The 70863-nt window shown below is 35.5% G+C and overlaps 8 protein-coding genes across 14 annotated transcripts; 4 read left to right on the forward strand and 4 right to left on the reverse strand.

Annotated features, from left to right (window-relative positions):
* The first annotated feature begins 9177 nt into the window (after positions 1 to 9177).
* Positions 9178 to 11171, forward strand: LOC112289601 (uncharacterized protein At2g39795, mitochondrial). The gene is made up of 3 exons (XM_024534936.3): positions 9178 to 9473; positions 9901 to 10232; positions 10631 to 11171. Exons 1-3 carry the CDS (start codon positions 9222 to 9224, stop codon positions 10788 to 10790), a joined length of 744 nt encoding a protein of 247 aa, XP_024390704.1. The 5' UTR covers positions 9178 to 9221; the 3' UTR covers positions 10791 to 11171.
* Positions 11172 to 11986: 815 nt separating this feature from the next.
* LOC112289600 (transcription initiation factor TFIID subunit 5) lies at positions 11987 to 15011 on the reverse strand. Of its 2 annotated transcripts, none has more exons than XM_024534934.3 (2): positions 14917 to 15011; positions 11987 to 14780 (listed from the first exon to the last, which is right to left on the reverse strand). In XM_024534934.3, the coding sequence occupies exon 2, from the start codon at positions 14503 to 14505 to the stop codon at positions 12484 to 12486; it is 2022 nt and encodes a 673-aa protein (XP_024390702.1). In that variant the 5' UTR covers positions 14506 to 14780; positions 14917 to 15011; the 3' UTR covers positions 11987 to 12483. The 2 variants fall into 2 exon arrangements, with proteins under 2 accessions (XP_024390702.1, XP_024390703.1); XM_024534935.3 differs by having other exon boundaries at positions 11987 to 14685; positions 14917 to 15004.
* A 2533-nt stretch (positions 15012 to 17544) lies between these two features.
* LOC112289685 (uncharacterized) lies at positions 17545 to 22684 on the reverse strand. Of its 4 annotated transcripts, none has more exons than XR_016505882.1 (10): positions 22238 to 22621; positions 20282 to 21639; positions 19898 to 19979; positions 19685 to 19742; positions 19444 to 19538; positions 18993 to 19088; positions 18808 to 18878; positions 18631 to 18701; positions 18086 to 18238; positions 17545 to 17866 (listed from the first exon to the last, which is right to left on the reverse strand). XR_016505882.1 is itself a non-coding variant. In XM_024535111.3 (9 exons), exons 2-9 carry the CDS (start codon positions 21442 to 21444, stop codon positions 18236 to 18238), a joined length of 1710 nt encoding a protein of 569 aa, XP_024390879.1. In that variant the 5' UTR covers positions 21445 to 21639; positions 22238 to 22621; the 3' UTR covers positions 17990 to 18235. The 4 variants fall into 4 exon arrangements, 2 of the variants coding, with proteins under 2 accessions (XP_024390879.1, XP_090111134.1); XR_016505881.1 differs by having other exon boundaries at positions 18086 to 18309; XM_024535111.3 differs by lacking the exon at positions 17545 to 17866 and having other exon boundaries at positions 17990 to 18309.
* Positions 22685 to 32280: 9596 nt separating this feature from the next.
* On the forward strand, positions 32281 to 36716 carry LOC112289499 (uncharacterized). Of its 2 annotated transcripts, none has more exons than XM_024534746.3 (3): positions 32281 to 33184; positions 33489 to 34799; positions 34973 to 36716. In XM_024534746.3, the coding sequence occupies exons 1-3, from the start codon at positions 32955 to 32957 to the stop codon at positions 36402 to 36404; spliced, it is 2973 nt and encodes a 990-aa protein (XP_024390514.1). In that variant the 5' UTR covers positions 32281 to 32954; the 3' UTR covers positions 36405 to 36716. The 2 variants fall into 2 exon arrangements, with proteins under 2 accessions (XP_024390514.1, XP_024390515.1); XM_024534747.3 differs by having other exon boundaries at positions 33489 to 34676.
* LOC112289502 (uncharacterized) lies at positions 33228 to 40072 on the reverse strand. 2 transcript variants are annotated; one of them, XM_073537666.2, is made up of 4 exons: positions 38349 to 40072; positions 37438 to 38056; positions 37087 to 37197; positions 33228 to 36875 (listed from the first exon to the last, which is right to left on the reverse strand). In XM_073537666.2, the coding sequence occupies exon 2, from the start codon at positions 38052 to 38054 to the stop codon at positions 37680 to 37682; it is 375 nt and encodes a 124-aa protein (XP_073393767.1). In that variant the 5' UTR covers positions 38055 to 38056; positions 38349 to 40072; the 3' UTR covers positions 33228 to 36875; positions 37087 to 37197; positions 37438 to 37679. The 2 variants fall into 2 exon arrangements, with proteins under 2 accessions (XP_073393767.1, XP_090111135.1); XM_090255009.1 differs by having other exon boundaries at positions 38235 to 38354.
* A 1146-nt stretch (positions 40073 to 41218) lies between these two features.
* On the reverse strand, positions 41219 to 43484 carry LOC112289501 (glycine-rich RNA-binding protein 4, mitochondrial). The gene is made up of 4 exons (XM_024534749.3): positions 43200 to 43484; positions 42853 to 42921; positions 42500 to 42606; positions 41219 to 42200 (listed from the first exon to the last, which is right to left on the reverse strand). The coding sequence occupies exons 1-4, from the start codon at positions 43348 to 43350 to the stop codon at positions 42024 to 42026; spliced, it is 504 nt and encodes a 167-aa protein (XP_024390517.1). The 5' UTR covers positions 43351 to 43484; the 3' UTR covers positions 41219 to 42023.
* A 536-nt stretch (positions 43485 to 44020) lies between these two features.
* LOC112289500 (glycine-rich RNA-binding protein 4, mitochondrial) lies at positions 44021 to 45639 on the forward strand. Its single transcript, XM_024534748.3, has 4 exons — positions 44021 to 44257; positions 44539 to 44607; positions 44797 to 44903; positions 45021 to 45639. Exons 1-4 carry the CDS (start codon positions 44107 to 44109, stop codon positions 45198 to 45200), a joined length of 507 nt encoding a protein of 168 aa, XP_024390516.1. The 5' UTR covers positions 44021 to 44106; the 3' UTR covers positions 45201 to 45639.
* A 16059-nt stretch (positions 45640 to 61698) lies between these two features.
* Positions 61699 to 64401, forward strand: LOC112289435 (putative xyloglucan 6-xylosyltransferase 3). Its single transcript, XM_024534631.3, has one exon. It carries the CDS (start codon positions 62362 to 62364, stop codon positions 63640 to 63642), a length of 1281 nt encoding a protein of 426 aa, XP_024390399.1. The 5' UTR covers positions 61699 to 62361; the 3' UTR covers positions 63643 to 64401.
* The last annotated feature ends 6462 nt before the right edge of the window (positions 64402 to 70863 follow it).

The following is a 70863-nucleotide window of genomic DNA, read 5'->3' on the forward strand; positions in this document are numbered from 1 at the left end:
TCATCTATAGACATATATAAAGACATATTAGCGTCTTTGGAGCTTCTAGGAAGCTTTCCATAAGATATTATCAAATTTATCTACTTTGACTTACTTCTGTATATTTTTATTATCTAGATAATTATCAAGATAAATATGTATGTCCGTGACATTGCCATAGATACGCGGTTCTATGCCTTAAGATGTGATTTTGACCTAGGTTGATAATTGATCTTCTTTGGATATCATATTTTACCTTTTTAAATTAATTTTTGTCTAAATTAAGTTCTAACTTCCTCTTATATATGCTCACATTCTATATTTTTCTAATCTACCTTGTTTTGCCTTATTTATGACCTTACAAAATAAGTAGAAGTGTACTTTGTAAAAAAGTAGCATTTACACCTTTAATTTTATTTTCTTTTGAATTATTGTCTATTTTCTAAGATAATTTATTATAATATTTGAAGTAAGATCTTTTATAATATAATAATTTCTTCACCTCTTTCACTTACTTTTTATATTATATCACAACACCAACAATTGGGTATTTTAGATACAACAAGACTTTGAGGCTAATATCTAGAGATTTTTGATGGCCTCAAATATGAAAGATAGTTAAAGACTTTGTACAATCATGTAGTATTTGTTCAAAATTCAAAACTCCTTGTCATTGACTTTATGGACTTCTTCAACTATTCACTATTTTGGAACAACTTTAGTCTTTCATTTCTATAGTTTTCATAATGAATCTTTCAATCTCAGGTTCATATGATTCTATATTTGTGATAGTAATTTTCTTTACCAAAATAGCACATTTTGTACTATATACAAAATCTATTATATATGAAGAAATGGCTAAGTTTTTTCTTAACAACATCCATCACTATCATGAATTACTTAAGGATATTTTATTGGATAGGTCGACTCAATTTATATTTAGATTTTAAAAAATCTTTTTTAAGATTCTAAAGGTGGATGTAAAGTTCTCTTTGGCTTTTCATCTACAAATTGATGGAAAAACAAAACACATGAATTAAGTTCTAGAGTAGTATTTGAAGCATACTATCAACTATCATTAAGATGATTAGACAACTCTTTTGCCATTGGCAAAGTTTGAATATAATAATTTTATATATTTTTTTAATCAAAAGATACTTTTTTTATCAATTATGATTATTATCTACAACTTAATACTTTTGATTTTTTAAAAGTTAATAATTTTGTAGTAAATGATTTTATAAATCATTTATCAAATCTATATACAACAATGAAGTTACAATTAAAAGAAGCTCAGAAAAGAGAAAAGATCAATTTAGATGCCTAACAAAAGGAACAACAACAATACAATATAAGTAATAAAGTATGTTTACTTCATTGTAATATTAAGATTACTCATCCTTGTAACAAGTTGGAGTATCATAGCCTTGAACCTTTTTTTATTTATAAAAAAATCAATCATATTGCTTATCAATTAAATCTATTAGAGTTTGTGAAGATTCATCTTATATTCCAAGTGTCTCTTCTTGAAACATATAAGATAGCAAATATCTTGAAAAGAAGATAAATGCCACATCTTCTTGTAAAAGAAGATAATAATTATAAGTTTGAAGTTGAAGAAGTCTTAGATTCTAGGCAGCACCAAAATAGATTAGAATATCTTATTTATTAGAATAAATATGATATTAGTAAATATGCAAAGGAGCCAACAAAAAATCTTGCAAATAAAAAAAATAAGATTGAAGTTTTTTATCAATGACATCCATTAAAACTAAGATAAAGAATAATAAGATCCATGAAAAGTGATGACCACTCCTCATAAAATTTATCCCTAAAAGAAAAGGTAATGTCACAAACATTTTTTTTTCTAATAATTACCTATATGATTAGGTAGAAATAAATAAATATAGATTAAATTCATAATATCTCCTATAAAAGATTTTTAGAAGCTTTATAGATGTGATTTTGACTTTACACATTTTTATAGTTGATTAGTAGGTTGTAAATTTATTCAATAAATTAATCACATGCCACACATATTAGTAGCTTGCAAAAAAATCTAATTATGTGACATACATATAAAAAACTTACTTTGCAAGTTAAAACATCTTCCTAACAAAGTCAGCATGTGTTGGATGTCTTATAAAATATTGATATGTAGCTCCTAGTTAAATAGTACATATAGAGGTAAGAATAAAGCTTTTTTTATTTGTGTCAATGCCTTTCTAATCTTTAGTCTTATTTCAAGACTTTATAGTCTTTTTGACTTTAGCAATAGCTATTTTGGTTCAATATATTATCATCTTTGAGTGATTTTTTAGTCTTTTAAAGTGACATAAGAATGTAATGAGAATTTCTTTCTTTAAGATTCATGTCCTTGATATCTATTTTGGTGCCGCCTTGAATTTAAGACTTCTTCTACCTCAAACTCTCAATTATTATCTACTTCTAAAGGAAGAGGTGGCATTTGTCTTTTTTTTAAGATATTTACATTCTTATATGGCTCAAGCAAAGACGCGTAGAATATATGATATATCTTTATAAATTCCAGTAGATGTAATTGATAAGCAATAGAATTGATTGTTTATAAATAAAAAAAGTTTAAGCTTATAATAGTCCAACTTATCATAAGGACAAGTAATCTTTATATTGCAACAAAATAATATCTTATCGTCTATGTTGAATTATGGTTGTTTCATTTAATAGGTATTTGTATTGATTTTTTGTTATTCTTAAGTTTTTTTAATTGTACCTTCATTGTTGCATGTAGTTTTGAAAAATGATTTATCAAATCTTTTACTACAAGATTATCAACTTTTGAAAAGTCAAAAGTAATAAATTGTAGATAATAACTATAATTGTCAAAGAAAGATGTTTGTTGAATAAAAAATATATTAAATTAGTATACACAAACTCAGTCAATGGCAAAAGAATTTTCTAATCATCTTAATAATAGTTGATGTTATATCTCAAATATTACTTAAAAACTTGATTCATCTATTCTTTTTATCCATCACTTTGACGATGAAAAGCCCAAGAGAGCTTTATATCTACCTTTAAAATCTTAAAAAAAATTATTCAAAATCTTAATATAAATTAAATCTCTATATTCAATATAATATCTTTAGAAAATCTGTGATAGTGATGGATGTTATCAAAAAAAAACTTAGTCATTTTTTCATATATGATAGATTTCGTATAAAATATAAAATATTACATCTTAGTAAGATGATCTTCTATAAAAAAATATAGAATCATACAAACTTGAGATTGGAAGATCTTTAATAAAATCTAAAAATAATAATAATAATAATAATAATAACAATAATAATAATTTTTCTAAAATAATTAATGGCTAAAGAATTTCATAAGGTCAATAATAAGGAATTTTAGATCTTAAACAAATATTATATGATTATAAAAAGCCTTTAACTACCTTCCATATTTGAAGCCACCAAAAATCTCTAAACATTAGCTCCAAAATCTTATTATATCTAAAATATCCAATTGCTAGAAAATCATGACAAACTTGAAGAATACATAATCATACTTCATTTTTTGAAATATATAATTATCCTTCAAAATAGAATAGATTATTTTTGAATTTGAACTTAGAAGTATCATGAAATTTGAAAGAATTATTTTTAATATCATACACAAGAGTATCAGAGAACATACTCAATTGAAGTTGCTTGAAAAAAGTTGAATCAATAGTCATTGTTGATTTCATTGCTTTAGGGTGAAAATACTCTAGCTTCAAGATAATTATTTTTTATTAATTAAAAGATATATCTCTTTTTTTTGTGCAAGATGAGAATATCTAGAAAAGATGTTTGAAAATCTTTATTATTTTATAACTCAATAAATAATCCTAAAATTAATTCTTCATAAAGCCATGCTCCAATGGACTTAGCAACAATTCAAAGTATGTGTTGACATGTACTTAAGATTCTTATCATAAGTACATATATAGAATTTATTTGAGGTGCCTTCTAGATAATAATATCATTTTTTAAATGAATCCAGAATTCCAAAAAGCTCTTTGTTATAGATGTCATAATTAATCTTGGATGCTTTAATTTTTTTAGAATAGAAAGCTATTAGTTGGAGTTTATAATTTTTTCCCTTTTGTGAAAAAATGATATCCATAGCAAATTTTGATGTATCTATTTTTATGAAGAATGCCTTAAAAATATTGATCAATGCAATACAAAATTGATGCAAATATAAATGATGTCTTTAAGGCTTCAAATGATATTTCATCTTTATTCTTCTACTCAAATTTTCCTTTACATATCAAATGTGTAAGAGGAACCAAAACTTAAGAAAAAAAATTGATGAAGATCTTATAATAATTGGTAAATTTTAAAAATCATTGCACACTTCTTATTATTCTTAAAATCTTCTAATTAATGATAGCTTAGACCTTCTTTGGATCTATCATTAATTCTTCAATAGAAATGATATATCCTAAAAAATCAACTTAAATAGTGTGGAATAAATATTTTTCTATCTTTGCATATAATCTTACATCTCTAAGTTTTTGTAACATACAACAAATATGAAATTGATTTTTTTTCTTAAAATAGATTAGAAAAATATTTATTTCTTACATATAATAGTAAGGATTTGAATGTATTAGACTTATATATTTCTACTTGACAAACTAAATTTTTAAATTAAGCTACAAGAAAAATTAAGATAATAAGAAATATAATCTATTAGAAAATTATATTTTTTTAACCACAATAATCCTAAAATAATTAGATTAGAAAGAAATCCTATCACATTAAATATTATAACACTATAATGATTTTTAATTGCTACATCTAAAGAAAAATTTCATAGATAACTTCTCCAAAAGATAACAAACAATCATCTATGACTTCAACATGTATAAATTTAGTTTTTGTGACTAATAATATTTCTTATTTTTTTACAAAGTCTTTGTTTATAAAATACGTTGAAGCTCTTGAATCTAGCAAGGCTAAGACTTTGTAATTTTTTGGTCCTAAGTAAACTTCCATTGTGAAATAAGATAAAGTATGTAAAAAAAAAAAAATAGAACTTTTATTAGGTGTTACACAAGATTCCAATTGCATGGTTCTTATTGTAGTTGGAAAAACTTGTTTTTTGAGACATTGTTTTCTTTGGCCACCATGCTCTTTATTTTGTAATTGCATTGCTTCTTTAAAGAATGTTGAGCACTGTACTTAGATTCTTTATAATATAGGTAAAAATATTCTTGATGACAATAAAAAAAAAAATTACGTAGTAAGAAATTTAAAATATATTGTGTTAATTTGTATAGGCTTTAACCTGAATTAGTAAGCTTCTAAAAACTTAAAAGGTTCTACTATGGCTTAACTTGTACTTCTCTAACCAAATTATTGTTCCTAGTATCTTTCAAAGAGTCTTATCTTCTTTAGATAACTCAAGCGAATTCTAAAAGTTAAATTAGAGGAAGGTAATCCAAAACCTCTAATATTAAATGAAAATTTATACAACAAGGAATAATCCACTTTCTTTAAAGAAAAAAACTAGTATTAGAAAATTAAACTATTTGTTTAAAAGTAGATAGTCTGTAACCTTCAAAACACAACAATAGAAGTATGATAATTTACTCACTTCTAAAACAAGATAAGAACAATAAGTTAGCACTTTTGTCAAATTATCAAGGACATAAATCTCAAAGAAAGAAATCTTCAATACAATCTTATGTCATTCAAAAAAACTAAAGAATTATTATAAAATGGTAATATATTAAACTAAAATGATTATTGCCAAAGACAAAAAGACTAAAAAGTCTTGAAAGATAAGATTAAGGATTAAAAAGGTGTTGATAAGAGTGAAGAAAGCTTTACTCTTGCTTCTATATATAATATCAAGCTAGGAGTTATATGGCAATGTTCTATAGAATCTTGAATACATGTTGACTTTGCTAGATATATGTCTTAACTTGTAAGACAAGTTTTTTATATGTGTGCCACATAGTTAGCTTATTTTGAAAGCTACCAACATGTGTAGCACATGGTTAAGTTATTGACGAAGTTTTTAACCTATCAATCAACTATGAATATGTGTAAAGTCAAAATTGCATCCATAGAGCTTCTAAAAAACTTCTTTAAAAGATATTATGAAATTAATCTATATTTATCTACTTCTATTTAATCATATTATTAATTATTAGAATAAATATGTATATTTGTAATACGCTCATAATATGAAAAAATAAAGCCAATAATATAAATAGAAAAAATTATATATATATAAAATGTTACTTTGAAAGAATGATTAGGATATAAAAAGAATTTTTAGCATTGTAGACTCAATCATTAAAAAAGAAGACTTGACAATATTAAAGCAACAATTGTGATGTTAAAAGAAGTAAATAAAAAAAAAAAAAAAAAAAAAAAAAAAAATTATATAAAAACATTGATTATAATCTAGAGAGATTGAAAATAGTAATTTGATATTGATGTTTGATAACAACTTAGTCAAAAAACATTGTAAGACTAGAAGTTTATAAGAAGATTATTTAGATCATGTATTGTGAGTATGAATAGATGATCACTCAAAAAATGAATAATTTGACTAAAATAACAAACATCTTTTATTTATATATTAAAGAATTATTGACACATGTTGGAAGAAGCATTGATTTAGAAAGACTCAATGTTGTATTATAACATAACTATAATACTATGGATTTTGAACATAAAGACCATTTTGTATAAAATCCTTTTTTAAAAAGATTAATTGAAATTTCTTTAGAAATTATTGGTGATAGATAGGAGATAATAGAAATCTTAGTATTTTATGTTGGGATATTACTATAAAAAAAACTTCTATTTATTGTACAAAGCTATAAATGAGACAAAAGATAGTAAAATAGATATAAAACCATTAAAAAAAAATTAAATAAAATATAAAAGTAGTTATTAGAAAAAATTAACAAAAAAATATCAAATTAATACTTGAAGACCATTTGTAAAACATAATAGAAATCAGACCTTGAGGCTCAAAAACATGCATCTACAACAAAAGTAAGATTTTATTATTGATAAAAAAGTAGAATTAATAAGGAGGCTTCAAAAAAATTCTACAAATGTGAGATTTGTGTAAATCAAATTTATATTGATTTTGTGAGAGTTTATAAAATTTAAGATTCAGTTTTGTCAACATTTTATTTTAACAATAAATTAGAGTTTGTGTTCTCATCAATTTTATAATAGATCCAAAATTTAATTTTTGTAGAATTACACATGTATTTGTTTTAAGTATGTTTCTTGAATTTTGACTTATTTGATCGGTTAGATTTCATGATTTCAAAATACAAGTGTATTAGGATATTGGTAGTTGGCAATTTGATGGTAAGTAAGAATATTAGTGTTATGTAAAGATCGACTAACTAGATTAAGCCAAAAATTAATAGACTATTAGCTGGCTTAAAGTCCAAGTTTGATACAAACTTTGAAATAAAAAGAAGAAAGAAAACATGAGATCTTAATGTTAGGAATAAGACATCAAAATTAGAGAAGAAAGACATTGATACTTTTCTCTCAATTTACAAGTTCAATTCTTTCAAAAAAATTGAGCTTATTATTAAGTAGAAAATTAAAAATCATACATATTTTTAAAGAAAAATCAAAGATAAACAAAGAAGTTATAGGGTTTAAAAGTTGTTGATTGATACTTAGAATTTTATTAGAATTTGATAAGATTGAATTAAGATTTACTTAAGATTCACCTAAGATTTTTTTAGAATTTAATTAGAAATTATTTAATATTTTATTAAGATTTATATAGGATTATCCTAGGTTTTATTGAAGATTTACTTAGGATTTATTTAGGATATAATAGGATATGCTTAAGGCTTTTTCAAGGGTTTGATAGGATGTACCTAAGATTTTTTTGAGATTTGTTAGACTATACTTAGTGTTTTATAAGATCTATTTAGAATTTATTTAGAATTTATTTGAATTTCCTTAGGATTTTATTTAGATTGTTTATAATTGATTAAGTTTAGTATTTCTAAAAGGATTAAGATTGAAAAGATGATTTTTTTTAAATATATATATATATATATATATATATATATATATATATATATATATATTGGATAATGAGAAGAATTTTAAAATTTGGATAAATCTCTTCTACATTCAATTCCTAAGCTAGAATTTATATAACAATAGATTGTTTTTGTAATATTTTAAATCTATTTGATACATTAGTATTTAAAAGAAAATATTTAATTATTATATAAATAAATGAATAAATAAAAATATTTAAAAATAATTATACAAATTATTAAAATATTAATATTAAGTGATTAAACCTTTTTTAATTTTAATAATTTTAATAATAATATCAAATTTGTACTATAAATACTTGTGTTTTAGTCTTGAATCTCCATAACAAATAAAATCTAAGCATACATACAAAAAAATGGTATGTCTACATACAACAATACTTATTTTGCAAAATATTTTATCTTATTTTGAATTAAAACTTCAATCAATTATTGTAAAAACATTTTAAGAATATATAGCACAAGAGTTTATGCATACAAATTAGAATTAAAAAAATTATATTTAATTTTTTTGAAACTTAAATGTAAACATCATAGATACTAATGATAGATAATAATACATGCCAATCTTTCCAAAAAAATTGTTCTTACTTCTTTTTTAAAACGTTTAACAAATAACCAAAAAGAAATGTCCATTGTATTCTTACAGTAAAGTATTTTGTTTGTCAATATCAACAACACAACCAAAACAATCATCAAAACAAGACAATTCCGTTTCAAACTCTAGGAATCATAACTTATTCGAAGTTTTCTACGTAATTTATTTGCCAGCCCTAATTCTTTGACCGGGAGGTGTCGAAGCTACATCGCGTGGATCTTCCCCAAGAAAAGATGCAGCGGCGGAGGTGATGGCTGTTGCATGATCGGCCCCCTTTGGCGTCCGGAGGTGTGAACTACCTCTTGCAGTTACAAATTCAGCTAATAAACAAATATAAACAAATATAAACATAAACATAAATAAACTACAAATACAACAGCAGCAACAGTGACAGAACAGGTTCGGTAGTAAAGCTAGGGTTTAGGGCCTGCGCCGGAAGCCTCAGTGTCGTGTCGTCGCACTTGTTTCCACAGTTGCGCAGAATTTGATTTTACCTTCGATCGGGGATTGCTGTGCTCGATCATCGCGGATTCTGCACAGTTGAGAGCGATGGCGGCTGCGATGATGTTGCGGAGGGCAGCGGGTCCGCTACGCAGGACGGCGTCGAAGCTCTTGGCGGAGCCGCGCGTGGCATTGCTGCCAAGAGCTGCGCCGCAATGCTTGAGCAGAGTGTCGGACAATCTGTTCTTCCCTGCGCGATTCGCCTCCACGCAAAGGGAGGCCTCTACTCAGGATAGCGGCCTTCTGCGCATTCTCGGGGATGAGATTAGTCATGAGGAAGAGGAGTACGAGGCTCCACGAGTAAGTTTCGATTGTACCTCCTGGTCATAGAAGTTTTTTTGGTTTGTTTCTTCATGCAAGGGGTTTCGGAGGTTGGTCTTTCACTTTCATCTGCTTTGCAATGTAAGTTTTCTCGGTCGTCATCCGCTAGAAGTGGAATTGAGGTAATTTGGAAGTCAAGAAACTGTTGCTGGTTTGTGTCCGATTATTGCTGCAATCTTCGGAGTCGGACTTGTAGTAATAACCGACCAAGGGTTGCAATTTTATTCTTTGCCTCTGATGCTGATTTCTGCTCTTTTTTTCGAACCTTGCTCTTCCATATTGAATCGGTTGCATCTCATGTCTCTTTAGATATTTGTTGGATTTAATCAAGACTACATGATATTGCCCTTTCAAATTGGAGCGCACTCTTTTAGTTGTACCGTCCTTGATTTCTTTGTATGCCCAGGGTTTAGCCAGGGGCCCTCCTCAACCTTTCAAGCTGGAAGACAAACCAGGGAAGTTGGAGGTGACACTGCGCAGATCGTATGGTCAAGAGGACATTGCATTGACAGCAATGTTTCAGCCTGGAATGGGAGTCGAAGGAGAGGATTACGAGGAGGACGAGGAGGTGCCTGAACAGAACGCGGTGCATTTGACAGTATCAATAACCAAGGGACCAGACTCTCCTGTCCTGGAATTTGGATGTGTTATTCAAAAGAACGACTTCCAAATTGGCCATGTTCACTTCGTGGAGGAGAAGAATGCTAAGGAACCCAACTTCGATGGACCAGACTTCTCGTAAGGACGTCCTCATCTGTTAATTTCTTCTGTGATTCATGTTTTCGCCATCGGAGGAATGAGCCATTCTTTATTGTGCACATATTAGCAGAATAATGTGTAGGGTGATGCCTTCTATTCATAGAGGTCGAACCTCAGTTTAGAGCTTTAAACCAGTGGATCAATAGTAGGTCTGCCTTTCGGTCTTGGTACTGTTAATTATTTACCCTTAAAAGTATTCTGATTTTAAGGCTAGCTACTATGACAAACTGCACCTGAGGCTAGTAGAACTGAAACAAGTACGTGACTCCAGTGTTGACTTTAATATTTGCAAGTGATACTCTCGAGTGAAGTCATGGATATTATAGGTTTTAGAGGTGTTTCAGTTTACTGAACGTGGTAAGGTATTGGTTCTGCAGTCAATTGGACGAGCAACTTCAGAGGCAGTTCAAGAGGTACTTGGATGCGCGAGGCATAAACGAAGACCTTTCTAACTATCTTCTTGATCTCCTCGAAGACAAGGAGCAACGGGAGTACCAGAGGTGGTTGCGCAATGTGGAGTCGTTTATCAGGAAGTAAAGACGAACATCTGAGCCAATTTTGAACTCAAGTGAAGATTTTCGTTTACATTTGGGACTGCATTAGTGAGAACCGCGTTTACAGGACTCATACCGTAGTTCATCCAGTTTTTAAATTTTCCTTAGTGAAGAACGAAATGTGAAGTCGGTGATTGGATTTACTAAAGGGTCTGTCCTGTGGTTGTTGCCACAACTCCAAGCTGGCCCCAAGTGGCTACTGCGAATTTCTGTTAGGCGACAAGTAGAGTGCAATACACTTCCGGTATGACCGTTGGCCATGTTGGAAATAGGAAGAACCCTCCCACTTCACAGTGCTAGTGCCCCTTACACTTCGGGACGTTCAAGTTTTTGATAATAATAGATACGCTGGGGCTTTTGGTAATATCTTGTGTTGCTTTTATCTCCGTGTTTTAGCTGATGACTTGAATTTCATCTAAGTACAAGTGTCACTGTACGATAGAAGTTTGCACAGTTGTTTTTTGTCAAATAAGTTAATTTGTTGAATAAATGAATCAAGTACTTGAAAGAAGTCTTTAAAAGACTGAACGGTAGAATTAGGAATAGAATTGTAAATTAGGAAAAGTCAAGAATAATGGAAAACAGTATAAAAAAACTTCGCAACCATTTAAAAATATACTAATTGATGTTCTCTTTGAACTTATTTACATATTTAACAACTTTCATAGAGTACTTTTCCACAGTATCTTTCACTTGTGCAAGAACTTACATAAAATTTCAACGTGATAGTAGAACAATCTAGAAGTACTGGTGGCATTAGCTATATTCTAAAAGTTACGGCTATTTTTGGTATGAGTTTTTCAGACCAGTAAGGTATTTTATGTCACTTCATTAGTTACTACAATTTAAGAACAAATTGATCCCATTCTCGTCTACACTCTTCTCGAGACGTATCAGCTTTCTAATTGATTAGTTCTGTTGGTGTGGGAGTATATATGTAAAATTTAAAATATTTTTTTATTTTATGGGAACAAATTATTCAGTTCTCTACTTCAGTACCTACATGTTTTATTGTACATAGAACACTAAAAACATCGGCTTTTTCCTTGTCTAAAAACAATAACTTACGATTCTTCATTGCTGCTGCATAACACGAAACCTTGCAAGTATACAGTTTGGTTGGAAGATAAGCATGCAAGCAGTGACAACCAAAATCAAGTAGACAAACACCTACAAGAATGGTTCCAACATTGAAGATGCTATTGAATTGTTGTGTCTGAAACAAGAGTGAAGACCTCTATCGTACAATCTTAGATCATTTCTTCAAAAAATTCTTCTAGTATTCAATTCAGTACCAAGTTTGAGAATCTACCTTTCATTCCAGTAAGCATTCAAAACAAAGTTGCAGCCAGGACTGGTTAAAATGTGAAGCATCAGGCAAGGAATGCTACGTCAGTGACACATCTGTATGTGAATTACCTAGGCATCACGTACTTTTTACTACCAGCATCAACATCGTTTCTTCTCGACTCAATAACCAAAACCACAGTGAACTCGCAAGAAGGAACATCTGTGGTGCATCAGATAATTCATTAATTCGACCAACAAATTGAATGACTTAGTGAATGGCTTCACCGAACACAGGTAAGCATCTCCACCTATACATGGGATTAGTGTCTCACGCATTGCATCCACTGCGTGTATTGCTTTCAGCTGAAGTTGAACTGCTGAGTATTTCAGGTCGTTGCTTTCGCTGATTGCGAAGGGCTGAAAGCTCCGGCAGCTAGCAATAAATTTGTCCTGGAAAACTTGAGTGCATAGACTGGGGTCGATTTGGTTGGAAGAGTTTTCAGGAGGCGAAGATGCCTCGTTGCACTAAGCTTTTCTTCAGAGCGAGAACCTTTGCTGCTGGCGTTCACATCCCACAACCGAACCGTGTTATCTGCAGAGCCCGAAGCCAGCAGTGAACCCTCGCCGCTGAAGGCCAAGGTCCAAACACAGCTAGTGTGTCCCATCAAAGGAGCCACACATTGGCCAGACCCAAGATCCCACATGAATATTGCACCACGGTCGTCTCCTGAGGCCATGTAACGACCATCGCTAGACATTGCCAAAGACAAGACAGTACCACAATGTCCATTAAAGACACGCAAACATTCTCCAGTCTGAACATCCCACAGCCGCACTGTGTTGTCGGTGCCTCCAGTCGCAACGTAGTTACAATTGACGTGCCATTGTAAGCAATCAACATCAGACATGTGGCCAACTAAAATGCGGAGTGGCTGCATTCGCTCCATACACCAGATGCGCGCTGTCCGATCATGCGAAGCTGTAGCAAAATAATGGCCAACGGGACTGTACTGGACGTCCCAAACTGGAAAATTATGACCTTTATACCCCATCAAATTGGTTTTCAACCTCATGCTCCATAGTCTCACGGTGCAATCAGCAGATGAAGTGAGCAAAAATTCACTATCTGGGCTGAAACTGGCGGCATATACGGGTCCTGCATGACCCTGAAGGAGTGCATAGGACGATTTGGAACCTTCAAGCGCAGTCTCTCTAGTCTCTGTGAAACCATTGGTGGGAGGTTTGTCCTGTGTAACACTCCCTGCGATGGTTTTCTGCTCCCCGAGCTTCGCCATGTCCCAAACCTTAACCGATGAATCGGAAAACCCTCCGGCGACTAATGCACCATCGCTAGAAATGGACGCACAGTTGAGACTATTGTGAGTGTTAATGAAGCTATAGAAGCTCACGGACGGCAGGGCATTACTACCCAGACGAGCACGTTTCCGAAAATCCTCCATTACTTGTTTCTCCGCCTCCTCCGACATGGTGGGCATAGGAAGCTCAGCTTTCACACGAGGAGCACTACCAGGGCCTGCAGACTTAGCAGTTGTCCCAGGACCAGCTGTGCTAGCTTTATCCTTCTTGGCCTTTTTATTGCTAGGTCCTCCAGCCTTTCCATCAACTTTTGCCTTGTTATCCTCCCCCTCGCCATCTTTCTTCCCGGCCATATCTTTCTCAAGAAGTGCTGCGGCATTATGCTTTTCAAATTTATCTTCTAACGAATCCTCAAGCGCTCCCCAGCGGATCTCCTTCTGATTCAAATAGTCAAGGGTCCCTTGTGCAACGACTTCATCGTCTTTGGGCAGAGCCGACGGTGGACCAGGCAAAACGTGAATGTTCAAATGCTCATTGACGATGCCCAGCATAAGCATGCTATCCGTACCGTGCAAATATTGTAGCAACAATTCAAAAGAATACTGACACATCTTCACGCTTTGTTTGTTGTTCCTCAGAGTTAGCACAAGTTCTGACTCATGCAGATGCTGGGGAGACAACACACCTTCCAGTTTCTGAATATCTCGAACGTGGGAAGCTTCGTGATCCTCTCTGAACCTCTGCAAAAAGTCTCGCGCCTCCTGAGTGAATCCTTTTCCCACAAGGTCAATGTAGCAGTGCGCAAACACAGGATACAGTATCCGCAGAAGCTCGTTCTTATAACTATCCAACGACTGATAAACCCACGACCGAAGCTTACTGTAGCCTTCCTTGTACCTATTCGGATCGTTATCTGATTTAGCATAAAACAGGATAGGGTTGGCAATGCTGGAGTCTATAGCAGTGTCCGAGGTCTGTGAGCCACTGTGACGAAGCCGCTGCTGCTCATCATGAAACGCAAGCTCAGCCTGCCGATAACCCTTGCTCTTCAGGTAGGCCAACACTGCCTGCTCTACTTTCTCCTCTTCCATCCTCCAAGCAAAACCTCCACTCCCGCGAACACAAAACCCTGGATTAAAACTCCTCCTGCCCCCCGGACTTGCGAAACTTCAGCTTCTGCACAAAGTATGCATCACGAGCCTGCGTGCGAGTGGCTTGGGACTCGACGTTTTCCCAGGAGAGCTGTCGCCCCACTTCGAAACACGCCACACCTGTCAATACCCAGAGCACGGCTTTTGCGATTGCGATAGGCGTCCGCGGATAACAATCCACCATGATTTTGTTCCTCCCTAGCTACACTCCCTCCCTACACAAAAAAAAAACTCGCACCATCACTGCTTCGCCTAATAAAAAATCGAGTAGAATGGCAAAGAAGACGCCGATCGTCGCATACGGCCACAGAAAGAGGAAAGATGGGCTTGATGAGAAGGGCACGAACTCACCTGAAGCTGCAAAATTGGTGGTGAGGGTCCCGTCCCGGCAATCCTTCCTTCGCAACTGAGAGCCCAGACCCCAAACCCTAAAATGGGGTGCCAATGTAGACTCTCTCTCACTCCGCCATTCTGCAGCCCACGCCTCGAGAGCTTGACGAATGTCATCCTTGAATGAACTCATTCGTCGGTCGGGATGACGTGAGAACTGCTTTTGGTATTCGTATCACAAATTGCCGGTATTTGTCACATAACAGCCGGAATTAGCATTTGGTTTATACTCTAATTTTTTTATTTTAAGGTACATGGTTTAGTAAAGATTGATGGGGTTATCGCTATTCAAGTGGTTGTTAGAACACTTTTATAAAAAGCTAAACCAAATTTAATATCAATATCAAATCGTTGTTCATAATGACTAGTAATTGATATATATATATATATATATATATATATATTCAGTGATTTTTTAAATTGACTCAATAATTTACTAAATTTATACACCTATTGTAACCATTATCGAAAAATTCTCCAATGCCAGATCCATATTGGTTGGATCCTCAACCAATGATGAGTGGGTCGATTTAGTAAATGTATGGATCAATTTAACAATTCCCCATATGTATTTATTTATGTATTTTATTTATTTATTATAGATTACTTATTAAATCACATGAATTTTCCAACATTCAATCATTTTTCTTAAAAAAATTAAAACACATGTTATGTAAAATATAAGTTCAATAGGATATAAAAGTATGTTATGTTTCATATATTATGTACACAAGATATATATATATATTATTAATAAATAACATAAAATACTACTTGTGTAGGAGTGTTAATTTTCTCAGGCAATTTTTTTGTTACTTTATGAATGAACTCATTTACAAAGAATAAAAATGAGTTCTCTCTCTATAATTATTCATATTATGTTTGTGTAAAAAACATATATTACTTGAAAGAATCTAAACAGTGAGCATGCTTTGCTTGGTGGATATGTTTTAAAAATCTATATATATCTTTTCTCTACTTTACTTGTTGAATTGTAAATATTTATTATCAAAAAAATCATAAAATAATATTGTGATTATGTCTTGTCCAAATTGTTAAGTATGCTTTATTGAATCTTGCCCTCAACATAAAATTTAAAACCAACTGGTATTTACTTTGGGTTTGTTTTTTCTTGTTTTTTTTTTATTGCAAAATGGATATACACACAATATCAAATAAATAAATAAAATTAATGATTGTAATTCAAAAAATATTTAAAAAAGCTCTTAATAATGAGAAGTTGAACTTATTCTAGTAACTTTAAATTTACAAAAATACAATTTTACTTGTTTTATTTTCTATCTCCATACATTGCAATTAATACAATACAACATTAAGAATTCATATTTCAAATTACTAGAATCTAAAAACATTCAATATTTTATTTTTTGAGATTAAACTAAACTCCTATAGACAGCCTTTTTTACTTCTTCCCATGGTTCCTAAATAAAAGCATTTGAATCCTAAACAATCTTGCAACCACAACATTGCCTTTCCTATTCTAGATACAATGTAACTTTTTGACTCCTCTTCAATTATTTGAAACACCTACAAAGTAGTTCAATGCTTCAGCTATCACAAATCATATCAATGATTAAGCTATATAAATTAGATAAATCATTCATAATACTTTAGCATCTAGTAAAACAACTCCTCCCTATCAAATTCAACCAATGATTTTCCAAGTTAACAAATAACAACTACAACAATAATAATAACAATAATAACAATACTTATGGCATATAATGCTAACCCAGTGACATTGGCATTTCATGTTCAGTTAAACACTACACACTTGTGCCATTATTGAAATTTCCAAGTAAAATTGTTCTTTTTTGATGATAAATATCACTTTTAGAATTTCCTTTTCAAGTGTATGAAGTGTATCCTTTAACCAATAAGTCAGCTTGTTTATGTCCCCAAGGATTTATCCCTTTCTTTTCTCCTTATTTTGTCTACGTCACAAAACCCAATTGTTGTATACTGAATGTGCAATTGGAAGTCTGAAGGTAGTACAAACAGGACAAAGCAAGGGCTGCTTTTCGTCACTTAGGCTTCACAAGGTTGCCATTTATAATGAAACGTCGTTTGTGAGAGTGACAAAGCAGTGATTTGGGAAGGACATCACAAGGACCATTTGAATGAAATTCAACGTGGTAGGGGCAGATCACTACATAAGAAAGTAACAATTACAATAAGATAATTTTTTGGATGTAAATCAAAACTATGGTTCAGTCGAAGGAAAGTCGGTGGGACTAGCCTTTCAAGGCTTGCTTCAGTAGGGAAAGAAGTTTATAATTTGATTGAAACTGCAGCATTCCCTAAAGAAGGCAAAGCACTGCGGTATGCAAATCTTGTGTGTCTTGTCTCCCAAATGATACATAATAACAGTAAAGACAGTACCTGTAAGGTTAACCTTGATAGATAGGACATTGGGTTAATGAGTGCATTTGTTCGTCAAGTACGGGTTGTGAAGCTTGGCAGGAACCGGTCAGGAGCAGTGAAGGGCCACTAGAAACAACAATTGTGTACTTCAACTCAATCCTACGTTCAGTCTGTCATTGGCAACCAGACTGCTTGACCAAGTGGTACAAAAGCCGGCATAGAAAACCGGATACGCGCCCTTAAAAAAACCAACAAATACTATGTCATTGCCACACATGCTTTGAAGAGTCATTTCCAGGCTTCAGTGTTTCAGGATGGCACAACAGCCTAGTGCCGGTCTCAACACCTACACTGCAGTGCTACCTCCGACGCAAAAGTCAGCCTTCTGCCTTGTTTCAAAACACAAAGACCAATCCATGCATTGCCTTGCATCTACCTCACGGAATTCCCCCAGCTCGGACTGTCGCTATGGAACAGTACCGATACCTTGAAGCAGCGCAGCTACACTTGGGGACTTCTCCCTTTCCTGAATAGCAAGACCGGGAAAGAGATGCGCAAACATTTTCTGAAAAAACTTATGTCTTACTGCACAAAAAAACGCCTACAATGCTAGAATGAATGTCACGTTCTACCAATATCGACAATCAGATCCACAACAGGGTGATAAATTCCGAATTTTCTGACATCCTTAAACACAATATCAAATTGCCTTCTCGAATATCAGGAGTTGCAATTGGAGAACTACCTCTGCTGTCGGAGACACCGGAATCCATTCGTGGAGGCATTGGTGGAGATGTTCCAGATGGTACGAAAAGAAAGTCCCACTTTCATAACCGACAAAGGAGTAACATTGCTGCAGATCTCGAGAAAGATCTGCCCACTTCTGCCGAGTAAATTACTGTACGCACAGAACACCAAGTTTGTAACCTGCAAACTCTGCAATTGCAGTATCATCTCCTTCCCATGATCCTGCAACAGGGTCTCTCTGAAACTTAACACCTCCGTAGATGCACACAGATGCATCTGGTCTGTGCGATTTAACATCCGTGACGTTCAAGATATGGACAAACAGGGCCTGCAATCCTTCAAGAATGCCAGAAAAATCTGGTGCATTCTTTTTAAGTCCTTCACCACAAGTTACACTATCACAAAGGCAAGGCCGGAAGTGAATCTCAACACTTCATTCTGGAAAGAGATTTTGATTGTTTCCAATAATTCATTAACACTTCTCTCAGCCCACCACCTTCAGCTAGCTGGGTCTGTATTCAGCAGCATTGGGAAGCGTCTGACCTGCCACTTTTTGAAGGGATCTATACTGAAGACGGACGCTCTCTCCGCTGTCCAATGTTCGTACCAGGTACCTACACAAAAGAGGAAACCATTGAGACGCTATCTCAAAAGGATAAGAAATCTTGAAAGTATGATCAGTAGAATAATGAAGGAAACATGGAGAGAATTGAGCCGAACCATCCATTCAAACACTGGATTGTGATGACAGCCTCCCGACCAACAAACCGTTCTGGTGTTCGTTTGTTACCCTGAAATCATCACAAACATGAAAATTGTGAGTTCAAAACAACGAAAGGCCAGTGACTGGAAGATTAGCAAATAATTCGGAAGAAAAGACAATATAACTTTAGTTTATTCATTACCTTGATCATCACTTGGTCACCGACAACAAATGGAAATTGTACTCCTTTCACCTTTCCAACATCTACAACAGGCTGTTCTGGAAAGCTTACATTCTCCTGCAAGATACTCAAACGCAAATCTTAGCATAAAGATCCTATCTATTTGGGCTCAGGTAAAATATGAACCCACTTTAAGTAGCGACACAGACTTCACAGACCCTATGTTCCCGTACAAGATGAGATGGTCAATCCTTTCATTCTGCAACTATAGCACATTGAAGCCTGGCATAATAAAAAGCACTAAAACCTAAAGGTATCCCTGAACTCTATAAATCTGTGGTTGAGAAACCGGAAATGCCTGAAGAAAAGGTAATTTCTAACCTACCCACGCTGCAGCTTTCAGACCACCCCAAGAAACAAACAAAACAGCAATACGACGTGATGTTTAAACGGCAAATGGTCGATCAGATACCTGAATTGTCTCCCTCCTCCTTTTCGCAGATCGTAGGCTTAGTGTACCATTTATTTCTTCCTCACGCTTAAATGCTTGTACGACCATGCGTAGCGCTATTCCTCGCAAACACAAAAACTTTCCTTCATGAACTGACGTAATCCGGCTGGAATAAAATCACTCCGAGTATTCTACAGCACGGCAGCAAACTAAAAAGCAATGCGGCATCAACATGCCATAAGCAACAGATGCCAAACTATACCGTAATTTGGAGCCATAGCTTCTGTTCGCACCGAAGCTCCACATATAATGCACACACTCTGCCATGTCATCCAATATGTCATGCTGGGAAAATGCAGCAAAAGGAAGCCGTGCTTCTAATTAGTAGCAAAACTATGTAAACAAGTCTAGTTTCCTCGCAAAAGAAGATGGATCGACCCTTTCTAATGTTGAGTAGGGAAAGGTTGGAACTAACAGTTTCCATAACTTGTTTTCGTCCAGCATTTCCCACGGAATGGCCACAAGATATAATCATAGCATCATCCATGAGCGCACCCCTGAAACAAATCAAGGCACCGTCAGCACTGTTTCTTCATACCAATGTTCAGCTTTGTAACAGACTAGGAACCTTATAAAGCTGTAGCCAAGAAGTAAAGGCCATGCAATCACAACCAAGACGAGGTGGTGAAAATGGCCACAATCCAACGGCCTCGGACCTTCATCCACTGGAACACTTTCGGCACGATGAATATCGATAATCTGAACTTGAGATCGAGCCACTAGACCTATGTCGCATAAGAATCAGGGAACAAGAAAGGTGAAAACCAACAGAGAATGACATTAAGCAGATGTGTCTCACGTGAGGGGGTCTGAAAGAATACGCCGCAACGACGATTCGGCAGTTGACTGTGGATCCCCGTTCGGACCCGACGCAGAATCCGTTCTCTTCATGCCATTGTTTGGAGACACTTGTGTATTTAAAAGCGTGGTATAATAATTGTCGTTGTCACTTGTTTGCAGTTGTTCATGAAGTGGCTCTTGCGGTCTTCTAGGGGTTTCTTGCAAAGGTGTCACCACCGCACTTTCCCGAAGTCCCTCCCGTGTAACATCTCGCGAAAGCCCGCCATCTCTGGCCAGGCAGTATGAGGCGCCCGAGGCTGATCCGGTAACTCCCCCTCCGCTTCCGTTCTGACAGGGCGTCACATCAGTGTGGCCTCCTACTCCTGTTTGAGGAGTTGAGTTGGAGGGTGAAGGGAACGAACTCAAGAAAGGCACCGTTGAGGATGGAGAATGGAACATCCCAAAAGGCGAATTGCTCGTCCCCGTCGTCCCGACAGAAGGCTTCGAAGTGTTTCTGTGAAATGCTCCATCTGCTCTCACTGGCTCTTGTCGTACCTGTCCCGATTGATCTAGGGCTCCCATTGAAGAATGCAAAAGCGGCAAGCTCGGTCCGAGGCTAACACTACTCACCCCTCCAACCTGCTCAGTAACTACTTGACCGCCCTTTTCATTTCCACCATGAACTTCATTATCAGCAATATCCCCTTCATTGGGGTCGTCTTCGTCTTCATCGTCGTCGTCATCGTCCTCCACATCCTCGTCTTCCTCATCTTCCTCTTCTTCGGTGCCTTCACTCTGCGATCCGTCGCTTTCACTCAAGTCGCCTCCAACACCGGCCATCTCTTGGTAATTGGACTCTACCCCAACACGGTCCCCTTGGCTCCATTCCTGCTCTTGGCCAAGTTGAGGCCCGTACACGCCCCGCTGTTCTACCTGGGTACCTTCTCCACCTCCCTCCTGCTGCGCGCGCTGTTCCATACGAGGATGATGCTCTCTGTAATTTATGTCCAAGCTTGTGGCGACCTTGGTAGGGTCCCCAAAACCATGTGAGAAAGGCCTTTTGAAAGGTCCTTGACCATGCGCTTCCCCGAAAGGATCCCCGCTTTGTTGGGAAGCAATCCAACCCCTCGCTTCGGAATTCAGCCCTGCGTCCACTTTCTGTATCTGCCCTCCTCCAACCATATCTAGGGTTTCGGTGCCCAGTCACTCCATCATCACAAGCGACCACCCTTCGCAGCAATAAAGTTTCACCAACGCGATCCCTCTAAGAGCACTGACCCCAGACGCAGTGATTGCCAACATGCCCTGCCGAGACCACGACAGCTTCGCAGACACTCTATGCACTTGTGTCCCCACGAGAGACTCTGTGCCCGCATTCTGCACGCACAGCGTCGACGTGAATCGATAGAAATTCACGATGAAACTAAAAAGATGAAGCAATCTTCAGAAACTCAAAACTTTTCATGCACAAACCTAATCCACGCCCGCGAGTCATTGTAAACTACGGAGAAAGTCCGACTGAACTTGGCACGGTACGAGTGATTTCTATAGGCTGGTCTATCAAGAACGGTTGTTGCAAATACCAGTTAACCTAAAACGTGCTCTCAATAACAGAAAATAACTCAAGCACCACACATTGAGAAATACTTGACACATGAGCGAAAGCACGAGAACGGCATCTATTCCAAAACCTTCACATGGAAAAACATAGTGATCATGAGCATGCAAGTTGGTGCTTAATCCGATATATATATTCTCGCGAAACAATCATGCTGCTTCTGCAAAACACACACACACACATATACATATATATATATATATATATATATATATAATTGGTATTTTGGCAACCAATGACAATGCAACAAGGCAACCCCACAGCCTTGCGATTTCATGGCCGAAGAAACCAGGCAAAGCGGGAGAACCCTCCATAAATTTCGGTAGGCAAGTAGAGTTAGGTTTCAAAAAATCATACCAACCAAAAACCAAGAATCGAACTGACAGACGAGACTCCTTCCCAATTGCTCCCGAGCTTTGAACAGAAATCAAGTCACAAACCACAAACGACGTCAAGGCCGCAGCAACGCCGAAGTCCTCCACAATCAGCGAGAGAGAGAAAGAGGGGGATCCAGAGGCGAGGCTGGAGGATTCCGACCTATGACAGAAGGAAAGACCTCACCGGCGGTTCTTCCGAGGCCGAAAAATGCAATAATAAGGACTTTAAAAAACGGGCTTTCTTAGGTGCACGACACAATTGCGCAGAGAGCAACAGAACCCACCAACACGATGGTGCAAAACAGATCGTCGTGCTCGGCCCTCGCAATCGTCACAGCGCCTCTGGCGCCCAAGCTTCTTCGTCACACGCTCTGACTGACCTTCCGTCGCCGTTCTCCGTTGCTCTGTTCCCCACCCATTGCCTGGGGAACGAAAACGGGGAACGGGAGCCCAGTTGTTCCCCGCTTGTGTTCCCCACATTTGGCTTTCAAGCACCGAAAATGTTTAATCACATTGTTTTGGAGTTTTTCTATTCAATGTTTCTGTGAAAGAACGCATTTTACGTATCAAATTAGTGTGGTTTCCACTGATATAATTTAATGTAGTGAATACTGATTAGAATATTAATTTTTGAAGCCTCATGGTGAGTTGGGAAGTTGTGCTGTTTTACCATACTACTATGCTTGAGATGTTTCTGATGTTTGTAAATCATGCTTCTACATGAAAGTAGTTATTGTTTTTTTATATTCAAAATGTTTCACAAAACTTGGTTCATTTTTTATTGAAATTTTATGCACTTTTTGATATGTTTAACTTGTTCTAATAGGACACATACATTATTTATATAATAATAAAACACACTCATATTGATTTAGTTTATTTTTTAAAATTTTATTGTTATTGTGCATATTTGTTTGGTAGATTTTATATTTTTATCATTGTCACTGGTAGTTTGTTTATATCCAAATTTATACATATTAGCATGACAAGTAACAAATATATATATATATATATATATACACACATACACATACAATCACGTGCTATAATTACATATTCACAAACTTTACGTGTTTATAAAAATACATATGCAAACACATGTACATATTAACCTTCAAATATTTATCATTGCTTGACAAAATAATTGGGATTTTTTATCATTTTATTTTATATTATTTTTGTTGTGCTGAGTATTTTTAGCAAATAAAAATTACTTGATGTTATTTTCTATAATTTACAATAAATGGTTTTCTGAAAATTGATGGATTGTTTACAGAATTGTTTTGAATTTAAATATCAGTGGCCCAAGAAATTATAAAATTGCAGTTTTAAAATTATTTAAGCCAGTAATGTTTTGGGTAAAGTAATATATATATATATATATATATATATCTTAGTCATTCTGGTGAGAGGTTTTTATAATGGCAAATTTTGTCACATTTATAGCATTATTCAATTTTTTCTTTAAAAAACCTTCCACAATTTGTAAATATTTAGATCAAGTCTTTATTGTTTTTGAAAAATTTATTCATAGTAAGAATTATTTATTAAAAATTATGCAAAATCAATGAGTAAAAAATAACAGTTGATACGTTAAAATTATTCAATATATATATATATATATATATATATATATATTACTTAGCATTTTTTAAACATATTCTTTGTATTACATAAACTGTTGAGTTTGATGTTCTCGATTTTATCAAGACCATTATCCTTAAAAAATTCAAAAACTATCATTTTCTTCATGCAAGACATAGATAATGAGTACCCAATATATTTTTTTCAAACCCATAATTGTTTTTTAGAGTGGAAAAAACATTTCAAAATCCTTTAGATTGTTAATTTATATTTTTGTTTGCGTCAACGTACATGCAGACACTTCTGTGTTCACTTATTTACACAAACAAATGATATATCACATCCAAATCAATTACTTACCAAAAGTGACATCTAACTTATTTTTATAAGTTTTTATTGTATTGGAATTCTGAACAAAATTCCCAGAACTCAATATTCTTCCAATTTTAAAATTTTAGTTATAAATTCTTTTTAGTATTTAAAAAATTAATTTTCTACTTGGATTAATATTTTGAAACATAGGAGATTCAAATAGAAATTGAACATTATTATATATTATTAAAATATGTATGCATATATACACATATTTTTTATTATATTTTTTTATTATATATATTGAAATAAAGTAATTAAAGCACATGCAATTTAATCATCAAAGAGGTATTAACTATTACAACGAAGAGGTATTAACTATTACAACGAAGAGGTATTAGGAAATAAAATCTATTTTAAAGCAGTTAAAAAACTTAAAACAGAATATGATATACATACATACAGTATATTAATTAATATGCTATTATATATATATATATATATATATATAGATATATATTTTATTAAAAAGTACACATATATGTATACAACAAACATGTTTTTGTTTTTAGTTAAAAAACATTTTTTTTTTTTTTAAAGAGTATCTTCTTTTCTTATCCTATTAAACAAGAAACAAGAAGTAACAAGTCCTAAAAGTAAAAGAACTATTATTAATCTGATATTATGATTATTATTACTATAGAATATTACTGAAATTATATTTTTAAATAGTAACAAATGTTATGCTATTTGTTTTATATTTGGATCTTATAGAGCCATCTAAGTCTTTATTTTTTAGTCTACGATATTTATTTCATAAATAGCTCTATCTCTCTAATGTCAATTCAATAGTTTGTTAAAAGCAATAAAAATAATTAACTGCTTATTCCACCTCTTATTTTCTTTTATCTATTCATATTAAAGTGAAAAAAATTATAGAGAATATTTTATAATTCTTTCATTCACTTTAAAAATCTTATTAATTTTATTTAGAGAATCTTTTATTGTAAATTTATTCTAAAAAATTATAGTGTAAATAAAAGTCTTATTGTGTATATGAAAGAGTGCATGGACAACAAAAGAGGGGTATCCACTTTGATGTTCTTATAAGCAATAATTCATTATAAGACAAATAAAAATCATAAATAAGAAAAAAATATAATAATTTTAAAAAAAATCATTTTGAGCACCAAATATGATTAAGATTAATCTTTTAATTACTTTTTACTTTATAAATATTTAAATTAAAATTTTAGTAGCTTTCAAAATTTTAAGATAATATATTTTAAATTTTTTTAAAAAAATTTATATTATTTATATGAAATAATTTATTATTTAAATATTTAATCTTATTCTTATAGCAAATTTAGCCTAGTTTATAGTTTATACAAAATATTTCTTAAGATATTGTTTATAATGATTTCTAATCTAAAAATGCTATAATTTTAAATTTTAGAAGTAAAGTACAAAAATTAAGAAGAAAACAAAACCATCATTAAAGTGTCTTATATTATTTTTGAAAATCTATTTTAGTCAAAAGAAAAAAAATCTAATCTAAAATGTCTTATTATTTGGTGGTATAAAGTGAAAGAAATCATTCCAAAGACCATATGAAGGTCTTTACAAAAAACACAGAATAATAAAGTAATGATTCAACTTACTCTTTTTATGTTGTTGGCGGAATATTTCAACTCTTTAAAGCTCTAAACATTACAATTAATGAAATAGAAACTGTAATTTAATCAAGAAAAATTCTAAAATATATCTCTAATAATTTTACAAATTTCACATATATATCCTTGATTTTTTTTAATTACAAATATATTCTTGTCAAATTCTTAATTGCAAATATATCTTTTGTATAAATTATAAATTATATAAGCATGTTAAAGTAGTGCAAAGATTGAACTACTTTAACATACTTTAATTGCACTTCATTGTGCTCCTTGTCTCACTTCTTGTTGTAATTCTTATCTTGTTTCTTGTCCTCCTATCCATGTGTTTTGTTATAATATGCCGTATTCCTCCACTTACTATCCATCTCTCTCTTCATAGATAGCTCTTTCACTATTCACCAATAGTTTGAGAACTTAGTTGTCATTACACAATTTGTTGCCATGGCAACTATTTCTAATAACTTTGAACTAACCACTATCAAGTTTGACATGCATAGATATACAATCAAGTATTTTTTTCAAAAACTACACATGGAGACTCTATGCAATATGGCTTATAGACTCTAAGACATCAACTATCAGAAGTTACAATGATGAATATAATTTGTGCGAATTTGTACATCTAAAAAATCAATAAGCAACTACTCTTTAGGCAACTAATTGCATTGTTGGTAAATTAAAAGAATCTACCAAATATGCATCAAAAGAGATTATTCAAGACTTAAGATAAGAGCATGGAGTTACCATCTTATATTTTAAAAGCCTAGCAAGCCAAAAGAGCATGAGTCAACACAATCTATGGCAGTTTTGAGGAGGGTTATTAGTGTTTGTAAGCTTATTGTAAGCAAATCAATACAACAAACCTTAGAAACAAAGCAATTGTATATGTAACTAGATACCTAGAGTGTCAATTTGCTAACTTTTTGTTGTTTACTATGTATTAATTTAAGGCTTTATTTCTGGCTATTGTCCAATAATTGGTATTGATGGAATCTATTTAAGAAGCAAGTACGTGAGAACACTTCTTTATGCTATAAAAGTAGATGCAAACAGTGCATTGCTTCCAATTGCTTTTAGTGTTATTGGTGCAAAAACCAATAAAAATTGACAATGATTTTTTTTAAAAAAAAATATTATTTTTAAATAGAATGATATACATAAAACAATTATTTTTTTGTCACATAGATAAAGAGACTTATTGAAGCTACTAAGACTACTTTTCTTAAGACATACCATCGATTATGCATTCAACATCTAATTAAGAATTTTTGCCAAATTTTTAAAAACTCATAGCTCATTCTTTTGCTTTGGAATGCAACTTTTGCAGTGATTGTGGCAGAATATAAAGAACATCTTTGAAAAATAACTTCAATTTTAGTAGAAGCAACATAGTAGATGCAAAATTCAAGACTAGAGTTTTGGCCAACGATACTTTTTTAGGAACAATAATATGGATATTTAACCTTTAACATTGCAAAATTGTTGATTGATTGGATTCTTGAAGTATGTGAGCTACCTTTGATTGACATCATGGAAAAGATTTAACAACAATATATAGTTTGGTTCTTTGATTGATGACAAAAAAAGACAAAAGTTATTAGTTATTGTGTTTGTTTCTTTGATAGAGCAAAAAGTCAAAAAATATACTACAAATGCTCTTCAATATCACATTCTTAGCTCAAGAAAACATGAATTTAAATGCATTTCACTTGAAGTACACAAAATTATTCATCTATGGAAAAAACAATGCACTTGCCAAAAATGGTAGCTATTTGGTTTTTTTATTGGTATGGAGTATCAATGCTGTTATATACTTGTCAAAATATTCAAGTATTTACAAGCAATTAATTTTTGGTTGTAGCTTATTGCTAAACATATCAAAATAACATCCATCTAATTTCTGATGAAAGTTAATGGTCTAACAATGAAGAAATCAAAGATAACATCTTGCTATTCAAGACCTATTGCCCTTCCGGATGACCTTAGAAAAAAAAAGACTTAGAATTGAGAACAACTTTAGAACAATATCAAAACATGTTGTTCACTATAATTGCTATTATAGTCCTCACTATAAGACCACCAACTAAAAACCACTTATCTAATTTGTTCCATAGTCAAGTCCATAGTTTTATGAAATTTATGTAAGACTTGCACTTTTTCAACAATAATCTTTGCCTCCACATACCAATGCCACTCTCTTTCACTCCTTGTGGATTTATGTGTCCTATAGGCAACAAGATGATGCTTGATGTTATAGAGAAGTGACAATGAGAGTTTTGATATTGACGTCTATTATATTTGAATACAATTGCTATTTCTGTAAGGAACTTGTTTTGAAAGGAATATCCTTGTAATATATGATATGGATATATTTGAAATTAAAAATTTATCAAGGATATATTTGCAATTTGTAAAATTATTAGGGATATATTTGAGAATTTTCCTTTAATCAATTGTTTACATGTTTCACTTGATTAATTATGATTTTGTCAAGTTAATTTTTTATTTTTATTTTTCTTAGCTATAATTTATCAAAAATACTTCTAAACAATCTAAATTGAATATTTTATTGAATTAATGATAAAAAATTAATATTTATATTAATCAATTTTTTAATAGAATGAATTTTAAGTTATAATCCTATATATATATGTATATATATTTTGTAATTTAACATTTGTTTGTATACAATATACATTTTGCAAGATAGGTTTAAGTTAAATATTGGTTCTTATTTGTATTTTTAATATTCATCAAATCTTTATTAATTCTTAAGTTACTTAAGTAATAAAAAATAAATATATTAATTATTTTTTCTTTTATAATTTTTAATTCAATTCTAAAAAATTGCATTCAATTATACTATTCACACATAACTATATCTAGTTTTTAGCACATTCAACATATTTTTATACTAAATAATAGTTCTAAGTGATTAAAATCTAAGAATATATTATGTTGGTTTGAAATCATTGAAATTTGAACCTTATACTATATAATAAAGTTAATTTTGTAGTTGTTAAAAACTAAGTTAATGAATACATAATATCTTATGTTTTTGTAGATATAATTATGTAAAGTTAACATTTCATATTTATTTTTAAAGGTCAGATAGGTTTTGAGTGCAAAAGTAATAAAGTTATATTGACAATCAGAAAAGAAATAAGATTGTCTTTTATTACAAAAAATGCTATGTCTCTTGACTACTATGTCTTGTGACTCCTGTGAATTGTTGGACTGTTTTATATTTTAAATTTGAAATACTTGAATCTGTTAAGAAAAAAAATCAACAAATCTAAATACTATTTCCTTTTATTGAGCTGATTTGTTTTGTAACAATAAAAGAGTTTATAAATAAGATTTATGGTAATTATGAAATAATGAAGTACACTTTACATTATTTTGGCACGTTTGTAACTTAAAATAATTTTTTATGAATAAATTGAAATACTCTGTGTAGAATATATTGTTATTTCATTAACAGTACCTCAAGTTGATTACCTCGAAATTATTCTATTTTTAGATTTTAACTTACAAATTCTATTTTATACAAGTTCATAATATACAAAGTTTCAATTTCAAATGGAAAAAATTCAGCCTAAGTATACTTTTAGTTATTAGTAATTTGTGATGGTGAAATGTGATTTTCAAAAACAAAACTTCTGAATACTTCGTGAAAATTTGATTTTATGTCAAACAAAATGGAAATTTTAATTTCTGTGTAAGTGTATGTGCATCTAAATATTTGTATTAGAAACCTATTTTTTTACGTAAAATTAGTGATCTATTTCATAATTTAAAATACTCATGTTTATAGATTTGAAAAAGTATTTAATTAAGATTATATATTCTTTTAATTTTTTTTTGAAAGGCTAAAATGACTTTTAAAAAATTAATGAATAATTTCACTTTTTGGTTAATTTTATATATATATATATATATATATATATATATCTACATGATTTTATGTTAATTATGTTAATTGGATATATAATTATATAGCTGAAAAAAATTTCATATATATGAAAAAGGAAAGCTGTGTATGTTAATTAGAATTCCTATCCGAAATACCTATTTAAAATTAAGTATTTGTTCAAAATAAGTAGAATTTCCTCCAAGACAGTTTTCCTCAGCCAAGGTAGATTTTAATAGGAACTGCTGAAGAATGAAGAGGCAGCGTTTCTTCTGTTTATTTCATGATTGCATTTCAAATTTCTATTCCCACACTAAAAGTCTTGAAATGACCCACTCAATGGTTTCAGTATTCACAACATATAAGCAATTGTGTAAGGTTGTTAGATGTGAATTTGCAAGCACTCAAGATCAATGCTTAAGTCAGTCCAAATACTGCACATAAAAATAAATGATAATACAACAAATGAAGTATAAACTGCCTAGACTCAATTCAAATTCAATTTCTCGAACAAAAATGTATCAAAAATGATTTACTGGATAAATATTATAATTTTCAATACACTCATTCCAAGCACAAAAAACAGTACTTTTTTTATTCGTATTTTATTATTGAATTATCCAAGTCATTTGAAACATTTCTGTAAATGATTTCAAAGCTCCGAACCATGCTTCATTCTCAAACCCATCTTGTAAAACTTCATCAAGACGGGACTTTCACAACCGGACACTATTGTTTTTATTTTTTCTTTCCTTCCTTCCATCCTTCCTTCCATTCTTCCTTCGATTAATCACTCACTCCCTTCAAGTTATTGTATTATGTGTTATTGATGCACGAGGCTATATTAGCCTTTTCACAGTTGCAACTCCACAGTGGTCTCGAAAGAAGGAGGAGGATCACCACCACCACCACTACCACCACCACCACCACCATCGAAGCAAAAGATGAACAGAAATGAGAGAGTGTGCGAGAGAGTGAGGTTGTGAATGGTTTAGGGGAGAGTAGTGAGTGATGGCAGCAAAGGGAGGCCCAGCATTTGGTTTGTGTGTGTGAGAGAGAACGAGTGTGAGAGGGAGTGTGTATGAGTGTGTGAGAGAGAGATAGAGAGAGATAGTCCGTCCCTGCAGCAGCATCAGGAGGAGTGGAGGAGGGAGGGGTGAGGCAAGGAGAGTGAGTGAGTGGGACAGTAATGGCGTGAGGGACGCAGTGTCAGCTCATTAACTCCCCCTCACATGCTCAGAAGCACGGCACGGCTAGTGAAGCAAGCAAGACCCACCAGAGAACCGAAAGAACCGAGAGAGAGACAGAGACAGAGAGAGAGAGACTTTGCCTCGCCATCCTCTGCAATTGCCACTCTCCCTCCCTCACACGCTGCTGCACGAGCCAGACTCTTCTGACTCTCTCTCTCTCTCTCTCTCTCTCTCTCTGACATCTGCATATGCATTTCACACAAATATATATATATATATATATATATATATATATATATATATATGTGATTTACTCTCCCACTTCATTTTCAGTTGTGGGCAGGTTTCCTGTAGAGTTTAGCTGCACTAGGTCCAAAGCACGCGCAGAAGAATCCAGGAAGACCTGATACCATTTCCTCCTGGTTTGGCAACACACATACACACATGTCGTCTTTCTATCTCTGTAGTCATAAAAAAAATTTAAAAAGGGTGGAAAAGGAAAAAAGAAATAGAGGAGATGCGCTGGACATTTACTGCAGTGTCATGAGCATGCCAAGAAGGTGGAAGATGAAATCGGGAGAAGGGGACTGGGAAAGTAGTAGTACTCTTGCACAGCGAAGCATGCCATTCAATTACAGTCCTGACGGGATCAATAAAGAACCCCAGCTGGTGGAGGAGCGGTGGACGAGGAGGATGCGGAGTAGGAGGAGAAGCAGAAGGAGGAGGTTCGGTTAGGTAGCACGGTGCTTATCAATTCAACTAGTTGGTGGATGAAACTGCGAAAACCGTCCATCGCTTGCAGTCAGGCCTGTTTACTCCATGGAAACGATGTCAACCAGGAGAAAAGAAGAAAGAAACACAGACAGAAAAGAAAATCACCCGTAGAAGACAAAAGCAAAGCACATGAATGCAGATCCAACACTCATTCTCGCATCCCCATGCATCGTGGCGTGCCGCGGGTTCCTGTAACCATGCTGGAGATGAAGAAGGAACCAGCCCAGTCCTACATTCGTAGTAAACTGCAGCTGCTTTGCATAGAACCTTGCTTGTATTAGTTTTACTGATTTGTATTTTTATTGATACATATGTATGTGTATTTGTGTTTAGGAAACAAAGTGATCATGGAAGTGGAGAGAAAGATGGATTTGCGCTGTTGACTCTTGTTTTTGGTGAGCCACATCACCGACGCGACTGCATCTGTTTGACTGAGAGAGTGGCCTAATGCTTTCAATCATACTCTCACTAATTGGATAGTCTGTTTCTGACGGCCTTTGTCCGGTTCTAGACTAGTGAGGGCAGAGCTTGAGGAGGAAGGCTTTGCAGCTGAATCCCTGTCGCCCTCCTGGTTTCATGGTGTCATTTGGCCAGCCACGCCAGGACAGCTTTGATGGTGAGGATACTCGTCGGTTCGTAGCGGAAAAAGAGCGCACACTTGCCGCGCTTGTGAGTCCCAAGCTGCAGCCTGTGGTTAGTACAAACTGCGTGGTGAATGAGGTGATGGGCGCCATCGCTAGCAGCTGCAAGCAGAGAGTTGATGACTATGTCAGGGGGGAGGAGGATGTGAGGGTGGGGTGAGAGTGATGGAGTGATGGCATCTGGGTTTATGGGTTGGTAGCATGACGCGGCTGTTACAGGGGGCTAAGCCTGTCCTTCACGGGAGCTGAGTGCGAAGTTGTCACGTTGAGAGAGAATATGGTTTGCCTCGCTGCAGGTTGCGGACTGGCTTAGGATGGCGATAGTTTGGGTGCAGCAGCAGCATGCGGAGGTGCAGTCGTCAGGAGTACCCGGTTGAGCAGGAAAGCTTGCGGTCACGTTGATTGATAGTGTTGGCTACGGAGAAGTTAGCCTTGGAATTTAGCGAGATATGGCTTGTGTGTCGCGGGGGGTGTGAAGTGATCAATGGCCGTGGCGGTGGAGGAGGTGGAGTTAGAGGGAGGTCGTGGCATTCAAACATGGACAATGTTGGTTTGAGATAGAGATACGCGGAGGGGAAGTGTACAGAAACAGGAGAACAAAAATACAATGCGGCAAGGGGAGTTTCAATGGCTGCGGCGGCGGTGCCTACTGCTGGCAGCTGCGATGATGGTGCAATGGTGTGCCGGGGTAATGGTGCCAATGAGCGACGATGTCCTCGGCTTAATGGCGTTCAAAGCTGGGTTGCACGATCCTACTGAGGCATTGCGTTCCTGGCGAGAGGATGATGCCAGCCCCTGTGCTTGGGCTGGGATTGTTTGCGACCGTGTCACGGGCAGGTAATATTGATTCTGAGCCCTACCCAAAATGCTACAAGCTGGGTTTTGCAGCAGAATGTTTTGCTCGTGTGATATTTACAACCTTGGGTATATTTTTAGTGATGCACCCATTCTTTGGTGATGCATTTTCAATTGTTTTTGTTTTTGTTTTGTTTTGTTTTTTTTTTTATATCTCAAAGGAACTACTCAAGAAAGCTGTAATAGAAGATGCATGTGCTTTTCCTTCGGTACATGTCGCTTACTTGAGGGTTTGTGCGCGCAACTAAATGGGGGTGGTAATTCTTTCTTGCTTCTTGATCAACAGAGTGTCCGAATTAAACCTCGTTGGGTTCAGCCTCATCGGCCAAATCGGGCGAGGCCTGATAAAACTGGATGAGCTTCAGACGCTCAACCTGTCCTTCAACAACCTGACTGGAAGTATTGACGCCGAAGTCGCAAGGCTACCTATGTTGCGCAAACTGAACGTGAGCAACAACCAGCTAAATGGAGTGATTACTCCACTGTTCATGAACAACAACAGCCTCGTGCTCCTGGATCTCTCCAACAACGCCATGACAGGACCCATGGCAGAGGATTTCTTTACTAGTTGTCAGAGTCTGGTGTCTCTCTACCTGGTTGGAAATTCTCTCAACGGTTCCATTCCTGCTTCGGTCGGCTCGTGCTTTCAGCTCACAGATTTGAGCTTAGCGCACAATTTACTTTCAGGGGAGATTCCTGGTGAACTCGGTCAGCTGCCAAATCTCGTGGATATTGACTTATCTCACAATATGTTAACGGGCACCATACCTGCCGAACTTGGAGCCCTTAAGAGCCTCACAAGCTTGAGCTTGATGGACAATAAGCTTACCGGAAGCATTCCAGCACAATTGAGCAACTGTGGGGGCATGTTGGCCATGGATGTGAGCCAAAACAGCTTATCTGGGACATTGCCACCTGAACTTCAGAGCTTGACTTCGTTAGCCCTGCTCAACGGACGCAATAATATGCTTACCGGTGACTTTCCACCTTGGTTGGGGCATTTAAACAGGCTTCAAGTGCTTGACTTTGCCACTAACAGGTTCACAGGAGCAGTGCCAACATCGCTTGGGCAGCTGCAGGTACTGCAAGTGCTGGACTTATCTGGAAATCTTCTGCTGGGAACCATCCCAGTGGATATCGGCTCCTGCATGCGCCTTCAAAGCCTGGATCTAAGTAACAACAATCTGACAGGCTCCATACCACCAGAGCTGCTAGCCCTAAATGTGCAGTTTCTTAATGTCGCAGGCAACGGATTCACGGGTAATTTTCCGGCTGTTGGGCCTGGGGACTGCCCTTTTCTTCAATTCTTAGATGTTTCAGAGAACAACCTGGAAGGTCCGCTCTTGCCCCAGATTGGACAGTGCTCCAATCTGGTAGCTGTCAATTTCTCAGGAAATGGTTTTTCCTCCTTCATACCAGCAGAGCTTGGGAATCTCGCGTCCCTGACATTACTGGACCTCAGCAACAATGCAATGTACGGAGTCATCCCTCCCAGTTTGGGATCCGCAGCTCGTCTTACTGTGCTGGACTTGCACCGTAATAAGCTTGGTGGCGTAATCCCATTCCAGCTAGGCAGCTGCTCAGCGCTTGCATTCTTGTAAAATTTCTTTAGCTGTACGCCTTGTTTCATCCAAATTACCCCTTGTTCCGCACCTTTGCAATTAGCGAAACTCCAGTGTCCTTGCTTAAATATATTGCCATCGGAATCTTGGAACATGGCGATGAAAAAGTGTTTCAAAGCCCTTCTTATAACTGGGTGGTTGCGTGCAGGAATTTGGCACAGAACCTATTAAATGGCCCCATGCCAGGCACGCTGACCAACCTCACCAGTCTTGCATTTCTGGACTTGTCGTCAAACAACTTGACGGGTGACATCCCCCCCGGCTTCGAGAACATGAAGAGTTTGCAGAAGGTAAACATCTCCTTCAACCACTTGACGGGTCCCATTCCCAACAGCGGAGCATTTTCTAATCCAAGCGAAGTTTCAGGTAACCCTGGGTTGTGTGGCAATTTGATCGGGGTGGCATGCCCCCCGGGCACTCCGAAGCCCATTGTGTTGAACCCCAATAGCACATCCCTCGTCCATGTGAAAAGAGAAATTGTGCTCAGTATCTCTGCCATCATCGCCATTTCTGCGGCAGCTGTCATTGCTGTGGGAGTGATCCTCGTGACCGTGCTCAACATCCGCGCCCAAACAAGAGCGCAGCGTAACGCCAGGAGAGGGATCGAAAGCGTTCCTCAGTCACCAAGCAATGAGCATCTCTCGCTAGGAAGACTCGTCTTGTACAAGTTGCCGCAGAAGGCCAACAACCAAGACTGGTTAGCAGGGAGTGCGCAGGCACTTCTAAACAAGCACGATGAGATTGGACGGGGGGGATTCGGGACAGTCTACCGAGCAATCCTCCCCGATGGCAACATCGTGGCCGTAAAGAAGCTCCTAGTTTCAAGCCTCGTGAAGACTCAGGAAGAGTTCGAGCGAGAGGTTAACCTTCTGGGCAAAATCAGCCACCAGAACCTCGTCACACTTCAAGGCTACTACTGGACCTCCCAGCTACAGCTCCTCGTTTACGATTACGTCCCCAACGGCAACCTTTACCGACGCTTGCACGAGAGACGAGACGGGGAGCCGCCTCTCCGCTGGGAGGACAGGTTCAAGATCGCGCTCGGCACTGCCCTGGGCCTCGGCCACCTCCATCATGGCTGCCATCCCCAAGTCATCCACTACAACCTCAAGTCGACCAACATTCTCCTCTCCCACAACAACGTGGTGCGCATCTCCGACTACGGCCTGGCCAAACTGTTACCTGCCCTCGATAGCTACGTCATGAGCTCCAAGTTCCAGAGTGCGCTGGGCTACATGGCGCCAGAGTTCGCCTGCCCCAGCTTGCGCATCACCGAGAAATGCGATGTCTACGGGTTTGGGGTGCTGCTTCTGGAGCTTGTCACTGGACGTAGACCAGTGGAGTATATGGAAGACGATGTGGTGATCTTGTGCGACCATGTGAGGGCGTTGCTGGAGGAGGGTCGTCCCCTCTCTTGCGTGGACAGTCACATGAATTCATATCCGGAGGATGAAGTCCTTCCCGTCATCAAGCTTGGGCTCATTTGCACCTCCCATGTACCCTCCAACAGGCCGTCTATGGAGGAAGTTGTCCAGATTCTTGAGCTCATTCGGCCTATTCTTAACGCCCGTGGAACTTAGTGAGCGCCATGGGTGCTTTGGAATAGTTTCAGTGTATGTATCATGGACGAATGGTTTAGTCTCCTTGGAACTATTCAGCTCTTTACAATAGTTTCCCGGAGATGTAACGACTAAATATTGGCAGCTTCAGTTTACACATCGATTTTAGCATTCAGATGGGTTTGGTCATTGTAGTGACTGGTTTGTCAGTGACTATGTCATTCGAGAGTCGGGGTCGGTTAGAGTCTTGGTAACATAGTTCGTGACAGGATAGTCTCCAGAATGACCATTGTGCCACCTTCAGGGGAATGCATCAAGACAATTTTATTTTTACATTGTTCAAGAATGCTGGGACTTCAACTTCTATGATTTTCATTGATACAACCGAGATTTCGTTTTCAGAATATCACTTTTACCTTGACTCTGGCCAGGGCGAGTGACAACCAAAACAGGTCCATCTTTTGCATGATAATCACGCAATTTAATCAATCCCTGCAGGGCGCAGCCGTCAGTTGGTGAGGCACATCTTAGTAAATTTGGATATGGTTGAAAATATTAAATGCAGAACATACCGCATTTGAACTTTCACAGAGAAAACAATTACTCAACTTCTGAAAGAAAGCAAGGTTTTTTCAAAAAAAAAAAAAAAAAAAAAAAAAAAAAAAAAAAAAAAAAAAACAATAACAAAAAAAACTTTGTGCACCAGACTCTGCCCGCCACAGGCTGTGAAGATCTCCTCTTGTGGTTGTGGAGAACACTTGGCGGAAATGCAACCATTAAAGTGAGCCAGCTTCATAGAGCTCTCATTATAGACCTGAAAAAATAATTTAGCGATCGTCTGAACCTGTGCCTCTTAAAACTTGCAAGAGTAAATGCAAAAATAAGGGCCATTAAACAGATAGGATAGAGACAGCCACTGCATAGAGTCAACACAGACGCTTGTACCCCCGGGGAGCTGGCAATCAACATTGAACCAATTGAACATGAACATATATCAAAACTACGGGAAGGGGGTCATGGAAGTCTGGTAGCCGGATAATTTTCATAAACTCACGAGTGGGAGGAGAAATCACGGCGCCCAGCTTTCAACGAGAAGTAGCCTTCTGTAAGGCTTGCCATTAACATCTGCCTTCGCATGCCTGGAGACACGACGAATTTGGTGGAAAAGGTTGAGCTCGTCATTCACGAGTCCGAAGTTAGCATCGGGGTCACCAATTTGTGAGACCTTTACTCGAGAGAACCGAAGCTTAGACAGGAGATCCTCTGGCCAATCACTGTGAAAATAGAAATGAGTCTTCAGCTCATGGGTAAGTGGGTAGAAGACTCGTTCATGAAGTCGGCCATCATCACCGTCTCGTTCAAGCAATTCTGAGAAATGCACCTCAAGGTCTCTGTTGCACGGGATTCTTGCAGGTAGTACAAAAACCCTTCCAAAATCCAAACTGTGGGTAGATGCGCCTTGAAGCCAGTAGCTTTCCGTCTGTTAAACCAATCTTCAGTGGCGATGTCAGCCACTCTGTTTAAGCTTTTTGCCTCAAGCATGGGTAAGTGCTCTCCCGCTTCCACCATTGCCTGGAATATGGACTCCTTAAAGTGCATCACTTTCGCAGAGTCCACTTCAAACACGGAACAATCTTTAATTGAACGAAGTCGATATGCGCGGGCGTCCATTCCTTCACACAAACAGATCACGATTGAGATCCAGGCAACACCCATTACATTGAAAAACCAGACGTTACAATGAGCCACTTCCTGAACAAACAAAACCTGCGGTAGGATACAGGTAACTCCTCAAAACACAGGGCATCTAGGTTTAAACTTGTGCCATAATAGGATAATGAGGACCATTACCTGGAAATGTATGCACTTGAACTTACAATGCCATTAGTGCAACCTCTGTGACAAGACCGATTTCGATTCCTTGAAACTCAGAAAAAGCTGCATATTCTGTAAGAAACCACTTACCAGCACCTAAGAGGACAACCTGTTATCCAGTCGGCTTAGAGTCAAATTGGGCAAGTGTTCCTTCGAGGCGGGCATCAAACCAGAGAGTCCTCACGGCCAGCATCACACCAGCGGTTTCCCGTGCGTTCTTGTCCTGGTCACGATGCACTTTCTCCTGCAATCCTTTGAGCAACACGTCTCCAGCGAAAACTTCTGCCACAGGATCGAGAATCACATGGTACAACAATGCAGTACCTGCAGCTGTCTGGCACTAACTCCGTTCCAAGCAGTCCCGTTCCGAATCGAGGGTATTGTGAAGCCTCCTTACGGCCTCTAGCTGGCACTGACTCGTCGCCAAGTTCACGCCCAACTTTCTTTAAAACCACTAATAATTCTACATTTTCTTAAATGAACTCATGAACAATATTGAAAAAACTATCAAGCTCTTGGTTGTGGGAGTTGTTAAGCTTTCATCTCGGTGGCTACCCTTCATGTAAAGCATAATACTCTCTTGTTTTAAAATTAGATCGCTATGAATCCAACATTGCAAAATAATTATCCCGTCAAATTTCTTATCACGGTCATGCAAGTCTCAGCGTCAAATCCTTGGCAGAGATTATGCACCATAGCCGCTACAGAAATTTCACTTAAACAGAGTTTTGCTATGGACTGCAATCAGTCTGCCTTCGTACTCTTTATCCTTTCAATGGAATCATGATAAGATTCTCTATCTGTAGATTTCATCTTTGGAGTATCTTGTACACTCCTTCTATCTCAAGTCTGTCGCTAAAACGAGGGCTACATGCGGGAACATCAGCATCCCTACTCTGGAGAGAGTAGTCCAGCTTGAGAAATGTAAATGAATTGGTTGAGAAGTATTACTAAGCTTTCAAGATTTTGTGACAAGCTGTAAAGGATGCGCCTCCCTCATTAAGTAACATCCTCTTTTCCATTTGCCACCAACCTGTCCGCTCCCGCAATGCATAGTGCTATCACAGGAGAATTGAACTTATCTGCAACAAACATTCCTACGCGAGTACGCACTCATAACCGCACAAACTGCACTCACATTTTTTCCTATGCAGTTGCCAGGTATTATCTGCTTTTCTTCCCCGACAAGCATAATTCAACTGCTAATCAGGCCCAGCAAACATACCTAAGCTCAATTGTGCGTCAACGCAACAGCTTAGAAAGAAACTGCCGCTTTTTGCAAATATGTGCACTAAAACATCATGCAAAGTATAATGGCTCCTTCACGTCAGCATACCCTTCAATGGCAACGAGATCGACTCACTGCAATCGAAAAAACGTAAATATAAATCGTCGATATTTTTCCAAACGTGTAACTTGTGCACTCGCCTTCTACAATCCAGTCACAAGTCTGTACTGAAAGAATCCCGGCAGCTCGGAAGTAGTAATTCCCTCATACATCCAGAAAACACCTACTTGCACGAAATTTAGCGAGTGCAAGCAAGCTAAAGTGTAAATTTCTGGCGGAGGACTTGCGAAAATTGAAATAACGTTCATACATTCCACAACAGGCAGACTCAACAAACGCACCACAGAAGGAGAGCGCTGACAGGAAAAGGAGAGTTAAAGGTCCAGTGAGGAAGAGTGCGACATTGCAATAGCGACGGGAGCTGCCACTGCGATGAAGGCGAGATATGAGTGGTGGGTGCATCAAACAGAACTGTAGGGAGTGAGGAAAGGCAGTTGATTCAGACATCCCAAGCAAAACCAGACGGGGATGGAGGGGCGGCCACGACGCCACGACGTCACGACGCCCCGACACCCAGTCCGTGCACCCGAGCTGGGGTGTGCCCGTGGATCTGGGCTATTGGGGCAGGGCCTCATGTGGTACTTGGGCAGTTGCATACTTCCCCCTGCTTTTTCTTGATGCGGTGCCACTGGGACTTCTATGTGAAAACGCCTCAGCACGAAATCTGCTGCATGTTATGCGCCGAAAGAGATCCTACTTGACGTTAAGCATCCCTACTGCATCTGATAGATAATTTCGTTAAAACTATCAGAGTCATTTTCTCGATTCTCACCAACAAATCCTGATTTTAAAAATATAAGCCAGTCCCCTGACATGCTTCAGCAAGGAACGAGTTTTTCTAATAGTAGGACACATATTGCAGGCAGCCCTACAATAGAGTTAACATTTTAGTTCGAAAAATTCAACTTCTTTGTAGATGATAGACATTGGGTTCGGGGACACGGCGTCTTTTACACTCACGTCAGAGCTTGCAACACGACATGGCCACCAATATTGAAGAACAGGTACCCAGCTTCCGCTCTGACCTATTTACTTCATTCGCTAAAATGTTGATAGGAGGGGTGCAGGGTTTGAAGACTTAAAAATAGAAATACATAACCAATTTTGAGCAATTAGACAAGGTTAAAGATTTAGGATTTATTAAACTGTTCTGATACGAGGAGCTATTTGGATTTTCTGTACATCCAGTACCAGGGATAAGCAGGGTACCTACGCTCCGGCCCATGGCCGAGGAGTTGGCAGACACAAGAAATTCACAATGCTAATCACCTGTTCCATCATTCGTATTTGGTAGCATCGTGATGTCAACGATGGATTGTTTACGGGATGGCAAGCAGACATTGCTAAGTTGCATAGTTTAATCGAAATGTAAAAATATTGTTTAACTTCAGGTGGAATTAGACAACCCAACTATCTTAATTCGTTCGTCAGTGTTGGGCACGCCGAGTTACAAAACCCTCGAACAATGTAAACAACATTTATATGCACTAAATAAAACTATGAGATTCAAAGCCATCAAGTAAAGTAAAAAAGTGGACAGGTTAGATGCCGTGATTCGCACACACAATGAAGACGCCTATTCGACACAATAACAGGATCTGGGCATATCGAGTTGGTCATAAACATGAAATTTCAATTCAGGTTCAAAACGACATGTTGCTGCTGAACTCCTAAATTTCGCATTTCAAGCTCCTGAGTACAGATCAAGAAAAACTCCAACAATACTCGCCCACTCGTCACAACCGAAACCACACCATTGTTTCACGCGACGATTAGGAGTATAACCCCACTAAGGAAGCTATAAGAAAGATAAAAATTTAAGACCAAAGCACACGTGTTCAGCAAATTATCAAACACAGAAATGCTTCTACAATAAAGGCATAGCGAGCTAATAATCACACACCATGCACTTATCCTCTTTCATGCAACCATTACCCTCTCCACCTCTGCCACAAGCCATACATGATACCCCCGTCTTTTCCTCTAAAAAAAAAAAATTAGTTCTCATTCCTCAGTATCTCCATCGCCTGTCACTTCCACCCACCGCGTGTCTCCGCCCCTACCTCCGCACAATCCCTACCACATCCTGCATCTACCCGCACGCGGCATTCATGGCATTCCCACGGCCCCCGCTCTAAGGGTGCCTGTGCTGCCTCCCTCCTCACTTGCCCCAATCCGCACCCTCTTCCACATATCACATCATAACCTTCTAGTCTCTATCACAAACTCGTCGTGTCCACGGCGCCGCTCTAGCACAGGCCTTCTCTTGCGCTTGCTTCCGACTAGTCGAACTAGCTGTAGGGAAGGGGGCGCGGGATGGAAACGGACGGGCGGCGGAACCAAACGCTGCACTCTGGCCGAGCGCTGCCAAAATCCCTTCACCCTTCGACGACTCCCACTTCGGCAACCCACCGTCCTCAGAAGTTGTTTCCGTACCCTCTCTCCCCATCGCCCTGATCTCTCCTGTTGCCGTATCCGCTCGATTGCCGATCGCCATAACCCCCTCCACGGCCACCGAACCCGCCGCCGCCTCCGCGAGTTTCTCTCGCCTTGTCAGTGGCGTAGTCCACTCGGATCTGACGCCCCGCCAGTTCCTACATTACACAGCCAACAAGGATCAGTCCATCGCAATCCAACTCTTCATATCTAACACACATACACACCCCTACCTCGTTGCAATGCCCCGTGGCCCCTATTGCATGACCCATCCCATCAACCAGACCATGAACAGACTATCACCTGATCCAAAAACGAAACTCCCATACTCACGACGCCGCATACATCTCCTACTATAGTGGGCCGCGCTACCTACTCACAAACCCGCAACCCCGCTCTCTCGTCTCTGCAATTCGCAGGTGCACACAAGTTCGCAAAACTACAAGTGACCACGTACCCGTCCATCCATCTCCTGGAGAGCCACTTCGGCCTCCTCAGGTGATGTGAAATTCACGAATCCAAAACCCCTCGACCTCCCTGTATCCCGGTCCAGGATGATCTTCACTGCACAGCCATACCATACCACACCAAAACATCAGTACATCTCTAAACAAAAGCCACCTGTGGCCGCCACTCCATTACACCCAATCCCACCTGCCCTTCGCCGCCTAACCACGAAATAGGGCGCCACTCATCCTCAATCATATCTTCCATCGCCCAAGCTGCTCCACCAATTAAACCTCACACCAGGAACAACGAATCCCAAAAAGGCGTCACACTCAAACATTACAACACAGTGAGCATTCATACCTTCGGTCACCGTCCCGAACGAACTAAAGGCGTCCCTCAACGTGTTCTCGTCAGTCGCCCACGCAAGACCTGCTCGTTCCAAACCACATGACAACCTCATTACAAAACACTCTGCGCACACTTGCGCCGCCACATCATCAAAGAAGGCGGCGCATGTCCGCACCCGCAAAACACATCCAGTCGGCTGATCGCAACCATTCCGCCATGAGAAGACGCGAAATGGCCCAGAAACCCTAAACCCCAGACTCTAACCCTTCAAACCTAAGCCCATAGCGACGGGAATCAACTACCATACCGGGTGCATGATCGCAATTCTCACACGCACGCACACACACCCAAAAACATACCTCCAATGAAGAGCTTGGAGCTGGACATCATGCGCTGCACGACCAGCATCGCGGGCACAGCAACCGCGGCGGAACCCAGACCGGATGCCGTCAAGACAGATTGAGCGGCGCTCTTGCGCAGCAAACCTCCAAGTTTACCAAAGTACGCCATCACGGTTTAGGATCTTCAGCACCCGGTGCAGCTCGGTCTCAGCAGACACGAATCGATCGTGAGTGATCGAGAGCGCGGTCGAGACAGAGGGAAAGAGGCAGAGGCGGGGCGGCGAGTCCAAGTGAAGACGGCGAGAACTAAGAGGAAAAAGAAACTCCTCTACAGCCGCGGGCCAAAAGGTGCACTGCAGTTGCACACCTCGAGCGGTTAAACTGGCTTGTGGTTGGAACTGACGCGGCCGTTGGATCCCTGCGACGGCTGCGATTGTAACTTGCCTTTTAAATCGCGCTTGAGATATTTTTGCTTTAACTCTTTCGGCGGTTCGAGAGGTCGTCAAGTGATTTTTTGGCTTTTTTCTTCGTTGGGTTTTCAGTAATGTCACAGGCAATACTGGCAACTCTGAAATCCCAGTTAGGAGTAGCACAGATTAGAGCTACGAGAAAGTCTTGGCTTGTAGTTTCTCTTAACTAGTCCGACCCCGCAACTGACTTTACATTCTGAATCAGAGATGTTGATACTTTTACTTTTTACATCTACGGCGAAATTCGTAGGAATTGTACAGTGTAGGTTCCACCGTCTCCTTTTTGGCCCGCCGCTGAAGCTGGGTTCCGTTTTCCTCAGACCTCGCCCTCTTGAGTCGGTCTCGTTGCCTGATCTACATCTCTTTCTCTCAGTCTGTACCGCTCTCGATCACTCCCGATCGACTCGTGTTTGCGGTGGCCAGGCTGCGTGGGGAGACGAAGATCAAACACCGTGATGGCGTACTTTGGTAAGCTTGGAGGCTTGTTGCGCAGGAGCGCGGCTCAGTCCGTCTTGACGGCATCCGGTCTGGGTTCGGCCACGGTTGCCGTGCCCGCGATGCTGGTCGCGCAGCGCATGATGTCCAGCTCCAAGCTCTTCATTGGAGGTAAGTTTTTCGTGCGTGTGTGTCGTGATCGTGTTTTTGGGAGGGCAGATGAGTCCCATCGTGGTGAGTTTAGGTTTGGAGGGAGGGATTCTGGGGTTTAGGGTTTTGGAGCTGTTAGCTTGTGGAGTTGTTCCGCGTCTGGATGGGGCGGAGCGGGCGCGTGCACCCGAATGCATGCGTTGCGGGTGTGTAGATGCGCCGCCGTCGTCGATGTTGTGGCGGCGCACGGGCGGGGACGTGCGCGGTGTTGATTATAATTGAGTTGGTGATGGAACGTGCAGGTCTTGCGTGGGCAACCGACGAGAACACGTTGAGGGACGCCTTCAGTTCGTTTGGAACGGTTACTGAAGGTACGGATACCGTTTTCGATGCTATGTTTGGGTTTGACGGAGGATGATGCGAGTGAGGATGAGTGGGGCGTTGTTCCGGCATGAGGCGGCGAAGTGTTAGGCGGGATTGGGTGATATGGAGTGACGGCAGCAGAGCGTATTTGTTAAGAGATGAACTGATGTTTTGGTGTGGAATGGTGTGATGTGCAGTGAAGATTATTCTTGACCGGGACACCGGTAGGTCTAGGGGTTTCGGATTCGTGAACTTCACATCACCCGAGGAGGCAGAAGTGGCACTCCAGGAGATGGATGGCCGGGTATGTGAGAATTTGTGGTTTCGTAAGCTTGTTTGCGCATGCTAGGGAGTGTGTGGATATTTAGCGCTTCCCGGTGTGGTAGGCGATGGACTGATCTGTGTTGACTGTGTAATGCAGGAACTGGCGGGGCGTCAGATCCGAGTGGACTACGCCACTGACAAGGCGAGAGAAACTCGCGGAGGCGGCGGCGGCGGGTTCGGCGGCCGTGGAGGAGGTTACGGCGATCGGCAATCGAGCGGATACGGCAACAGGAGAGATCAGGGCGATGGGGAGAGAGGGTACGGAAACAACTTCTGAGGACGGTGGGTTGCCGAAGTGGGAGTCGTCGAAGGGTGAAGGGATTTTGGCAGCGCTCGGCCAGAGTGCAGCGTTTGGTTCCGCCGCCCGTCCGTTTCCATCCCGCGCCCCCTTCCCTACAGCTAGTTCGACTAGTCGGAAGCAAGCGCAAGAGAAGGCCTGTGCTAGAGCGGCGCCGTGGACACGACGAGTTTGTGATAGAGACTAGAAGGTTATGATGTGATATGTGGAAGAGGGTGCGGATTGGGGCAAGTGAGGAGGGAGGCAGCACAGGCACCCTTAGAGCGGGGGCCGTGGGAATGCCATGAATGCCGCGTGCGGGTAGATGCAGGATGTGGTAGGGATTGTGCGGAGGTAGGGGCGGAGACACGCGGTGGGTGGAAGTGACAGGCGATGGAGATACTGAGGAATGAGAACTTAATTTTTTTTTAGAGGAAAAGACGAGGGTGTAATGGATGGCTTGTGGCAGAGGTGGAGAGGGTAGTGGTTGCATGAACGGGACGCATGCTGTGTGTGGTTGTTGGTTTGTGGTTTGAGTCGGTTTTATTTGCATCTTTGGCTGTCTCTTCTAGGTAGCACGGTTTGTGGATGTGTGGATCATATTCTCTCCTTTCTTGAATTGCTGATCCATCATTTGGACTTCAAGATGAATTACGTTCATCTACTCCGATATAATACCTGTTTAGTGTGCTGTTGTTCTCTGGTGATATGTATGTGGGGTTCAAGTAGGTGCCGTAGATTGTTGGGAGATTCACCGAATCTAATGTTGTCTGCTTTGGCGGCACTCAGATTATATTCATTTTAGCGTTCTCGGGCATTTAAGAATATACGTAGGCTTACAGGATTCTGTGGTTCTGTTTCCACCAGTTTGGTTGAGTTCATAAGCATTCTGGCACTCAATTGTAGTGGCTTTAGACAGGAATCTCTGGTGTGGTAAAACTGTGATGGATTTATGACTTCGTACTTGCATGGAAAATTTGCGGGCGATGAGATATTTGTCGTTACTGTTTATTCCAGTGCGCACTGTTGTCGTTTGGAGGTCAGGGTTGTGAGAAAAGCATTGTTCAATTTGCTATGTTTTCTTTTGAGCATTCGCATGGTCTTATTGGAACTCTTTTGAAGCGCAAGTCGTCGTCTCTACTATCACTTGTTAAATCATCTTATCTTTTCTTTTCTAAACCCGGAATGGCGAGTATAGATGTACTCTGCAAAAATATAATATAAGCGCAGCGGAATTATTCTTAAACATACTGGCAGGCCTAATGGAAAAGGTATCCAGCTCGTACCCAATGCAGGATGAACAGCCAACCGAAAGTACCCTCAGGAGCAGAACACATCAACAAATCTTAAAACACTCACTCTGTTGTATTGACGATAAATGATTTTGTTGTCTCTTTTTTCCTAAACCTCTGTAGTTGTGGTCAATTTACTTCTTATTTAATTGATGACTATTTGTCCCTGCTAGATGAGAATGAGGCTTAGAGTACCAATCTGACTATTCAGTGTTTTAGTTCAAGTGCATGAACGGATTCCTGGTGTGAGCAATTCTGAATTAGGTTTAAACACTTACACCATGGTTGTGTTTTTTTCCCTGCAAATGCCGTAACTGCCCCTAAACTGCCTCAAAGGTCTGCAGATGGATTGAGACTCGTCCTCTAAGTGCGAGTTCTGAGGCAGCCCACATCCATTATATATTGAATACTTCATCACAAATGTAAAAGAAGCAACGGCTACAATTTTTATGAAATCTAACATCTATATAAAAAGAATTATTATTAAAATTTATTTTTAAATTTACAATATAATAAAAAACTTGTAAATTTTATTTATTCAATTTTAGAAGCTTTGAAAACTTATACCATGATTCTCTACTTTTGAGCATTCTCTTCTGTTGATTAGGATTAAAGTTTATAAATCAAAATAAAATAGAAGATATTTGTTATGATTTTTATCTAATTTATAAAAAAATCAAGAGGAATTTTAGATATAATAGAGAAGAAGTTCAAAAAAGAAAAAAGAATAAAAAGAATAAAAAACAAAAATCAAACAAACACAACAAAATAAAACTTGAACTTTTTACATCATTGGTACTAAAAAACTAAAAGATATTATCAAACATATAAAAATATTATAAAATCCTAAGCATAGATAAAGTAAAAATAAAATTTCAAAAATATTCTTAGGCTTAATTAAAGAAGATTATTTATGTGATTTATTAATCTCTATAGAATAGTTTCCTATCTCAACATGTGGTTGAATAAAAAATAATTCTAATATATAATAATAATAAAAAAAAAATTATACAATTAGCTTCCAAAATTCTTACTAAACGTTGCATATAAAATATATAAGAAGACTTTTCAACAAAGATTAAATGATGTTCTTGCAACAAATATCTTCTATTTTATTTTGATTTATAAACTTTAATCCTAATTAATAGTAGAGAATGCTCAAAGATTATAATGTAAATAATGTAAACAAAATGAAGACCCTAAAAATGATAAGTTCTTTTTTAAATAAATAGAGAGATATAAAAAATTTTATATCATGACATTGGAAGAGATTCCTAATGTTTGGTGATTTTATTCGAGGTAGAAATGACTTCTGATGGTCTTACAAATGTTTTATTTGAAAGAAGTTACAAAAGCCTCAATAGCAACCAAATAACAAGGTGGTCTTCTTGCCTTCAAATGACACTTTATCAATAAGTGAGTGGACCTATCAACCACCTTTAAAAAGAATAAAGATTAGAGTATGTGTCAAATATAATTCGCCACATCTTCTACTTCTTCAATGTATGATGACTGCTCTACATGAAACTCGTTCCTAGAAGAGAAGAAAATATCATAGACATATATATTTATCTAGATAAGAAGTGCTAGATAGAAAATAAATATAAGTAGATTTGATACTATCTTGTAGAAAAGCTTCTTAAAAGCTTCATAGATGCATATTTGACTTTATACATGTTTATATTTGATTGGTAGGTTAGAAACTTGGCTTATAATTAAGCCATGTGTTGCTCATTTGGATAACTTGTGGTACAAGCTAACAATATGGCTCATTGTCATGATGTAATACGACTATATAGTAAAATTATAATCAAAATTGAATTTCTAATTAATATCTAATTATCTTAGTTCAATTATAATTTGAAATATCTAAACATGGCTTTTATTAAAGCCTCTTAGGTTATTTTCTTATCTTAATAGTTAGTAGGTTGAAGGTTAGTTAGTAATTTTACCTTCTAGGTTGTAGAGATTCTTCTACTACCTTAGAAAGACCATAAATTGATAAAATTAGGTTAAAAGAGGTAAATAATTAGTATAATTGGTATTAGGGTTAAGTAGAGAGTAGGATTGGGCTAAAAAATCCTTAGGATAGGTTAAATTGATACCCGGGGGGTCGACCATTTGTGAGACAGGGTCGAAATCAAACCTCTAGCCACTAAAATGACAACCTAGGGAAAAATAAGGATTCATTTGAAGATCGGAGGATAGGATTTGAGAGTTAGCTTGAAGCTCTTTCTAGAGGCATAAGAGTTTTTTTTGGAAGGTTTTTGAGGAGCTAGCAATTATTATTCAAAATCAAGATTTGTATTGGTGATTTGGGTTCTATATAAAATAAATAGGACTAGCAATTTTGGCTAGTTCGTGCAATTGTTGTAGCATCTACAATTCAAAATTTGAAATTATTTGGATTATTGAGTGTGCTAAGTGTATACAAAATTTTGTAATAATCTAACAGCGTGGTTTAGAGATATTTGGTTTTTAGCACAAGAGGGTTTTGGAAGTTGGCAGTTTGAGGTTGGGTAGGATTTCTGTGATATCTAGAGATCTACTAGTCGGATCAAGGTGAAATTGGGTATGGTATTGAAGGACTTAAAGATCAAGCTGCAAACCAATTTTGATTCAAAGTTAATGGTTGGAGAAGGAGAAATCATAGCTGGGATTTTTACTTCACTTTTCAAGTTGGCAGCTGAGTGACATCAATGCAATTTTTGGAGGTTTTCTCACAATCTGTAAGTTTGATTGGGCTGAAAGTTCTTGGGCATATAGAAGACTTACATTGACAATTGCATGCAAAATTTTACATCACATAAATAGTCAGATTAGATGTTACAGATTGCTAAAGCTCATTGATTAGGATTAGAGCTTATAAGAAAAATTTGAATTACTTAAATATGAAAGTAACAAGGTAATTGGAATTTATGTATGATTAAGGCTACTAAGAAGAGTGTTTCTTTTAGTACTTTTGAATTGAAATTCAGATTATATTCTTCTTGTATGTATGAAACTTATTAGGATTTCTTGAATACTTATGAAACACAAGCTCACCTTCCACAGCTAGGTGCGTGATGCATTCCTAAACAAGACAACACATAATACAACAATGTATAAAGGAAACTTGCTTTGTAAGTTGACATGTGTCTTGCAAATTGGACATGTGTTGGAGGTCCTATAAAACATTGCCATATAATTCTTAATTGGATAGTATATATAGAGGCAAGAGTAAAGCCTTCTTCACTCTTATCAATGTCGTTCTAATCATCTATATACCTAAAATATTTGAATAAAATATAACTTACAAACTAAAAAATATTATAATAAACTCCAATTAATGTTGTATAGCTTTGTATTCTTAATTTGATAACAAATTCTAATAGTTGATTTTTATAATTTGATTTTTAACTTCTACTTAAACTAAGTGTCAAGATTTTTTGTGATATGTTCAATAAATAATTAAATCTTTTTCTTCATTAATTTTACAAATCTTCAAATTTTTAGAAATTACAAAAGACCTTGAATTATATAATTTTAGTAATTTCTTCTGTATACAATTTAAATATCTTTCAATTTTATTTTTTAAATGTAAAAAAATTTAAAAATAAAATTTCTTGCTTTCAAATTTATAATATTATATTTATTTAATAAAAAATCTAATATAGAGTATAAAAAATCTAAATTTTTATATAAATTTTATGCTAATCTTTATTATTATTACTATAATTTTTTAAAACCTTAATTATAATTATCTCATTAAAAGCTTTTTTATTATCATAATCTTATAAATACTATAAATCTATAATGTTATTAAAATTGACTTTATAACTTAATCCTTGCATCTTTCAAAACAAACTTTGTTTTTTGTTGATTCTTTTTTTTGTGTCTTGGGATCCAATTTTGATTATTTTTTACAAATAGTCATTTCTTGGATATCAATGATTATATTTTTATAATAAATTTTTATGAGATACTACCTTTAGTTTTATTTTAAAGATAATTGTACTATTTTTTTATAGATTCTATTTTTTTTGTACTCATTTATGACCTTACAAAGTAAGTAGAAGTTCTTGTAATACTAAAGATAACATAGAATCTAAAATTAATAGCTAAGTCAACTTTATTAGTTGTTAAGGCTTAAAAAAATATCTATTAAACTTATACTTGAATTAATCTTATATATCTACCAAATGTTTTCTTAATATATATATATATTACAATACAAAAATAGGATTTCACATTCTAAAAAAAGATATATATTTTAAATTCTATTAAAATTTTGATAATTTAATAGAAAATAGAAAAAAAAAAAAAAAAAAAATCCTAACATCTCTCTAGATTGTGTTTCTTGTATGTTCTAAAAAAAAACAATCTTACAATGGTTTTAGAACTACATTCAAGAAAAAATATACATCAGATTATGATACATAATTAATGTAAAAATTAACTTCAAGTCGAAATTATTCAATTTAATAAAAAAATTAATTAAAAATAATATTATTTTGCATGTAAACCACTTTCTATATTTTATTGATTTAGTTTAGTTTAGACTCTTTTTTGAATATTTTTTATTTTTATAATATGAATTTATTATATCATTTTTAATTTAAATATTTCATATAAAAATATTTTCAAATAAGAAATTAAATTTAGAATAATATGATAATATATGATAAAAAAATTTGAAAGTTGTTTGAAAAAAAATAAGACATCAACTTGTGAAATGTGATTTATTGATGTAATAATCAAATTGTGGTTAATTTAAACATATGTTGCCAAAGATTACCTTTCTTTTTTTATTGTTTTTTTTTCTCAAAATTTGTAATATTTAATCATGAGATCTTTTATTCAAACCAAATTTATTCTAAGATATAAGATTTTTAATTTTTTATATAATAACATAGATCCTTTTTAAATATTTATTAGAAGGGTTCAAAATTCTTACCTTTTAAATTGTAGTTGGTATAGCAATGTCATTGGTAAAGTTTTAAGGAATGGAAGTATTTAAAAAAATATTATAATATTTTTATTTAATAAAGCACATGATAGAAATAGAAAATATCAATTACAAAGACTATTAGTTTAAAAAAGAAAATCGTCCAAATTAATTACAATCATCTTTTTTTAGGAAGTAGCTTATATTTTGTAATAATTTGTAGAATAAAAGAATATCTTACACTATCTAGTCTTAAGAGAACTAAAAAAAGAGAATTTAATATACTTGAAGGGAAGAAGACATGGTTTAGATAAATATTTTGATAGAAATAAGTATAAGTAGCATAATAAGTATGTAGCAAATGAACCTTAAATTGATAATACTAAAAATAATAATATTAATGAGATTTTTATTTTTAGGCTTACGAATAGAAAAGAAAATTAGTCACATAATCATTGAAGATAATTTGGAATAAAAAAAACTTAAGTTCCAATAGTAATTTTTTTAAAAAAAATTAGGTCCTAAAATTAAAATTTATAATACACTATTAAATAGTATGATGTACCCTATACAACCTTGTATTGACAATATTACATAATCAAAGAAATGACATAAAATTATACTTCAATCCTTAAATGTCTTACAAATCCTATATCCTAAACCAATATATATATATATATATATATATATTTGACACTTAGGTTGTTAATCAAAATATTCTTTCATCAAACCAAATAATGTAGATTGGAACCATTACTATTAATGTCATTAAATTAGAATCAATTATATTCAATGCTCATATATGTAAAGACAACAAGATTGTCCTTGATAATTATAGAACTACAAATATTAAAAGATTATTCCAACTAATCATTTAAGTAGTCAAATAAATGATTATTAAACAAGACCTTATCTATCTATTTTATAAGTATTAACTATTATTTTCTAGTGCCACAAAATTATTAGAAAAAAATTTATTTATGGAATTAAAAAATACCTCTGTCAATTGTCATATTCTAGTTTTAACAAATCCTATCTTATAATGCAATATTTTATAAATTGTCTATTAATTCTTTTAGAATTTCTTTAAGTTTTTTTAAGATTTAATTATTGCTTTACTTAAAGTTAAAAAAATATTATATTTAAAAAAATATATTTAGTATTGTTATTTTTAAAAGTTATGTTTTTTGTATGAATATTTTTAAAAATTATATAATTAAAAATGCAAACATTTATCTTTGTCTATTATTTTTAAGGCACCATGGATTTTATTTAAAATATCAAGAATTTATTCAAATATAGATATTGTAGAGATTTGCTTCATTTTTTTAATATAGTGAGGCAATGTCAAAATAAATCTTACATTAAAATCATATTTTTCTTATTCTTATCTTTAAAATAACATATAGCTAAATAGCTTAAGGTGAGTGTTTCTTGTTCTATTTTATCTTATGAATTTAAAGATCTTGTCTTTGGATGTATGTAGATTAAATGACTGATTGAAATTTCTAAGATTACAAAATTATGTTGAAAGCATTATTTTAAGATGTGAAATTGGATTAATTCCAAAACGTAAATTATGTAGCGAATGTGCAAAAGAACTAAAGAATGTAGGTTTCTTCATTTTAGAATTTATATCAAGCTATAAAAATAATTTTTATGCCACAAGAGTTGAAATAATTTGCATTTTAGTTTTTCTATCTATTAAAAATTTAGAGGTTAACTTTTGTTCATTTACAAATAAGAAGACATTATAGATTATACTTAAGAACATACTAAAAAATTACATTAGTCTTTTAAATATCTATATATCTAATAAATATAAAGTTTAAATTAGAATATGATTAGACTTAGTTGATTTATTTCTTAGAAATATCATAAATATAGGATAGAAATTAGAATATCATTGAGTACACAAAGAATAAATAAACTTTTGTTGGTAGAGTTTTGGCTTATAACATAGAAGAAACTTGGAATTTATTTTATAATAGATTATTTATTATTTTTTAATTTAAGAAGGATCAAAAAAGTTATATGACAATAAAAGAAAGAAAATTTGACTTCTTTCAAAATTAGAAAAATTATATCACATCATAATTATCTTTGGTACTAACCAAATCTAAGAATATAAAATTAAATGAGATATTGCACTTTTAGACCACTATCAAATTAAAACACATGTTTAATTACAAAAATTATGCTCTAAAAGAAACCTCACTACAAGTTGAATATTTTTAATCTCAGTGGTCCACAAGTGCTTCTACAAGTAAAAAATATATCAACAAAAGTGAGACAAAGAAGATTATGTTATTGTAGAGAATTGTTTTTATAAGATTTAATAAGACTTTTTGCAAGAACCAAGCATTTTTAAAAGAATAGACAATACTTAGAACTTCAAGACAAGGTTCTTAAGGCATGTAAAAAAATACATGTCTATCACCAAGACTCTAATATCTAAAGCTTCTTAAGATAAGTTCAAGCATAATTATTACAATATAAAGAATAAAAACAAGAAGATCAAAGGATTAGTTTTTATATCAAAATAAAAACTTACAACAATAGTAACACCAAAGAATTTTATAATATTATCAAGGATAGAGTTCCAAATTTTTGTATTATGCAATTACTAAATCAAAAGATGATCAAAATGAAAGATCTTTATAAATCAAATAATATTCATTAGAATATTTTATATAGTATTATGTATAAGAAAGTCATTTATATAATTTTTTAAATTTTCAAGAAATTAAACTAAAAATATTTTAAATTTTTTATTTAAATATCTCTTAATTATAATGGCTTTTGCATAGAATTCTTTGTAAAAATAATTGTGATATTATAGAAGAAAATTATAGTCTTATGATAAACTAAATTCTTGAAAATAATGAATATTCAATTTTTTTTACTTAAAGTGGTATCATTGTACTTCACAGAGAATTAGATGCTATTGTGTTTGAAAAGTGAGATTTATCATTCTATTAATACAAATAATACATAATTTTTTTATTAAAAATACTATAAAGTAATCTAACTAAGGTGATCTACGAAGGTCATTGTTTAGCTTTAAGGTTTATATTCGACAATATCTTTGCAATTCAAGCAATAATAAATTTAAAAAATTCCCAAAAAATCTCTTATTTTTTTAAAATTTGATTTTCTTACATACTTAGGATAAAGTGTAATAGGATTTTTTCTTTCAAGCTACAAAAAAATTAGGATTTCATGCTTTATTTATCTATATGATTTAACTCACCTTTCAAAGAGTATGGTTAGAATAAATAGTTTATTTAAAAACAAATTTCTAATAAAAAAAAGAGATTATACTAAGATGTCTTTCAACTCTTTATTTTTATATTCTTGTCAAAAAAGTCCTAAAAATTATTATTGAAGTTCTTGAAATTAATAAAAATACTTTTTGGTATTAAATTCTTTAGAACTTTGATGATCAAGTTATATATCAATATGAAAATAACTTCATAATAATATAATATTTTTAATTAAACCCTAAATTTCTTGTTATATATATATTTTATCAAATTGAAAGAAATAGAATTGGACTTATTAACTCAAAAGATATTATATATTATTGCATAAATAGATTATATTGATCTTACAACCAAACAATGAAAATATTTGATAATTTTGAAACATAGAATAATGCATTTTAAATTACATCTTCTAAAAAAATATAATTTCTATTTATGTGATATTGAAAGAATAAGATATGTATTCCATAATTCTTCTAATCTAATGTCTTTGGAAGAAATAAGATATAAATATATAGATATTTAAAGTAGGTTATGGCTTTTTTTTATATGAATTACAATTCTACATGTTTTTATGGTGGTATTCTTTACTTTGTGCCAAAATAAATCCACCTAGGCTTAATATTTGGATTGGTCTATATTCTCAAAAAAATAATAGTATCTTCACAAAAGCAATTGAATAAATAATTAAAATATTTAATTTTTTAATTTTTGAAGAAAGATTTTGGTGTGAATTACCTACACCATCAAAAATAAAGCTATATTGCATGAGTTTATAATCAAGATTGTTATTTTATAATCAAATCCTATTTCTTAACCAAAAAAATATCTATTTTAAAAATCTAGAAAAAATGAAAGACTATTTATAAATTATTCAGATGACTTTAAAAACATAAGTAAAAAAACTAAAAATAAAAAAATGCCAAAAAAAGTAGACCAAATTAATGAATTAATTTTTTGTTCAAATACCTAGTCATAATCCAATTTATAAAATTGCTAACATACAATACAAAAATATCTATGATGTTATTATAAAAATCTGCTTGGAATTTTATTTTTACAATATTAAATAGAATTTTATATTGTAAACAAATTTTGAATTTAATTGACATAACTTATAGTTTATTACCACAAGTACAAAACGAAGGAATGTTAATTTGGCTTGTATGGCATAAGAATGTGGTAATGAATGTATAATGAAGTAAAGTGAATTTTCACATCAATATATTTTACTCACTATATAATCTTCATATATTGAAAACTATTCTATATAGATATTAAGAATACAAACAAACTTAAAGATATGAACCCATTCAAAATTAGTTATTTATAAATTTGCTTTTATTCCTAGGATATGAGGTTTTTAAAAAGTTTTTTTCTTCTTGGAAACAAGAGATATTTGCAATTATTATATCATTTAGATATAAAACACTTTGTACCACATAGTCACTACTACCCTTGTGACCATGTGGTACAAAGGGATGTGCTAATGGACTATTTAGATCCAAACAAACAAATTCATTTTTGGATTAAAAGTCTAAAATGACCTCCATACTAAAAAATTGAACTAAAATGGTTTAATCAAATATGATCACATTTTATAGAAGGAAATATGCAAAAAGAGAGTGAAATATCTAAATAAATTGGATTTATCTCTCAACAACTTGAAAGAACTAGAAATATAATTGAAAATAGATTTAATCAAAAAATTCAAACAAAACTCAAGAATACCACAATATGGACTATAACATATGACAACTTAAAAATATAATATGGTTTGACCTTTCTAAATGATATTATCTAGTGGTTCCATGGTGTTAGAATGTAAGTTTATTGCTGCTTTGTACTCATTACATTAAACCAAGCATCAGGTATACCATGGTTTGTGTCAAAAAAAAAAAAAAAAAAAAAAAAAAACACAAGTAAACACAAATAAACAAAAAAACACAAACAATCAAAGCAACAAAATACATCAAATTTCTATAGATAACTTCCAAACACCGACATACCCAATGAGAGAAAGATAACTCAATCCTCTAAAAACTAATAAAGACATCACATCCAACAAGGAGCTTCTACGGAGACAACAACACTTGCTTGGTCTGTGGCGTTCCTGAGAGGCCGGCGTCCCTTTTGCGGCAAAGCGTGGTGCACCCCATCTTTCGATTAGGTGAAGCTCAGCCCTTAGCCCACCAGACTCTGATCCAGCAAGTGCCCTCGTGCTATGGCTCTGCATCTAACCTCGCTCATGACCTCAACCATTCTCCCCAACAACACACAATGCGATTTGGGCCTTGGAAACTCCGCCTCGGATTCTACCAAGTCGAGTTTCCTTCGAGAGAGAGAGACCCACACGCATACATACACAAACACATCGAAGTGGTGAATCTTATGGGATTGGGAGATGCTGAGATGGTTTGAAAGCGGCTACTTGCCACACCACGAGACACCACGAGACGCCGCTCGCCGTGAAGGAATCCTTCCACGATGTGATTTGATTCGTCGGCTCGACCACCATCCAGCAATTTTTTGTTGCCGAAATTTCAGGATGAAATAGCGGCATGAAATAGAAGTCATAATGGAGTGATTCCATCCTCAAACACCAACGTCGGTATCTACGCACTTGACTGTAAAGTAGTAGTTTTGCATTTCAGTATTATTACTAAGGGAGGTTGATATTTTCTCTGAAAATAAATATTAAAGAAATGTTTAAAATATTGTTATTATTATTATTATTTTGTTTTTTTCTTTCTTTCTTTCTTCTGTCCTCTAATTTTACAGTTTTCTCAGATCGAAAACATTCCTTTTGTGGGTAAGCAAAACACGTATGCACAGAAGCGACACTTGAAATAACACTGTTACGGAGCCTTGCCTGCTTAAATTCCCTGAATATGAATAAAATGATTGCATTGACTTTAGGTTTGGAGATTGACTTCCCATCTTGAACAGTCAACTAGTCACAAAGAGAAAATTGTGTTATTTGGAAGTTAACGGTGACGCCAAAACAGCGATGACGTCAGTGACTGAAAACAAGATGAATATGACACATGCCCCAGAGCTAATTGCAACGTTGTTTTAGTGTTAATCTAATCAGTTTCTGCAACACGTCAATGAGTCAAATTTCCTTATCTGCCATGTCTACCTGGAAATGAATTATCGGTAATTGGAAATCTACCAACAAACACTTTTAAGAAACATCCGTCGCTTTATTTGAACAAAAGTTCACGTTGAACATCAGAATAGGCCGTATTTAGATAATATATATATATATATATATATATACACACATACACAGACATTTATATTTATTTGAATTTAGTTTAAAACTACAATATAAAGCATATAATGGTAAATGAAATATATTTTATAATTGTGAATGAAATATATTTTATAATTGTGAATGAAATATATTTTATAATTGTGAATGAAATATATTTTATAATTGTGAATGAAATATATTTTATAATTGTAAATGAAATATATTTTTAAAAAAAAAAAAAAAAAAAAAAAAAAACATAACTATATGAATGTTATTTTTTACCTATTTTTATAAAACATAAAATTTCAAATTTCATATGTTAAATTATATATATATATATATATATATATATATATATTATACTATAATTTTACAGAAGTGAATATGGTAATTATTTGTGTCAATAACTTTTTTAATTGTTAGTATTCCTTTTGTTTTGTTTTCGACTTAATAAGTTGAAACAAGTAACTATATTTTATTCATTATTTTAATGGCTTTCTTAGAAGATGATGTTTTGAAGTGAGATAATTTGAATCATTACTAATTTATTACAACTTAAAGAAAATACACATATATATATATATATATATATATATATATATATTTACACATATTCACCTATCTATATATACATACAATTAGAAACTTTCACCATTGAATAAACAAAAAAAAACTACTAAATGTATAAGTTTTATACAAAAACAAATCCTTTAATTATCTCTATTTAAATTCTTGAGTTGCATTAATTTGCATCACTTTTTTTTAGTCATGTATATAGACAATTAATGACTTACAATGGTACTTTCAATTTAGAATTGAAGTTCTAATGTCCATTTTTACATTGGAGGTACCATTGGCATTATAAATATCTCATAGTGTACCTGTCATTTTTTGCTGTAACAAATTTTTAGAATACTTTATTTCCATACATGCAAATTTCATAAAATGTATGATAATTTAAAGTTAAAATTGTGCAAATCTCATTGAAAACCCATATAGTTCATTGGTTAATGAAAAGACTTTTTTTTTTTTTTTTTTTTTTTTTTTATATTAGAAGATTATATTTGCTTTAACTTATAATGTATACATTGTAAAACAAAAAACTATAAATCTTTAATACAATATTATTGTGACTTAGTTTTAATACAATTGCAACTATCAACTTATTATAAACATTTTTTTTGTTGTCTTAATATTTATAAAAATTTATAAATATATTCAATTTTAAAATTTTAAAATTTATATAATTATTAAGTATAATTATTTTCCAAATATTCTTACACTACTATTTTTAACTAAAAATAATAATATGTAAATTTCCAATAGATTATTATTGATTTGTTTTTTTATTAACATCTTAAGTATTAAATACATACTATTAATTATACCATGTAGAAACATAAGATATAAAGAACGTATGCTCTTTTCTATCTACAATTATATGCAATAGCATTATTTATATATGTAAATATATACATAAACTCTTTATCTAAATGACAAAAAATAATTTATCATTATTTAATTATAATGTTAAAATCTCAAAGAAAAAAAACGAACGAGGATATATATCACAAAGAAACCATTTTAACAGAAAGCCCACATCATTTGTGAACAAAAAAAAAAAAAAAAAAAAAAAAAAGAAAAAAAAAAAGAAAAAAGAAAAACCGGTTTCTCTAATATAGTCGAAAATGGTCATAAATTTTCAAAGCATGGTAAGTTGCACACCCAAAAATGCAAATTAACCCCAGAAGAATCGACTATTCAAATGTAGATGTGAAATGTGAACTATGCATGATGGATCCTTGCACAAGATTCACCCTCCACGGGCTACTAAAACAAAGAGAAAACGCCTCAATTTTTATGGTAAAAGTGGGGCTCTTGAGGCGGTGAAGATGCGTCGTGGGGAATGAGTCCAGTTGCGCAGTGAATGGGCTCGCGCCGCCGATGCTTGAACACTGGCCACGCCGAGAGGGATCGATAGGAGACACAGCTGCTGCGCCACCGCAAAATGCGCCTAGGCATCATCCCTTCATTACGGCACTAGCTGGTAACTAGTTGTCTGTGACCAGGTGTCGAAGTCCCCTCACCGTGTTTTGTACTGGTGTGGCGACATTAGCAAGGAAGCAGGACCTTGTCAAAAGCTTCTCAGAAGTCCGTCTTTGAGGTTAATCCTTCTTAATGTCTCAGAAAAACAGAAAAAAGAAGCAGAATACCGACGATTCAGCCCCCCCCCCCCCCCCCATTGCAGAGACCTGCTATACATAGCGCTTTAGCTACCCAGTTCAGTCTCACAGTTGTTTCGAACTGTACATGTTCTGTACCGACACACTGCATGGTTTTGGTGGTTTGTGCGAGATTACGTCAAGCTGGGCGCATGGGATCTTTGAATACTGGAGGAATGGGCTCGAGTTTCATGTCTTTTTGGGAGGAAATAGTACGCTGTGCAAGTTATCTGTGACTCTGCTCAACGCACTGCACATCATTGGTTTTTGTACTCATGTCCGTGGCTTGTGCATTTCCTTTGGCCATTCACTCCACTTGCGATGCAGAAAGTTGACGCAAGTCATAGGAAATCCTGTTCTGCTTAATAGACAGGACGTGAAGCTGCTGTTTTAGTAGCCCACGCTTGTACAGATTCGGTTTTCAAAGTTAGAAAAAATCCAACTTCTCATGAAGCATACTGCTGCATTCTTCACAAGATGAGTTTGTGATTAAATTTCCCATGTCCTGCGAGACGAAATATAAAACTAGCCGTTGATCTACGGCGATCAAATGCTTCTGTTATATGCACATGTAGGAAGCTCGTTGCTGTATATGTATTTAAACATAAAGTAAGAGAGGTTATTTTGATTCGGGTTACAACATACTAGTTCCTACGTTTTCCCACGAGATTCAAACAGACCAGTATCCTGAGCCTTGGAATCACACGCTGGAATCTGAGATGGGTGAGCAAATAAAGTATTTCCAGTGAGCACTCCAATCAATTAAAATCCTCCAAGAATCGTTTCTGACGTGGAGGAACCAGCTGTCTGACAGGCAACAACCCCAGCCAAGCCCAGAGTGGTATCAAAGGCAGGAGGATGTAGTTGGAAAAGATGAGATAACATTTTTGACGATGGGATTCTTATCAAACGAATGAGGGGTGCAATGTGCCGGGTAATAATAGTCACACTACCTACAGCATCGTGTTGGCTGGCATGAACACAACATGAAGCCCGCGGCATGAGTGCCCACTTTTGCTCTTTGCCGAAAACATGAAGGTTTGGAGACTTCAAATGAATCCCAACTATTTTCTGTGCTAATCGCGCATCGAGCTTCCGCAGAGCGATTTTTTCCTCACCCAAAGAATATGGGTTTCCTGAACTCGATCGCAGGCTTGGTTTTCTCAAGATTGAGTGTGGGACCGGAGCGACTCGAGGCATGCAACCGATGTGGGATATTTCAATACCAAGGATGGTGCCTCCATCTCAATAATAGCATTACGCAATATGTTATAATTCTGAACCAGAAAAAGCCGCTGATTGGCGTCCTCCTACTATTTCAGTACAGGGCTACATGCTACAATAGATGTCCTGTCGAAAATTCCGCGATGACTCAGATCCACGTGCCCTCCACACAGTCGCCATCGCAGCCACGACTTGCGATTGAATGGGGAGCAGGTAGCAACCTCAGGCCTTGATCGCCATCGTTCATTGTCTGCCCGAAATTTCTTATAATGTGATGCCCTGCCAAGATTAACCACAGGACCCGCTGATCATTCTCCGTTGTTCTCTGAATCATATAGTTCATACACCAGTGCTCTTGTTAGCCGGCTCTTGCCTTCTTCAACTCAACTCCCTGGATTCTAAAACTCCTAGTTTCCTGAGAGTTCGATTGTTTTAGGTTTGTCGACCTAGGTGTATACATTTTCTATACCATGCATGCTATAGTCACAATTAAAGTATTATCGGTCTCATATCGAAATTGCCGCTAGTTGCATTGTTTTTACGAGCACGCGTAGACATGCAGTCTAGTGGCTAGTTTCGAAGCTTCTTCCCTGTGGCTAACCCACAACATTTTACTCCTTGTCAAGGCAAGAACTTGAGCAGTAGACTCTGGTCTGACACATATGTGTACTCAATGACGGGATCTTCAGTCAAAGCAGTGTAGAGTCGATTTAATTGCGATGAGCTCCCTGCTGACCGCTCTATCATCGTTGTGACCAGATTGTGCAGGGTCCGCTTACGGGTTGTTGAATGAGAAAGACAGTGGCAAGTTCAGTGGAGTTGTAACTCAACAAACTTCCTACTCCGTCATTTCTAAATTTCCCAGCCAACTTCTGACCTCCAAATCTGTCAGTTTGCACACAGCGTCCATGCTGCTTCTCTGAATAAGATTCTGCTTGTGCTAGTGAGAGTTGGGCTTTAACTTGTTTGGGATGCTGGGTGCTATAGAACACCACAGAGGTAGTTTACCAATCATGACGTCTGCGTTCATGAAAAACCTCAATTCTTGGTTCATGACGTACTTCACGGGCCGGGCCAAGCAAAAGACGATGAACAACTCCAAGATCACCATCCTGTGCGTCCTTGTGACGATACTCGTCTTGCGAGGTACCATCGGCAGCGGGGTCGACAAATCGGCCGACTTTGAGCGGGCGGTTGCCCGCGCAGAGAATAGCAAGGTTGATCCGGAGGATGTAGAATGGGACCCAAGTATTCCATTCAGGCTTGGACCTAAAATCCTCAACTGGGATCAACAGCGGGTGCTGTGGAAGAAGAAGCATCCTGGCGCTGACAAGAATCTCGACGGGAAAGATCGGGTGTTGCTGGTTACAGGATCTCAGCCAAAGAAGTGCGATATTGCGATGGGCAACTTCCAACTACTCAAGGCCCTGAAGAACAAGATAGATTACTGCCGATTACACAACATCGAGATTTTCTACAACATGGCACACTTGGATGTGGAATTGGCGGGGTTTTGGGCGAAGCTACCGTTGCTAAGAAAGCTCATGCTGGCGCATCCGGAAGTGGAGTGGATCTGGTGGATGGATTCCGACGCGCTCTTCACCGATATGACGTTCGAGATACCGATTGAGAAGTACAAGGGCTACAACATGGTGCTTCACGGCAGCGAGGACGATGTGTACGTGAGGAAGAGCTGGCTGGGTCTGAACACTGGAAGCTTTCTGTTCCGCAATTGCCAATGGTCCCTCGAACTGCTCGACATTTGGGCGATAATGGGCCCTAAAGGCGCCGTGCGAATGGAAGCAGGGAGATTGCTCACCGCCACACTTAGCGGACGCCCCGAATTCGAAGCCGATGATCAGAGCGCGCTGGTGTACTTGTTGGCGACGCAGAAAAGTCGTTGGGCACGGAAGGTTTACCTGGAGAACAGCTATAGTCTTCATGGGTATTGGGTCATGCTTACTGAGCGCTACGAGGAATTTATGGCCAAGGGTAGTGCAGGTGGCGGTGGAGGCGAGTATCGATGGCCATTTGTGACCCACTTCGTCGGGTGCAAGCCTTGCGGCAAGGGCGGAAGTAGCAGCTATGGAACCGAGCGGTGTTTACTTCACATGGAGCGCGCCTTCAATTTTGCAGATAACCAAATCCTCAGTAAGTTTGGGTATCAGCACGCCACTCTGAGCACGTCCAATGTCAGACGCATCCGGAACGACAGTAATGACCCTCTCAGATTCATCGAGCTTCTGACATGATGCGAAACCTATTCACCTCTCAGTTGGATCCTCGGACGTGGTGGCTTGCTCGAAAGGTTCGCAACAGCCCGCTGGGTTTGCTGTGTCAGGATCCTTAGACAGGAAGTTTCGATTAGTTACCACGATCGCCGTGAATGGACAGCCGATGCTGTAATCACTTTTCACGTTATTGATGAGGCTTCAGGGAAAGATTTGGTTGACTAGTACTATTGGCTGGACTGCAACAGTAAGTCCCGACACCGTTGGAGACCTTCCACCCGCCCGGCACCAGGCACAATAGTGAATAACTACATACTTCTACGTGCGGCCTACTTTGGTCAACACACTATCTGGGAAATGAGGAGGTCGATGGAGTATTTCTACGGGGCAAGCTGTCGAGTAGAACCTGAAGGAAAGATCGTAGAGTTTATTTTTCGTTCGGCGATGGGATGATCGAGTAGGACATCCATAATACACATGGCTGTATCAGTAAAACTCCTTGAGGATGGCCAGCTTTTGATAAATCCTGGAGGGTGGTCAGCTATTGATCAGTACATACAATTATCGGCGTAGTTGGAGCGATCCATTCAGTTCGTCAGCAAGCGACTATTCTGATCGAGTAGTCTGATAAACCTTACCAAGCACTGCAAGGGTTTGCTAGCATTCCTTTCGAATTAGGTCGTCGCTTGTGTTGAAACCAATAGGGCATTTAATTTCCTGCCCAGTGATGTGAATACATTCTTGCTATCAGACCTGGTTTACCAGGGTTTCATTTCTTTCCATGCAGCTTGTGGACGTGTTGAACTGATTTTCTAGAAGTGGGTTCCGATTTCAATGCTGCCGTTTGAAGTACAGTTTATGTGCTTAGCAAACTGCATCTTGAACATATCTTCGATTCAACTTCAATGATTTGTGAAATCTGTAAGTTCTTATTTCAATTGAAATTTGTTGTTGAAACTTGGATGCAGAACCCTTGACAGGATTCACCTCAGCAAAAAAGTATTTTTATGTTATTTTAAACATGTCATGTGGTATGTCAATAGCGAATTTGAAGGAATGATATTTTTCATCATCTTATGTAGATTTTTCTTTCCTTTTTTTTTTTTTTCTTCTTATTATTTGATAGTTCATTGAACACATCAAGAGAATACCATTAGAAACTTATTGTGAACATACACTGTGCAACATACTTCATATGAGGATGATGGTCATTTTGGAAGTAATCTTCATGGTTGTTTAATAAACACAACAACAGATGCATTACGTGCAGTCACATGATTAACACATCAATCCATGACCCAGCGGCAGAAATTTCTATGAATGTGACAAATCCATCACGATTGATGCGACTTTCCCTGAATTCAATCCTGCTTTAATTGGAAGCGAGGTATTCTCCTCATAATTCTCTCAAGGTTTTTCGCAATTTGTTTTTGTTTTTATAAATGCATTCATAAATATAAATATGCCAACACACACCTGGACAAACCAGTTGCACGAATGCATCAATCGATCGGAGCTTTCTGTGATGCAGCGGGGATCGAGGGCGGTTGCAAGAACGCCAAGAGGGAAACCAAAAGCCTTGAACTGCCTTACTGTTCGTGGAGTGGAAGCAGCTCAATCACGGGATTGCGGGATGCAGCAGAATTCGAGAAGCTCGACTGTTAGTGGGTATTTCTATTTTCGTGTTGATTTATTGCTCAGTTATTCTGTACTTAGAGGGCTCAATGTTGAAAATTAGTCTGTCGAAAACGCAACTCATGGAGTTCTTGACGAAGAACGAAAATCTCGGTGGAGTCGAGGTTCAGTCAGGTTGGCGATTTCTTCCAGCTCTGTCGGAGAAAAACCCTTGACCACCGGTGAAGCTACCGATCCAGCCTTTGGTTGCTTCGTCGAGGGGTGAGCAGTGCGCACCGATACCCTAGTAGTTGTGGGGTTGAATCTTTGAACTGAGCAAACCCGTGATTTCGTGGTTTCTAGTGCGCCAGGTTGTTGGGATTCAAGGCATGCAGTTTGCCTGCAGTTACAATTTGCATGATTCCGAAAGTGGGTTCTGAATCTGCGCCGGGTCTTGCAGAATACAGCCAGACGTGAAAGAATAAGTTCCACTGCGAACCTTCAAAATTTGCTAGCAAAGTGTTAAATAATACATTTATTTCTCCTTTTAAGAAGCGTTTTTGAAGGCGACGCATGTGAGCGGACAGACAGGTAGCCATTCCCTTTCATTAGACTTGGGTGAATAGCTAACTCGGCATGACTGACACATATAAACATTCTACTGTGGAACGGCCAAAAGATGTACAATGTTGTTGAATGCAGGCAAGACTCTCGTCGATACGATGCTTGTCAGTTGACGTAATCTTACTAATGGGATCGAAGAGAGAGGCTGATTAAATGCTGTGTACAGCAAACCGTCTAGACCGAGCTGGCACTTACATTCAGGCCCATGAATGAACGCATCAAACGATGAATTATCGAACCAGCTCTCATCCCAAGCTTCTCCCCTTGCCACTTCCGCAGTCGTGCAGTCTGAAGCGAAGTGGTCGACGACACTCTTGAGCTCATATGCTAGATCCACTGCTTCTATCACGCCGCTGTGACTTTCTTCGAGCGATTCAGAGATCTTCAGATAGCCAAGCGAGATTGGCGTCTAGCAGCCCCCTTGGATCTGAACAAACCGTACACGATGCGTCGTTGTAGAGATCATGGGCAAAATTACAATACAACATGAGACTGATTCAGTAGAAAAGCAGATGATTCTGCTCCTTGTTTGTATGTGCACCTGATTTCGCCAACCAACGTCACCCAAAATTGAATACATAATGTATGTTGACTATGATCCAATAGACGGTTTTGATGAATCTAGCCTTTTCACTTGAAACAATTCTACACACATCTGCTGATGACAATGTTGCTAATCCTTTAGGCGTCTCGCACAACCCATTCGTACCAAGTCAATCTGCTAGACCATGAAACTTCCAAAAAAAAAACGACAGAATCGAGATCAGAAAAAACAAAACAAAATCAAAGCCAATCAGTCTCTGAAGTTACAGCGAGTTTCCGGAGCATGCAACTGCAACTCACTTCAGAGAGTTGCCTCGATTAGGGTTCTGATATCGCTTGCGTGGAGATCGCTGCCCATAGGGACGGTTTGTTGGATTGCGCGTCGGACACAGCAGGCACAAAATGCGTGAACAGGCCAGATCCCGGTACCCATTGAGCCTTCTTCACAGTCGCTTCTCGCAATCGCAAGTTTCGTAGTCCCGAAGTGATAACATGGGTTTCGTCTGTGCAGAGTTGCACGACGTGAGGTCTGCGAAACTCGACCTGGGCTTGTGCTATCTATAGACGAATGTGGCTTCGAAGATATGCTGGTTTCTGTGGAGGCTTTTGTTGTTGTTTTTACATTCTTTGGAGCATTGATATTACATTGTTTGATTCAGCCATGCCTTCAAATCAACACACACATATACGTGTGTGTGTGTACATATATATATGTATATATATATATATTGATGTGTGAATGTATGGTTTACAGAGAAAGAGTTTTGTCAACCTTATTTCCTTCCTTCCTCCGTACCCTGCAAATTCAGGAGGTATTTTCTCCTGTGAATTTCGTATGCGGGTTGATTCTTTCGATACGATTGAAATATCTGTGGCGTTATATGCAAATGCGCATGTGGGTGTGAATATTTTTATGTCCATCCATCCAGTTTCATTTTGTTTCTGTTGCTTCCAAATACGATTTATCCATAAAATTTGTAACATGCCTCTTTTTTTGTTTGACAGACATGCAAGATTTGATAATAATTTTATGCGACCAATTATATAGTGAAAAATTAATGTACTTAAGTAGACCTCTATACACTTTGTTTCACATTTAAGAGTTGTTAAGTGTAATTGCTACACAATTTTAGAAAATCATTTAAATTTTGGAAACACTTAAAATATTATATATATGTATATATATATATATATATATATATATATATAAGCATGTACAGACATATACTAACAAACATTCTCCTTTTATTTAACGTCCAAACTCCCACTTAATAAGGAACTAATATTTGAAAATAAAAACTCAATTTTAAGCTTTTCAACAAAAAGCTTGAAATTTTGTATTTTTAATTATTTTAATTAATGATCTATTGACATCAACAAAGCTTTTGAATTTTATATTTAAAATTTTAGTATAATTAATAGCATATTTTTTATTTATATTTTATTTAATGATTGATTTTTTATTTTTATATTAATATGTAGTTTAATTTATTAAAATAATATAATAGTAATTTTTTATAATAATATTTTTGAAAATTTACGTTTCATGGCTATGTCTATTTTTTAAATGGTCTTATAAGCAAGCTCTTTTAATATAAGATAATCTACTTAATATAAAATATCTGTTTTTAAATAATAATAAAGTATCTTATATTAATAGAATGTTTTTTAACTTGCAACCCTTATAGAAATTGTGTTTCATAGTTGTACAAGCATTTTTTGAATTTTTTTTGTGCTAAACAATAAGAATAATAGAATAATAAGAATCAAATATCAAATAAGAATAATAATCAATAGGTCCTAAACATATCTTCTTTTATCAAAATTTATATTCAAAATTTTTTGGCTTTTGAACCACTCTTAAAATGATGTAGAATTATGTGATTTATTTATTTTTTTTGTAAATAACTTGGTTAAAAAAATAAAAAGAATTGATGGAAGGCAAGTGCAGAAACAAAAGAAAAAAATTAATTCTCAACATTGTTTAAAGTTATTTTGTTTAGATAACATTCACAAACACATGATAGTATAACACCATGTGAAGTTCTAAGAATAAAATAGTGCTTGATGGCAAAAAGAAGAATCTTTCAATGCTTTATTAATATTTTTCTTATAAAATATGGCAAACACTTATTTTAAGCAACATAATGTTGTTGATAGTAGAAAAATATTGCTTAACAATCTTAAAATTAATTATTGAAGTAATCATTTCATGATATATTATTCAATGAGAAAAAAAATGATTATTAGAGATATTATAACAAGAGCATTTGTTCATATGTAATTAATGAAAATTGTAATTGTTTTAGAATTTTGCCAAAATAAAATATTATTTTCCAAAAAAAGCTTCAAATATATCTCATATTATTTATAGAATATTATTAAAATTTATTTCTAATATTATAAATATATTTTGGATAATTTCAAGTACCACCAACATTTCTACTAATGATTTTAAAAGCTTCCATCTATATACTTCTATTTATTTTCTACTTGTAATAGACAAAAAAAAAAAAAAAAAAAATGATAGCATTCCACTTTTTGGATATTTTACTCTTTGCTGAATTGGACAACGATAATTTATTATTTAATGTTATAATAAAGTTTCTCAATGTAATGAGCTTTATAAGGAGAGATAAAATACCTAGATCATCAAATAATAGAGCATCAAATAGAACTAGTTGCATTCAAGAATATTTGACTTTATATATACTATGTAATTAAGGAGATATGTGATGATGTTCTATAGATCATCCAAGACATGTCTAACTTATAAGATATATGTCTAATTTGGAAGGCAAGTTTCCAATTTGTATGCTATATGATCCACTAATACAACAAGTAGCCAATATGTGTAATACATGGCCAAGTTCTTGGTCAAATTTTTAACATATTAATCACATACAAAGACTTATGGAATGAAATCTATATCTACACAGCTTTTAAGAAGCTTTGTATTAAGATATTATTAAATTAACTTATTTTTACGTACTTCTATCTAATTCTGCTTATCTTCTTAATTAATAATATTAATATTAAATTTTATAATATTATCTTCTATTTTAATATAGAAGTTCTATAAGGAGCCATAACCACATCTTAAAGATGTTTAAGATGTAGTAAATTATATTTGCCACATATTTTGATCTTTGTTTTATTTTAAGGTAATCAATAATTCTTCTCAACTATCAATTATGACTCATATTAAGACAAAAAGACCACCTTATTATTTGATTATTATTGATACTTTATAAAAAAAATCAATTAAAAAATTAAAAAATAATATAAAAATAGTTTTATGTCTAATAATGCCATCAAAAATTAAGAGTTTTTTTCAAGGTCGTAATATCAAACATGTTATATCTTACCATAAATCTGAAAAAAGAACATATTGTTTATGAAGATCTTCATTTTTATTACATTGTTTTAAAGGTTGTAACAACTTTAATGATTCATTTGGTAACTCAAAAAACAATAGGTCTTGAATTGAATTTTCTAATTGTTGATTCTTTATTCTATATATATATATATATATATATATATATATGATAAATTAAAATAAAAAACCACAAATAAAGATAAAAGATATGATGAATTCTTCATTGAACCTCTTTCACTTCATAATTATAGATATCTTGACTATTGATCTTAATTTTGGTGGATTTTATTGATAAAAAAGACCAAAATTTTCTACTATAATTATAAGATTTTTACATGGCTTCCATTTGTGTTGACTAATATCATATTTGCACCAATATACAATATATTCTTATATGTTTAAGTGCCCTCTTAAGTTTAAGATTTCTTCTAATTTAAAATTTTGATTGTTATCCACTTCTATGGAAGAAGGTGGCAACTATTTTCTTCTTATATCTACTATCTTATATGATTTTAAAAATATAAAATAAAAAAATATAATTCTTCATAAATTTTATTAGATGTAATTATTATGCAACTAAATTTATTTTTTTATAAATAAAAAATAATCTAAATCTATATTAATTCAACTTGTGAGAAGAACAAATAATTTTAATATTATTACAAAGAAATCATGCCTTATTGCTAATATAGAATTGAGATTATTCTTTGTAATAGATGTATGCATTGATCTATTGTTATTCTTAAAGTTCTTTTAAGTAAGCCTTTATTATTGTATATTTCTCAAATAATCAATTTACCAAATCTTTTTCTGTCAAATTATCAACTTTCAAAAAGTCAAAAGTATCAAATTATAAATGATAACCATAATTAGTAAAAAAAGATGATTTTTTAGTAGAAAAATATACCATGTTGTTTTGGGCAACTTCTACCAATGGCAAAAAAATTGTCCAATTATCTTTATGGTAGTTGATAAGTAGATTGCAAATAATACTCTTGCATTTAATTGACTTGTTTTATTTGTCCATTATTTTAAAAATAAAAGACCAAATATAATTTTTTATATATCTTTAATATCTTAAA

The sequence above is a fragment of the Physcomitrium patens genome, chromosome 12, assembly GCF_059467195.1.
Source record: "Physcomitrium patens ecotype Gransden chromosome 12, ASM5946719v1, whole genome shotgun sequence".
Classification (NCBI taxonomy): domain Eukaryota; kingdom Viridiplantae; phylum Streptophyta; class Bryopsida; order Funariales; family Funariaceae; genus Physcomitrium; species Physcomitrium patens.

Coding starts and splice junctions, on each gene's coding strand:
- LOC112289601 (XM_024534936.3), top strand. CDS start 9,222: ATGGCGGCTGCGATGATGTTGCGGAGGGCAGCGGGTCCGCTACGCAGG. Junction 9,474..9,900: donor AGGAGTACGAGGCTCCACGA/GTAAGTTTCGAT, acceptor TTGTATGCCCAG/GGTTTAGCCAGGGGCCCTCC. Junction 10,233..10,630: donor TTCGATGGACCAGACTTCTC/GTAAGGACGTCC, acceptor TTGGTTCTGCAG/TCAATTGGACGAGCAACTTC.
- LOC112289600 (XM_024534934.3), bottom strand. CDS start 14,505: ATGGAAGAGGAGAAAGTAGAGCAGGCAGTGTTGGCCTACCTGAAGAGC.
- LOC112289685 (XM_024535111.3), bottom strand. CDS start 21,444: ATGGTTGGAGGAGGGCAGATACAGAAAGTGGACGCAGGGCTGAATTCC. Junction 18,702..18,807: donor ATCCAGTGTTTGAATGGATG/GTTCGGCTCAAT, acceptor TCTTTTGTGTAG/GTACCTGGTACGAACATTGG. Junction 18,310..18,630: donor ATCCCTTCAAAAAGTGGCAG/GTCAGACGCTTC, acceptor ACCCTGTTGCAG/GATCATGGGAAGGAGATGAT.
- LOC112289499 (XM_024534746.3), top strand. CDS start 32,955: ATGCGGCAAGGGGAGTTTCAATGGCTGCGGCGGCGGTGCCTACTGCTG. Junction 33,185..33,488: donor TGCGACCGTGTCACGGGCAG/GTAATATTGATT, acceptor CTTGATCAACAG/AGTGTCCGAATTAAACCTCG. Junction 34,800..34,972: donor TGCTCAGCGCTTGCATTCTT/GTAAAATTTCTT, acceptor GGTTGCGTGCAG/GAATTTGGCACAGAACCTAT.
- LOC112289502 (XM_073537666.2), bottom strand. CDS start 38,054: ATGGACGCCCGCGCATATCGACTTCGTTCAATTAAAGATTGTTCCGTG.
- LOC112289501 (XM_024534749.3), bottom strand. CDS start 43,350: ATGGCGTACTTTGGTAAACTTGGAGGTTTGCTGCGCAAGAGCGCCGCT. Junction 42,607..42,852: donor GTTCGGGACGGTGACCGAAG/GTATGAATGCTC, acceptor ATGGCTGTGCAG/TGAAGATCATCCTGGACCGG. Junction 42,201..42,499: donor TCCAGGAGATGGATGGACGG/GTACGTGGTCAC, acceptor TGTGTAATGTAG/GAACTGGCGGGGCGTCAGAT.
- LOC112289500 (XM_024534748.3), top strand. CDS start 44,107: ATGGCGTACTTTGGTAAGCTTGGAGGCTTGTTGCGCAGGAGCGCGGCT. Junction 44,258..44,538: donor CTCCAAGCTCTTCATTGGAG/GTAAGTTTTTCG, acceptor TGGAACGTGCAG/GTCTTGCGTGGGCAACCGAC. Junction 44,608..44,796: donor GTTTGGAACGGTTACTGAAG/GTACGGATACCG, acceptor TGTGATGTGCAG/TGAAGATTATTCTTGACCGG.
- LOC112289435 (XM_024534631.3), top strand. CDS start 62,362: ATGCTGGGTGCTATAGAACACCACAGAGGTAGTTTACCAATCATGACG.